General features: G+C 38.7%; 2 protein-coding genes across 9 annotated transcripts; one reads left to right on the top strand and one right to left on the bottom strand.

The window, feature by feature from the left end:
- The first annotated feature begins 5,435 nt into the window (after nt 1–5,435).
- Nucleotides 5,436–26,216, top strand: obsl1a (obscurin like cytoskeletal adaptor 1a). Of its 3 annotated transcripts, XM_057338773.1 has the most exons (25): nt 5,436–5,729; nt 7,795–9,009; nt 9,468–9,737; nt 9,835–10,095; nt 10,181–10,486; nt 15,238–15,504; nt 15,614–15,889; nt 16,360–16,635; nt 17,098–17,373; nt 17,567–17,839; nt 18,548–18,823; nt 19,296–19,571; nt 19,673–19,948; nt 20,064–20,339; nt 20,472–20,741; nt 21,072–21,338; nt 21,417–21,686; nt 21,832–22,098; nt 22,274–22,540; nt 22,773–22,885; nt 23,470–23,623; nt 24,290–24,451; nt 24,872–24,976; nt 25,063–25,329; nt 25,412–26,216. In XM_057338773.1, the coding sequence occupies exons 2-25, from the start codon at nt 7,884–7,886 to the stop codon at nt 25,684–25,686; spliced, it is 6,852 nt and encodes a 2,283-aa protein (XP_057194756.1). In that variant the 5' UTR covers nt 5,436–5,729; nt 7,795–7,883; the 3' UTR covers nt 25,687–26,216. The 3 variants fall into 3 exon arrangements, with proteins under 3 accessions (XP_057194756.1, XP_057194757.1, XP_057194758.1); XM_057338774.1 differs by lacking the exon at nt 16,360–16,635; XM_057338775.1 differs by lacking the exons at nt 24,290–24,451; nt 24,872–24,976; nt 25,063–25,329; nt 25,412–26,216 and having other exon boundaries at nt 22,813–22,885; nt 23,470–23,587.
- Nucleotides 26,217–26,382: 166 nt separating this feature from the next.
- Nucleotides 26,383–56,557, bottom strand: spega (striated muscle enriched protein kinase a). 6 transcript variants are annotated; one of them, XM_057338772.1, is made up of 43 exons: nt 51,269–51,905; nt 50,571–50,613; nt 50,159–50,193; nt 49,612–49,716; nt 49,269–49,398; nt 47,466–48,688; nt 47,116–47,262; nt 46,475–46,660; nt 41,108–41,286; nt 40,922–41,010; nt 40,623–40,798; nt 39,935–40,195; nt 39,571–39,729; nt 39,296–39,485; nt 38,642–38,871; nt 38,427–38,546; nt 38,247–38,351; nt 37,921–38,127; nt 37,725–37,848; nt 37,473–37,645; nt 37,216–37,328; nt 36,953–37,121; nt 35,803–35,908; nt 35,501–35,701; nt 35,354–35,411; nt 35,190–35,267; nt 34,914–35,086; nt 34,809–34,835; nt 34,505–34,657; nt 34,378–34,420; nt 34,230–34,298; nt 31,945–34,150; nt 31,070–31,168; nt 30,873–30,989; nt 30,621–30,788; nt 30,156–30,278; nt 29,879–30,043; nt 29,161–29,740; nt 28,840–29,079; nt 28,519–28,742; nt 28,344–28,419; nt 27,449–27,598; nt 26,384–27,330 (listed from the first exon to the last, which is right to left on the bottom strand). In XM_057338772.1, exons 4-43 carry the CDS (start codon nt 49,670–49,672, stop codon nt 27,084–27,086), a joined length of 9,345 nt encoding a protein of 3,114 aa, XP_057194755.1. In that variant the 5' UTR covers nt 49,673–49,716; nt 50,159–50,193; nt 50,571–50,613; nt 51,269–51,905; the 3' UTR covers nt 26,384–27,083. The 6 variants fall into 6 exon arrangements, with proteins under 6 accessions (XP_057194750.1, XP_057194755.1, XP_057194751.1 ...); XM_057338768.1 differs by having other exon boundaries at nt 50,159–50,188; XM_057338769.1 differs by having other exon boundaries at nt 50,159–50,188; nt 51,659–51,905.
- Nucleotides 56,558–63,573: the final 7,016 nt, after the last annotated feature.

The raw sequence follows: 63,573 nt of genomic DNA, 5'->3' as shown, positions 1-63,573 counted from the left end.
ACAGGATTCCGGCTCACGGCCAACGGCGGCAACTCCTCCGCTCCCTCTATGGCCGCCATCCCACCTCGTCCCAGGAGCACGGCCGCGAGCTCTCCGTCCCCACCGATTCCTCTCGCTCCAGCACCACTGCCTCGGGCAGCCGCTGGCGGACGTCCCTCGTCCGCGCTGCCCGAACTCCTCAGCACCGTGAGGCCGCTCGGTGGCGAGGGCTCTTCGACAGCATGTCCCTCCTTCCTCCCGGGTTTCGGCACCAGTGTAACGGGGTTCAATAAAAGGAAGAAAGGAGGCGGGAACCGGCGAACATTTAACACTAAACTTTAATAAAAAATAAACAAACAATAATACGGAAGTAAAAGTAGGCCGGCAGCCCCTCACGGACGACTGCCGGCCACACAAACATAAACACATAAACAAAACTTAACATATGTCCGGGCCTGGTTCTCTCTCGTCGGCAGTCTTGTCGATTCCTCCCTTTATGCTCCCAATCTCCTCCGTGGGAGATGCGGGACCGGCACACGCACAGCTGATTTCCATTATCACTCACGCCACCGGCCCCGCCCCACGGCTCCCGTCCCGCCTTCCTCGCCACAGATCTGTGCATAGCAAAATTTAATACAAAGTAGATTAAACATAACAGATCCCTATAATGCCCCTGGGATGCTTTTAACGCGTATCAATAAAGAAACGGATACATTTCCTGACCTGCAGGATCCTAATATCTACAACTACCTCATCAACTTTTCATCATCCTACTCCGGAGACTCTTTAAAAGCCTGGAGTGGTAAAAATTGATGTGAATTTTGTAATGGATATTCAACTTTGGAGTCTGCCGGCTTTAACTTTGCGTCGTTGGAAGGGTAAGTCAACTGTGTTGTTAGCTAACGTAATCCACCCTATAGCTGTCCTTGTTTGTAGGTAGCCAGCATAGCTATATCACTGATCTTGCAGGTTAAACATTCCCAAAAAACTAAATTACCTTCCATTGAAGCCATGGGTGGTGGTCAGACATGATAGGGTTGTGTTAGCAGCCTACTGCGATTGCACAGCTGGACTAGGCGAGTGCTGCTCTCATGTGTCTTGTTTAGGATTTGGCAGCATAACGACAGAGATGGAGAGATAGCGTTGACGTGTTGGTTAGCACGTTTTATTGCAGTTAACCATTTAATCGTCTATCGGGGATTCGGGATCCATAGGAATATGATAAAATTATTTGCCCTTTGCTTTCCCCCGCCTGTTCCGGCATCCTGGCGCACAGCAGCTGTCCATCATGTTAAAATAGTACGATTTGTAAAGTCTATACAGCCTGGTATTAAATTATTGTTTGACCACTGTCAATACCAATGCTACAGCCGCTCTAGCTCTCTCCTGGTTGCCTGCCAAAATGGCCGAGTTCAGATTGCGTGACGTCAACATCTGGAGATCTACAGCCTCGTGTTAGCTTTTTACTTCTGCCGATTGTATTTAGGTTGCAAAAATAACAAATATTGTGTTAATCTGTAAAGATTATCTTGATAGACAAAACGTGTAAACACCATGAACATTTGTTAATCACAGATTTTATTTTTTGCGATCTTCCAAAAGGCTATGGGAAAAATACATACAGTAGGCTTTCAGGGTTGAGGGAACCAGCGCAGCGCTAACTTCCGGGTTAGCCTACAAAAACATGTCTTCTCTGTGGCACTCTATAGCCTCATAATCTTGTTTAGGATTCACTATGTCAGATTAAGTCTGGACTAAATACTGTAGTCATCATTAGCCAAACATAATATCAGCTTGTTTCACTTGCATGACTCATCCTCAAGAACACAAAGAAACCAGAGATCAACAGACCCAGGTCCAGTTCAGCCAGATGCTCAGCCTCATGTTACCAAATGATGACCACAGCTGTAGTCTGCACAAAAATAACATAGTAATGGGAGTCACCAGTCTTTATCTTTACTATTACACCTTTTTAAATTTTGGTTTCTTGCCACTGTCCCTTATGGCTTGCTTACTGGGTGATGGGTGGGTGATCGATGCTAAATACAGCACCAAATATGTTCTTACTATTATTTACTGTACAGTGCAACTGTTCAGATAGAATTCTTCAGTTAAATATTTTCAGATTTGATATCTGCCTTATGTTTATATCACCCATGAGATTGTGTGTTGACTGTATGTAAAAAGGGGATCTCCAAAGGAAACAGGCTCATATGCTAGCAGTAAAAACACAACCTGTAACCTATGGACACAGTATGTATTGTTAAAGTGCTATGTCTAAAATAACCACAAAAGAATGGACATACAGTATAATATCTCAATGACTTCTTTTGTAAATGCAGCTACAATAAGGGACAAAGAAGTAACTTAAAAGTCAGAACAGAAAAGTCAGTTCTTGTGTAAATGAGCACCACCTGCTGGTAATAAAGAACCGTTCTTAAACGCAGATCATAGCACTAATGTATAAACCTGTGGATAGAGAGATTTTAAGCCTTAGTTGTAGTGTAAGCTTCCCCCCCTTTGAGAAGGGACGAACCCAACCATTGGGTTAAATTAACCCAGCAAATAGTTAATATTTGCCCCTTAAATGGGTTAAAACAACTCAGCATAGGTTAATTTACCAGCGAGTGGATGCGTTTGTTTAAGAGAAATATCCATATTGACAACTCTATTAACGTTGATGTCTAGCTTCCGTCATCTCTCAAATGCGCGCGCCAATCTCATATTAATCTTGAGTACCTATAGAGTTGTATTGCATGTTGTGCTTTTCCAGGAGAAATGCCCAATAAGGGACTAAGAAAAATTGTTACGAAACTGATTTTCATGTTCGAAAAAATATACGAATGCTGGGGGAGTGTATCGAGCACAGAAATACTACGAAATACGTCCAACTCGTTTTTTGACAAGTTGACCATGTCAAGCATGAGAAGACGGCACGTTTAACATTGTAAATAAGTCAGAATGCATGAAACACCATTGCATGGCCTCTTTAAAGTGCAGCAGAAATGCTTAAGAAGGATTTGATCAGTCTACCTCCTTTTTAGAAATACTTGCCTGCATGTGTTAAATGGCCTTGATGACTTTTGTATGTTTTTTAACTGACTGTAGCATCTTTCTAAAATGAACACTTGAAGAGTTTTAAACGTTGAATCATCTTATCACAAACTATTCAACAAGTATGCCCCTAGAAGTGACATTTTGTCCGAGTGAAGTAATGGAATAAATGTTCCTTATGATTCACAATGCAGCATTCATTAGAAGTCAAGCAGACAGAGCAGTTGAGCATGGACACACAACCCCTCTTTACAATCAAACCCAATTGTTGGGGATTTCCGCAATTGTTCATTTACACATTTTGTAAAACTAATTGTGTTTTCCCTCAGTACTTCCTTGCAAAGCCTTATTTATTGACAGGCCTTGGAAACCTTTTGTTAAATGAAAAAGTAATTTCAGTTGTTAAAGTACTCTTTGGTGGATTTACTTTATTTAGACTGAACAAGCACCAAGAAAATGACAGGATAGTGACTTTAAATGGTTTCACAATGGTATTGTCTATAAGACAAGTAATGATGTATACAACATCTTAATAATAATTCAAGAAAAGAACCTCGTATTCTGACGAGCGCTAAAACCACCTGGGCAAGTGGACAGAGCCCACAAAATGCCTTAGTATTTTAAGATGAGGTTAGTAATTTCATAATGCTTTAGAGACTGTTATTTTACATTGCATTAAGCCTTGATCAAACTTGTTCAAGATTCATTCTATCAACGTAAATATTAATGTGAATAAAATGTACTTAGCCAAACAATTAATTCATTACATCAAAAACATTCACTAACAATTTTATTTCCGTAGACAGTAATACAACCTACATTTTTCTAAACTGTTCAAATTAGAAACGTCCCAACCGTTGGCGATTTAACAAACGACATTAAATTTACTTTAGCTCTGAAAGGTAAACAATCCAGAGGGGGAGACATGCGGTTTTCATACCTGAGTGCTGAGCTTCCGACATCTTCTCAATTAGCACCAGGTACAGTAATAATCCCAATATAGACCAAAGGCACCGCATCTTAAATCCGTGTACTTTGTCTCTAATAACTTATAAAAACAACAAAACATTAAATGAACAAATTGCATGCCTGATAAAAACAGCAGTTAGAAAGCGGGCGTGAATGTAAATCGTGCACGCATCGCTTGGCTGTCGAGGGAATCCCACAGCAAGGGCTGGGCAAGGCTGCACTTGATCTCAGCCAAACTTTCTGTATAATGAACGACTCAGTGAAGTGGATTTATTCTCCCCGGGGTCCTAAAAACTGACAGTAGATGATGCAAGAAATATGGCGTTATAAAGCATCGCCTATTGTCTACTCTGTACCATTCAAAACCTTAATGTCTTGCTTTAATGGCACGTTTTCTAGAAATTAAAAAGAAAAACGTAATTCTATTCAGCGTATAAAATAAAACTTTTTTTCAACCTCTGGGTGAGTAAATGATGACAGAATTTTTATTTTTTGCTGAACTGTTCTTTATAAATTTTTAAATTATTCCCTGAAGATGGCCAATGGTTTTTAAGTTTAAGGAAATGTTTGTACTAGCGCTTGTTTGCCAGTTGGAGGCGCTGCTTTCAAACAACAGTTAAAATCTTAGAAACTAAAGCTTCGTTATTGTTGTTTTAGTGCTAATTGTCTATAAAAATGCAAAAATGTCTATGGTTTATGAATTTATGAGTCAATAAATGCATATTTATGCATGATACAGATCCAGAAGGGCTTCTTTTCTATTTTTATAAACAAATTAAAGAAAATTTTGTGCTTTAGTATTTTGATAGATAAATACTTAACTGTAATGTTAAAAAAAACATACATGATTAATCAATAAAATTATCAGAAATTACTGTTTATGATCCTTTATCATTATAGCTTATCTTATTAGCCTTACTCTAAAATGTTTTACCAACCCTTTCATAAAAAAACAACTAGAATTTTTTTCTAAGCGTATGCTTAGAATTTAACAGCATAATTGAGATTAGGTTATTAAAACTGTAGCTAAATCCAACTAAAATGGCTTGATTTTGTAGTGTTCAGTGCATCCAGTCCTTCACATAATTCGCAAAAAAATAAAACAAATGAGGCCTAAACTGATGTTGCTACTATCATGTTCAGTCTTGTGCTGAGGTTTTAGCTTATATCACAATGGTAAATTGTTTGCATGCATTGATCACTCCTCCAGCATCCATTGACGTCTTATGTAGGTGTCAGCAGAAGGTCTCAAGTGATCTTGTGGACTAAATTTAGCCTTTCCTGCCCCCCGAATGGAGGCTCTGACTTTATCTTGCCCCCCTGTCGTGATGGCTGGGGTATTTTTAGTATGGTGGGTGGCAGCTGTGAAAGCGTTCATTGGCCCTGGGCTGACAACGACTCCAGGGGCGTCCCACCAAATGACTAATGCTTTGTATGTGGTGCACACCAGAATTTAGGAGGGCTTAGTCACACCAAGAAACAGGTCTAAAAAGCACATGTATGTAGACACATCAGGAAGCTGAAAGGAAAAAGACACATCAGCATAAAGAAAAAGAGGTCAACTTGACTGGATTTACCTAAGTGGGAGGAAGTTGTCCTGTGGAATATTTTTGATGATTTTCTGCCACGTCTCAGTACTATTGGGTATCATAACAAACTCACAAGTCTGCTCTTAGTCTGATGATGAGGATGTTACTTTAGGGTTAAAATTCCTCACAGTGACACAGGTGAGATTACCTTTGCAATGTATTGACTTTTTATTTGAGACATTTGCTTGCTATTTTGTAATTTAAATGTATTCTAAATGTTTAAATGTCCCTGTTCCTTCAGTGGAACACTTAAAGGGATAGCTCATCCCAAAATTAAAATGTTGTCATCATTTACATCATTGTTCAAAAACTATAAATGATGTTGTTCTGTTAAACACAAATATCGCTATTTGAATGAAAGTGACCAAACAGTTCTGGGGCACTATTGTCTACTATGACTAATATATATATATATAATATATATACAGTATATATATATTATTGTAGTCAGTGGTGCCCCAGAACTGTTTGGTTTCCCACATACATCAAAATATCTTCTTTTGTGTTCAACAGAACAAAGAAATTCATACAGGTTTAGAACAACTTTTTTTACTTTAAAATATATATGGGTAGTTGACAAATAAATCGTACGTGTGTCCTTTGGTGTGACATAGCAAAATGTATAGAAAACAAACTTTTAATATTACACTGTTTTATATTATTCATATTTATATTTATTATATAAAATTGCATAAGAGAGATTTATCTTCATTGTTTTTTCTACATTTTCGCCATCACACCATAGGACAAATTTGCATATTAGTCTGTCAACAAGCCAGCCATATGTATAATATAATATTCTCTAATTTTAATTGTACATAACCATATAACACAGTACATAATGCTTACAGATCAGTTGACCATGATGATTATATTAAAGTCATGGCAGTCATAATTATTTGTGGAGGTGCCACTATATATTATAAACATTATAAACTGTTGAAATATATCTTATATGAGGGCCACATTAAGATTTTCAATTCAGGGTCTGCATTCTGAGCTTGACAAGTCTTAAAGGAACAAATGTTCAAATTAAAGTTCAAACGAACTGTTTGGTTACAAGCGTTCTTCCAAATGTGTTCATTCAAACAATTTTTTTAAAAAAAATTAGAAAAAAATAAAGGAAAAAAAAAAAAAAAAAAATTTTTTTGGGGTGAACTGTCCCATTATTAGCTGAAAGCTTTATTCATGAATATTAATTACACTATATAATGTTCGCCTTTAGGCCTATAAGTCAATCCTCTCCTTGCTGAGCTCAACACAATTGACCAGACTGCAAGTGTTGTGAGACATCTGTTATGTGTTTTGTTGAGTTGAAAGACTGTCCATTTTAAATGCTTATATGCGAAAATTACATATTGTAAACATTTAGCATGATCATACTTGCCTAGTATGCTTTGATAGGCCTAAAAGTATTAACACATTAAACACAAATCAGAAATTGGTCTATTCCTCCTTTGACAGCGTTAAACCATCTAAAAGCTGCCAATCACTGTGTTGGATCCAGTCATTTTCACTAACAAAACAAGTTAAATAGGCCTACTCATAATGTAGATCCATGCTTACTAAAAAGAAAACATGACTCATAAGATTTAACGGGTGTTAGTGTATGACAGCTGTCCAACATTGAAATCAAACTACTGTCAGTGCCGGGATTGTGATGTTCAGTCCTTGATCTAGCAAAGCAAGAAATCCTGATGCCATGACTGTTTGTCAAAGTAGGTGTATCATCTACACATGCTTTATCTTGTCCTAGAGTCTAGACCACCACATCTTTATTTGGGCAGACTATTTTAAATGCTTCCTGCTGATAAACAGCACCAGCTGTCTGAGTTTAAGTAGAGAATGGAGGGCAGGTATCCTGACTGCTGTAAGAGGATTTCCATTATGCACTGAATCACTGGGCATTGCTTAAGAATGTTTCACTTTCCAATGTGAAGTTAATAATGGATTATACTGTGTGTATGCTGTTTAATACACTGTTAAACAATTCCCAGTTCAACTAGTTAAGTTAATGGTATCATGTCTAGTCATGTGCTTCCATATTATGCATGTTATACATTTTGTATGGTTCACTGTTTGAAAACACATGGATTGACTGAAGACATGAAAATAACAACATTGGTTAACTCAAAAAGTTTTGATGTTACAAAAGTCAGAGTGAGGAGTCAATGTAATCTTTATATATTTTGTATTTCCACAGTTGTATGTGCCACAGAAACGACCAAATTCCAAATAATAACCTGGATGAAAATAACTAACAAATAAAGTGACCACCAGGCAGTAAACGATATGGATGTTTTTGGAGGTGCTCCGCGTGTGCTCGGTTACCCAAGGCCAGTTCTGGTGAAATGTGGAACCGATGCCATCCTTAAATGTCAAATTGGTGGAGATCCCCAACCAGATGTGATCTGGGAGAGAAAGAATGAGCCTATTCCCTCTGAGGGACGTTATCGTATCGCCCAGGAGGGCAAAGTGTACACCCTTTCCATTTCTAGAGTGACAGTAGAAGATGCTGGACAGTATATTTGCAAAGCCAAGAACAATATTGGAGATACCTATGCAGCTGCTACCCTTAAAGTGGAAGAAGAAGCTCTAGAGCTCCAGATAACACAACCTCCACCACCACCACAACAACAACTACAAAATGAAGTAAATGTGATTCCGCCAGAACAGGAAATTACAATGATAAAGCAACAACAGTTAGAGAAAGTACACCAAGAAGACCCATTCCATGAAAATAAGCCTCGATTTCTGATCAAACCACTTTCCCTAAGAGTAGACCGTGGAGAAGATGCTGCTTTCTCCTGTAAGCTGTGGGGTGACCCCCTGCCTGAGGTTGTGTGGAAGAAAGATGGCAAACACTTAAATGAGATCTACGAGAGTGCACACTACCACGTTGGCCAGCAAGATGGTGGCTGGTTCCAACTGAAGATTTTTAGAACAAGAGCCCCAGATGGAGGTGTCTACACGTGCAAAGCGATGAATGAGTACGGAGAAGCAATGGTTGGTGCGGTGCTCTTGGTGGAGACCATTCCAGAGCAAAGACGGGAAAGTGTGACAAACGGCTATACCAATGGGCACTGCTCAACACATCAAAGTAGAGATGTTCATACAAAGGCCAAACACTCCAAAGAGCCTCACCTGAATGTGGCAAAGGCTAAGAAATTCACTGTGACAGAAGGCAAACATGCCAAGTTCCGTTGTTATGTAACTGGAAAGCCCAAACCGGAGATTGTATGGAAGAAAAATGGGGAGGTTATTGCACCAGGTCGGAGATATCTCATTTTTGAAGACAGAGAAGGATATTACACACTAAAAGTGCTGTACTGCAAACAACAGGATACAGGACTTTACATATGTGCTGCTTCAAATGCACTGGGAAACACATTGAGTGCTGTGCACCTGTCAGTAAAAGGTACGAGTCACTACATAATCTAACAGCCTCTTGATTTCATGGGAGACTATATTTAGCCATAAAGTCAGACACTAAACAATGTATTCAGGGAACACTGGGCAGCGGTCAGTGTGTGATGAAAGGTAACAAAAGCCATTGAAAAGCTTGAGGGCTCAGTGCATTCCTGAGTGACAGCATTACAACAACCCTATCAACAAGCATATCATACACTCTATAGGATGCCTTTAAGCCTGCAGTATTAAGTATTCTTTCCTAGTGACTGCATGACAGAAGCTCTCTTACCACTGACCTTGGCCTCAATGTCACACATCATACAATATAAGTTATTACTGAATGTCACTTCGCATTTCAAAAGTTTGCTGTATTTGCAGTGTGATAGATGTTGAAATCACTGGACAAACTGCTTAAGTTACCAATATTAAATCAGTATATATGGGAAATCTCTGTTCCATAAATAGGGCCACCAGTCTGCTTCAAGCGAGCATTACAAGATGTGGAGGTTAGGGAGAGGGATGTTGCCATTTTGGAATGTGAGGTTCCGGAAGAGTCCATTTCCACGGCATGGTACTTGGAAGATCAAAGAATACAGCCAGGGAATAAGTATAACATGGAACAAAAGGGCACACGGAGATGGCTCACCATCCAAGATGTTGGGGCGGATGATGATGGGGTTTACCTGTGCGAGATGCCTGACGGTGGAAAGAGTATTGCAGAATTGGCAGTTAAAGGTGGGTCATTCTTTCCCCTTATTTGAGAATGGAAAGTTTTAATTTATCTACAGTATAATTTAATAATATTGTTATTGTATTATTTTGGTTTTGGTAGGTACAATAGTGAAAAAGCTTCCACGGAGGCTAGAGGTAATGGAGGGAGAGAATGCAGCATTCTGCGTTGAGGTAGATGAGGATGAGATGGACATCTACTGGTTTAAGGATAGACTGCAGTTAAAAGAAACACATCAAATCATCATCAAGTCCTTCGGAAAAACCCACATCCTGGTCTTTGTCAACACATCGTACGAAGACTCTGGAACAATCACCTTTATGGCAGGCAGATCGAAAACAAGTTCCAAGCTAAGAGTCAAAAGTAAGAGAGCACACAAATGGATTTTTGATGCATTGTTTGATGCATATTAAGCTGCGTAAATCTGACATAATGTGCTTTCTTTCAGCTGCTCGACATTGCCCACCCATTTGTCCTGTGAGTGTCCAGATGAACACTGACTGTCCAAATGGTGCCATCCTCTCCTGGTCACCATCGCCCAACTTGCAAAACTCCAGCAAGTCAGTGTGTGTGCTAGAGCGACAAGAAGTAGGGTCTCAGGAGTGGCAGCGATGCCTGACCACAGAGACTGGCACTTCTGCTGAGATCCTAGGTGACAGTGTGCCATGTGAGGGTGACTATAGATTCCGTGTCTGCTGCGTTAATAAATATGGCAGAAGTGGCCATGTGGAGTTTCCCAAAGCGATACATCTGGGTAAGAGTGAAATTTCACACACTTTATACCATTTAATACCTTGAACAGTGTTGCCAAGTTACCATTTTCAATGAAAAGTAGCTAAAGCCTGCTTGGGAAGTTGTTAAATGTCGCTAGATGTGCTAATTAGCATACTGACGACGATGTTATCACGTTGTGTTTTCGTAGCGTAAGCACTTCAGATTTGTTTCGCTTTTCTTTCACTCTCTGAACTGACGTCACGCGTAATAAAGTTCTAAACGCAGGTTTGGGAGGAGCCTAAATATTAAGTCCTGTCAATCATCATTAAAAGCGTATATACTGTCAAGAACGAGGGTGGTGAGGATACAAGTACAGAGGATCCAGACGCAGACAGCGGGTAAGGGGTTAACAAGACATTTAATAAAATATAAATACAAAACAAAGACCCACGTGGGGGGTAACACAACAAAACAAGGGAATCTACAAGGGGACAGGACTAAGACTAATTACATCTAACAAGACTAGGATTAACATAAACATGAACTACAAATGACTAGACTAGACTAGACTAGACTAGACCAGACTAGACCAGACTAGACTAGACTAGACTAGACTAGACTGACACGGAACAGGCACTCACCATACAAACGACACGCACAATGAACCAGCACAGGACAGAGAACAAAGGGCATTAAATAAGGGATCAAATCAAGAGGGCACAGGTGTAGGGCATGAAACCAATAATGAGGAGACGAAAGGGAGGGAACAGAGACGCGACACCGGAGAGTGGAAGGCCAACAGGGCTAAAACGCCTCTCTCCACATAAAACAAGGGATCCTGCCGTGATTCTGCCACAAGATCAAGACAGACATGACAAGATAAGGCAGAATCACGACATATACAGTGGCAATCTTCAAAAAAAACCTTACAGAAAAGACACATGAATTTCACATGTTTTTACATGTTTTTCACATGTGATCACATGTATACAACATGTGTTTAACATGTGCAAAAAACACGTGTGATCACATGTGAAATGTGTGTTTTTGGAACATTTTGGTGTGAATTCCATGTGAATTCCCACGTGAAACCCATGGGATAACATGTAAAAACCCATGGGATGACATGTGCAACATGTGGTGACGTGAAGAACATGTGATCACATGTGGAGACATGTCGCATACGTTATCCCATGGGTTTTTACATGTTATCCCATGGGTTTCACGTGGGAATTCACATGGAATTCACACCAAAATGTTCCAAAAACACACATTTCTGTCAGGTTTATGGACTTGTGTTGGTCACTAGTGGCCGCTATTGAGACTTGTGTTTAGTTTTCTCCTGGCAGGATATAGGTGTTGGCCACTAGAGGCTACCATTGAGTATTTGTTCAGTTTTTTTCCCCTGCCTTTGTGATTAGTTATTGTTTTCACCTGTGCCTTGTTTTCTTCATGTGTACTTAAGTGGCTCTGTTTCTCTATTCTTTGCTCAGTGTTTGTAAGTGGAGGAGCATTCTTCTCTGTTACTAGAGTTGCTACCCGGAGGATATCTTTGTAAACGGTCAGGTTTTTTCCTATGTTCCCTCCAGACATTGTTTTTTGGATTTTTGTTTGTTCTGCCTTTTTGTCACTCTCCTGTGTTATGTTGAGTGGGGACTACTGGAAGCAACTATTGTTTACGTGAAGATCCTTGCCTTCCTTTTTGTGGACTAATTGTTTACTTTGGTGGATACCTTCAGGAGACTCATTAAAGTTTATTTTGCCTTCAACTCGTTTCTGCATCTGGATTCCTAAACTCTCTCAAACCAGCCACATGTGTTTTTTGCACATGTGAATTTCGTGTGTCTTTTCTGTAAGGGACATAACCTTTCCGATGGATATTTAGGACGCACCTCATATCTGTTGACGAAATCGCTAAGTTGGCAGCAGTTTATTACTGTAATTACAGTTTTTTTGCAATTGCTAACAAGCGTTTACCAATACGTAAAGTACTTTTTCTAAACTCTTAACACAGTAACACACCTATAGTCACACAATTAGCTAAATAGTTGATTTTCTTGCCAAAACCACATTCTGTTAAATAAATACAAACTCTACTTTTCAAAATACTGAGTGCCTTTTTCCAACATAGAGATAACATATCAAAACACAGCAAACCTGATTCAAAATCGAGTCATTAGGTCAAAACATTAGCACTAGTTTTCTATCCAACAGGAACATATAGTCAATCATAGAGCATGCAAAATGCTAACAAATAATGACATTACAAAAACTGCATTACTTGTCATGTTTCAGTTCGACCTGTATAGAACATACAATATGAAAGTCGTTTTTTTTTTATAATTCAGTCAGCTGTAAACACATATTTTTTTCTATTGTGCTGTAAAATAGTCTTGTTTTTTTTCTTTTCTGTATCACAATTACTCTGTGTGGATTCATTTTAGATAGGGGAGAGCGGGGTACAATGTAACGGTTTTTGGTATAAAAAATATGTGATCTTGATTAATTCTATTTTTACACAAACAACATACACATCTCTACCAATGAACACATGAAGTTTGTTATACCGTTACCATACAATTACAGCAAAAGTGACAGAAGTGCAAACGTTACCATACAATTACAGCAAAAGTGGGTGGGGTTCATTGTGAATTTTCTGTAAATAAATTAAAGGTGTACATTTGTCTATATTAGATAGATATCCACACATCTATCATCCAGCCATCCCTCATCTAACCATCCTTCTATTATAGATCAATAGATATGGATAGATATATGAGAAATGTGAGAAAATGCACAATTATAAAAAAATATATCACAATTGTCAATTACTCTCGCTGATATTGTAAATTCAGTTTCAATACGGTGCTATGTTTTAGATGATATAAGGTTGGATTTGAGGACTTACACACTTACTGTAATTGAGAAATCAACAAAAAAACATAGGATTTTTAAAAAAGTTGCCAAAACACTCCAATATCTCCATGAAAGCACAAACTTTCAAAACTTTCCAAAAGCTCACAGAAGACAACATAGTAAAGGATTCATCGGTAGAATGTAAAAAACGTAAGTGACTGCTGCAGTAAAGGCTTTATTAGCAATATATGTTATGGATGTAAAAAAAATGCATGCCCTTTGGTTCAAAGATAGCAAAAATTGAACATAATAACGGACAAAAAAATAATGCTCAGAACAAAGTACAGTTCTACAGTTTTTTACAATCACTTTGGCACTAATTTCAGAACCTTGACGTCGTTTTTCAAAACTCTAGTCACAAAACTCAAAACGGTCATCACTTGTAACACAGGCTGTCCAATGTTCAAAACATTGCATTGTGCATTCATATCTTTAAAGAAATCTTGCACTTAAAACAAATTTATTGTGAAATACCATTGAAACGTTCATTTAGATCACAAGCAACCGATAGTTTCACTGTGTCATTGTTCGTACAATCATTAAATATTGTAGTACAAAATAGGTGATACATGTTTCATTATGGTACTACATGTAAATACATCCCTGTAAAAGTACTGCAGTAGTAGAGAGAATACTACAGACACAGTGGAATCATTGAAGAAAATCTGAAATATATTGATGGATCCCTATACATTTTTTATATACTCGTTCCACAATGTGAACTCAATCAACAGTAACGAGTTGGCAAAATTGGACAATTACAAGGGCCTGCATCCATACAGTGCCGTACTGTCAATACTGTAAATAGTCTGAAAAAGTGGTACATGGGACCATAGCAACGGTGTCTGATACGTAAAGAATGATGATGGAATATTACATCCATAGATAATGTAGTGTAATTGGTTCATGCTCCACGCTAAATTGGTGACAATAATTCTCGTTATCTTGAAACTTTCATGAACTAAACATGGAATATTGTTTTTCTGTTTCCATACAACTATGCATTAAGAGTAATGCAACAGTTACTTATCATTTTGAGCAGTTGTATCAATTGATAGTTGGATCATTGTAATGAAATGAATACACTCATCTGAAATGTAATGTGTGAATTGCCTTTTGAAATAGTAGTACTTTGACGTTAAGTTGTGTCATATTGAACAGGTGATTTTTGTTAAATGAACAAATGATCTTAGTTTAATGTGTATTGTATCCAAGCAATTGAAAAAAGTGTTAGAGTTTTGAAAAATGTGCATTTTGATCATTGGTTGTGAGTTTTGTGTCTAGAGTTTTGAAAAATGGCGTCAAGGTTCTGAAATGAGTGCCAAAGTGATTGTAAAAAACTGTAATCAATATGATCTTCAGCATTTGGATGCTCATGATCATGTAATAGAAAGACTTCAACATCTAGCTATGTCTCATATTGAGATTGGAATCAGCTATTTATCAATTATCACTAAAAAATTCTTATCAGGTCTTTTACTGTAAGCTGCTGTTGTTGCAGAAGGAGAAGGTTTTTTACTAGGGTTTGGAACATTAGGTCTTCATTTTTGTCATGCTGTATTTAAGCATTTGTAAAAAAGATACAATATTTTGGTATGGGGTAAGCTTGTGTGAAAAGAAAATGTAAGCATTTTAGAAACGTGTTAATCGACTGAGTATTTTGTGAAAACAACGTGAATTGTGTTAATGGTATGGTCACAACATATGGATGTTGTGCTAATTGTGTTTAGAGTTTTGAAAATGTGGCTAAAGATTGGTCAAAGGGATGTTAGCAATTGAAAAAAACTGTAATGCAAAGTCATATGATGAAGTGTCTTAGTATAAGATTCCTGATGTCTATTTCTGATTGTCTTTTACATGTTGTACTGTCTGCAGTCCCCGGTCCAAAGATCAAAGTCCCTCTGAAGAATGCTGTGGTCACGGAGGGGGAAGATGCTGTATTCTCCATTGAGCTCTCAACTTCCATGATCGGCACATGGTTCCTGAATAGCATGCAGCTGCAGGACAGCGAACGCTTCTCCGTAGCCCAGTCAAAGAACCAGCACATCTTACGTATTCATCAGGTGCCTCACGTGTATGATGGAGCTGAGATCACCTTTATTGCTACTGGTGTACGAGATTCAGCGGTACTACAGATTAAAGGTCAATATTTACATGGGTGATATGTTGATACAATTCTGTCAATTCTGACTTTTAGTACCGCCAGTCCTCAGACCGTCTAATACAAAATTCTTCATCTTGAATTTTGCAGCCGCTGTGGTGAAATTTGTACCTCTGTCAGAGATAGACACCGAGAAGTGCGTTGAGGTGGGAAACCCCATTGTACTGTATTGTGAGGTGTCCCACTCCACGGCCACTGTTAACTGGTTCAAAGATGGACAGGAGATCAGTGTAGACGAGAAGATAAATATCCAATCAGACGACTTCATGCGGAGGATTGTCATTCAGTCAGCAGAATATTCTGATTCTGGAGTGTACACCTGCAGATCGAACAATGACGTGCTCACATTTAATGTGAATGTTGAAGGTAAAAACATTTACATACACAGATAGAACATGTACAGTATTTTCTATTTGAACAATAGTTGCATTGCTAATACAACAGCATTATTTTATATAATATCATTCGTATGTTGGACCATTGTACCACAGTGTTTGTCTTTCCGTGTAAATAATTTATACCAGTGGAAAGGCCCCATTTGTGTAGGGTGCATTGCTTTGTGGCCCCCCCAAAAAGACTTATGATCTTAAACTTAGATTTTTAATTAAACCAAAAACATATTGATTTATATAATGCTGGGACACTTATTATCTCTGATTGAAGAAAATGTATGCCACATAAAATGCCACAAAAACGGTGTCCCCCTGGATCCATCTTGCCCTCCCCAATTCAGCGTTCATTATTTACAGTATTTATCAAAATAAGTCTATAAAACTTTATGTGAACTTTAGACTTTTTTGGTAAAACTAACACATCAATTTTCCAAACACCCTTAGCGACCCGCTTCACGTTTGAGTGTCTGTCAGAAGCAGAGAAGAACAGGTCTATAGAGGCTGGAGATCCCATAGTTCTCCATTGTGAGGTGTCAAACCCAGACGCTGAGGTGTGCTGGTTCAGAAATGGGGAGCCTGTCTCTCCACAGGATGGAATAGAAATCCAGACGAATGGAAACATCAGGACGCTGATCATCCAGTCTGCAGATTATTACGATTCTGGCACATATAGTTGTCAGTCAGCTGATGATGTAGCTGTGTTTCAGGTGGACGTTACAGGTGACAGGAAACCAACCATTCAAATCTGTCAGCCTCACGTTGTCTTTGTTTTCCTCCTTTCTCCTCTTCTAATTCACTACTTTTTCCTTTTCTAAGAAGCAAGACTTGTATCAACATTCATCATCATGGTGTAGAGCATCTGTTTGTTACCACGAACCAGATTAACTTCTTTTTCAGCATACAATGTTTGTTGTTTCTCCTTCTGTTCTATACTTTCTTAACATGTTACGTCCTCAGACATTTGGAGTGCATATTATTACCAAGGCATGACATCTTAACCTGAACCTGACATCTGAGAGTTTAACCTCTTTATAAATGGAATCAAAAGCATGTCAACCTCCCTTAGGCATGCATGCCCATGTATCGGTTGAGTTCTGTTCTCTTTATGTAACACTGTGTCAGAGAAAATCCTCATTCGATGAGTATTATGTTTTATGCTTTACCTGAATTTTTTTCCATCAGGTCCACCTGTGTCATTTAAAGAGGTTCCACAAGAAGAAAGGCAGAAAAACACTATGGAACTGAACCCTGTGGTTTTGACCTGTGAACTCTCACGACCAGATGCACCCGCCTGCTGGTTTAAAGATGGACTTGAGGTTCTTCAGTCAGACAATATTACCGTCCAAGCTGAAGGCACCATGAGAAGACTTATAATCCGTTCAGCCAAGATTGCCGATGCTGGGACATATACATACCAAGCAGGCGACAATGCCATGTCGTTTTCTGTCAACATTAAAGGTAACGCTGCAATGTGATCATTCACAGAATATGACAATGTCTAAAATTAATTTAGAACTTAAAGCTATTAGAACTATATTGTTTTGAACCTTAAGATACTAATTTTGAGAGATAAGTTGAAAAAGTCTTTGTTACAGTTTATACTCATGATACATTGATAGTAATCTGATGATCCAAACTTACTTATATCCAGAACCCCCAGTTACAATTGTGGACCCGAAGGATGACGTACACATCGAACGATATGTCTCGGAGGAAATCGTCCTGAAATGCGAGCTCTCTCGTTCTAACGGAGACGTTCAGTGGTTTAAAGATGGCCTGAAGCTTCAGGAGAGCGAAAACATCCTTCTCAGTGCCGAGGGGCCATACAGGATGGTGACTATTCTCCATGCTTTCAGACGGGATTCTGGGGAGTATGTATGCGATACAGGGGACGACTCAGTTTTCTTCCAGCTCATTGTCACAGGTAGGTACTAAATAAAAAGAATTATGACATTAAACCTGAATTAAAGGGATAGTTCACCCAAAAATGAAAAGTCTGTTATGAATTACTCACCCTCGAGTTGCTCCAAACCTGTATAAATTTCATTGTTTGGTTGAACACAGAGAAAGACATTTGGACGAATGCTTGTAACCAAGCAGCTCTTGGACCCCATTGACTACCATAGTGGGAAAAATGACAATGGCAGTCAAAAGTGCCCCAGAACTGTTTGCTGTCCTACATTCTTCAAATATCTTCTTTTATGTTCAACAAAACAAAAAAGTTATAAAGTAATTTTTCCTACCATGGTAGTCAATGGGGTCCAAGAACTGTTTGTTTACAAGCATTCTTCCAAATATCTTTCTCCCTGTTCAACCAAAGAAAGAAATTTATACATATTTGGATTTTATTTTTGGTTGAACTATCTATTTAAGTCTTTAGATTTATACATATTTTTACATTTATTTAAATTATTATTTAACAAAAAAATAATTTTAACAGTGTAGTTTAAAAAAAAAACATTCATTCATTATTATGAATAACTATAATATAAATAGCGTACTTAATAAAATATTGTAATACATTTCCAATTAAAAAAATTAGCAATGTGTTTTTTTATGTTTGTCATTATGTATAACTTGTGGTGTTGCATTACCAAAAACCATTATGTGCTGTTTCCTTTTTCAAACCCAGAGGCTCCAGTGCGTTTTGTGTCCCCCAGTGAGCCAGAGGTAGATGTGTGTATACTGAGTTCTGAGAGGCTGGTCCTCAGCTGTGAGATATCCAAAGCAGATGCAGAAGTCTGCTGGTATCGTGATGGCATGGAGGTAGAGGAGAATGATAACTTGATACTGGAGGATGATGGGATTTACCGCAGACTGGAGATTCCATGCACTACCATAGATGATTCTGCAGAATATGTATGCGAGATAGCAGATGACTCTGTCACGTTTTGGGTGAAAATAGAAGGTAAATTTTGTGTAGAGTGGCATGTACTGTTTTACTTGATCCATTGTTATCTTGGATTTAATACTTTTCCAAATGTTCTTTTCTAGGCCTATCTACTGTAGTCGTGAGAAGTAGGTTTATACCTCAGTGGATAGCTCAGTGACCTGTAGCTGTCAGATATACATCTTATATACATTTATATACAGTATGTGCATTAAAAACATTAAATATAATTTATTTTTGATTTAGTTGAAGCATTTGACGTGAAAATTTGACCCCTCTTAAAATGATTTAGTCTCTTAAAAAAACAGTACATTTCTGACACCAACATTTCGGCTATACACAAGAACATTTTTAGGATATTTTAACAAATATTCAATTTAAGTTTCACTCAGCAAGACAATGCAAAATGTTTCTTGCACTTTGCACATCTCACTATCGCTTTTTATGTTCAGTTTTTGTTCAGTTTCTTGTTTGTTTCTGTTGATCGCAGAGCCGCCCGTTCAGCTTTCTTGCTCCAAGGAGTCAGGTAGTTTAACAGAGAGTTTTACTGGTGATCCTGTGGTCCTGGAGCTTGAGGTTTCCCGTAATAATGCAGACGTGTGCTGGATGAAGGACGGAGTTAAGGTGGAGGAGAGCAGCAACATTACAATTACTGAGAACGGCCTTGTTCGCAAACTAACCATCCATTCACCAACTCAAAAGGATTCTGGGATATATACATGCAATGCTATAGATGACACAATGGATTTCCTAGTCAAAATAAATGGTATCCTTTAAAACCACTAAATATATAATCATTTTCAAGTTATCGGTCTGTTATGTTGTGTGGGATTTTCTTCATCTTGAAATTTCTCTGGTCTCACGCAGAGTCACCGATAAAAATTCTAAAGAAAGATGAGATCAAGATAGAGCACAAAGTTGCATTGTATGACGACATTGTGTTAGAGTGTGAGCTGTCCCAGGCCAACAGTGTGGTCAATTGGTATAAAAACGGCAGTCCTATTGAGGAAAAGGAGCGCTTTTGTTTTGAAGAGGAAGGGACCTTCAGAACCTTAGTCATTCTTTGTGCCGAGCTGCAAGACTCTGGAGAATACGTCCTCGATGCAAATGATGATAAGATTTCATTTCATGTCACAGTACAAGGTAGGAATTCAGTTGATGTGAGCTGTGCATGAGTTTCTGTATTCCAATATTGATTCTAAAGCAAGCAAAAGGCACTAAAGAAACTATAAATTCAACAAACCTCTGTCTCCTCCAGAGCCTGCGGTGAGGATTATTGGAAACTCTGGTGAGTCCGAATACCAGGAGATGGTGACAGGCGATGACCTCATCTTAGCTTGTGAGGTTTCTCGAGCCAATGCACCCGTTACGTGGTTCTTTAATGATAAACCATTGGTCCCTAATGAGCGGATGCATATTGAGAGCAATGGGACACTCCGGAGACTGACGTCATCCAACCTCCTCCTCTCTGACTCTGGGAAATACATTTGTGATGCTGTTGACGACAAAATGATTACTGTTGTTAAAGTTCAAGGTATTTATCTGACCAATCTTTTATTTTTTTATTACAGCAAAGAAACCTTAATTACATGTAATATTTATAAACAGTATTGTTATATATGTTCTACCTGACATGCCATTACTGTACTCTTGTGTTTACCTCTAGAGCCCCCAGTTGAGTTCCTCAACAAAGAAGAGGTGAACTTAGTGACTGGTTACGAAGCAGAGTCTTTAACCCTGACCGCCATGGTTTCTAGACACAATGCCCCAGTTCGGTGGCTTAAAGATTGGACTTCAGTCAGTGGAGAACGCTTCTACATAGGCAGCGAGGGCCTGACCCACACTCTCACCATCGACCCATTAAAGAGGCTCGACAGTGGAGAGTACATGTGTGATGCAAACACGGATGAGATGCACTTCAGTCTACTGGTTAAAGGTTGGTACCTGGAGGCCCTCTTTTGCTTCATGAACATGAGAACATAAGAAGAACCCAAGAAGAACATGAGAGTCACGTAATATTGTTACAGGTGTAGTGCATGCTGAAGCAAAAAATTGAGTTTGGAAGTGCAAGCCTTACACATAATAATAGATGAATGATACAAATTCTCAAAGTAAACTACAGAATAGGACTGTCACAATAGTAGATGCAAGTGAAGTGACAGCCCAAGTGACAGCTTTTGTACTAAAACTGTTGTAGAAAAACAGTTTATGAAGCTTATTTTATGTCATAAACTCTAAATTTGTCACATATGACTGTTCCTAACAGAGATGCGTATTAAATTTGTAAAACCACTGGTTGACACGGTGGGTCATAAAGATGGTATGGTCACACTACGCTGTGAGTTGTGCAAGCCAAAAGCTGATGTCCAATGGCTTAAGGATGGAGTGGAGATCATTCCCAGTCGTCGCTTCTCTATCCGTGCCGACGGGCCAGAGAGGAGTCTTACCATCCATCGTATCTCCAAAGAAGATGCCGGAGAGTATGCTTGCGAGTCCAAAGATGACTGCACCCGCGCCAGATTAAGGGTGGAATGTAAGTGTAAAACACATGGAAGTTACATGTTAAAAGATGCTAATGTCAGTAGTATCAGAATCTGTTTTTCTTTTGCAGTGCCCCGTGTGGTGGAATTCCTCACAGAGCTTCGCAATACTACGGTCATGGAGGGTGAGGATGCTACCTTCAAGTGTGTGGTCTCCCCTGATGATGTTCAGCTGGTCTGGCTCATGGACGGAGAAGCCATCAATCCCAGTGATCGCTTCCATATCGAACAGAACGGCTTATGTCACACTCTGATTATCCGGAAGGTCCAGCATCTGGATTCTTCCCGAATCACAGCAGAGGCTGAGGGTGTCATATCTAAAGCCAGCCTCAAGGTCCAGGGTAAGATGAATATCTCCTACTCGGCTGTATGGATAAGAGAAGCTTGAATACCCTGCTAAATGAAATACATTTGAATTCCATTTTTTAATTGCATGCGAGAAATGGTAGTATATTAATTTTGGTACCGGCTTGACTTTTTATACAGATGCACAGGTGTTGTTTACCAAAAGAATGGATGCAGTGATGGCTGAAGAGTTTGGAGAGGCTACGTTGGAGACAGAAGTTAGTCTGGAGTCTGGAGAAGTGCAGTGGATGAGACAGGGGGTGGTGATCCAGCCAGGACCCAGACATAAACTGACTCAGAACGGCTGTAAACGCAGCTTGACCATCTCTAACCTCAACCTGTCCGATCGAGGCACATATCGCTGTGAGACCCTTCATGATCGTACGCAGGTCAAACTCAACGTGGAGCGTAAGTGGATCAATGAGTTGGTCATAAAAATAGCCCTCAAAATCATGATTTCTTGGTGTCTACACTCTCGAAACATAAGACAGTTTTAGTGCTTGACCTACGTATCTATTATGAAATGACAGCTTAACAACAATATTTATTATCTTGACCTAATTCGTTGTTTTGCTATTTACAGCGAGGAAGATTGTCATACGCAGGGGGCTGATGGATGTTGAGACATATGAGAGAGAGACGGCATCCTTTGAGGTGGAACTTTCGCACGCTGATGTGGAGGGCGTGTGGCAAAAAGACGGTCTGCGTATAAAACCTAGTAACACCTTTCGCGTTAGTTCCAACGGACGAGTACACGGCCTCACTCTCTCCAACCTCATGGTGGAGGATTCGGGGTGCATTGTCTTTATGGGAGAAGGTCTGAGAACAACTTCCAGGCTAGTAGTGAAAGGTGGGTACAAAAATGAGAAACACTCTTATTTACAAGTCCTAGTAGTCTTCTGTTGACCTCTAACCACAAGAAATTCCAGAACTTGAAGAGCTTGCTTTCACAATGTTTAGTGGATGTTGTGAAGCTAGGACTAAAATTACTGTAATAATACATTACAATACGTTTTCAGAGATCTAAGATCTCACATCACATGATTTACGGGCAAAATTTGAACACACATTTAATTTCTTAGAACCGCCAGTAATGATCATTAAGAGGCTGTCTGATGTCAGGTGTGAAGACGGATCTTCAGTCACTTTGGAGTGTGAGCTGTCTAGGCAAAATGTGGATGTCATATGGCAGAAGGTACAGTAACAAATCCACAGTGCACTCTTAAATGTATATTTACTGTACATCAGTGTTGGGTGTAACTAGTTACTAAGTAATTAGTTACTGTAATTTAATTACTTTTCCCTTGAAAAAGTAAAGTAAGGGATTACTCTTATTTTTCTGTAATTTAATTACAGTTACTTTTGATGTAATTAAACTAAATACCTTGTGTTATGTATGTGTGTGTAATAGTGGAATTGACATTAAAATTCAGAGTCTAACTTTAAAATCTGTGCTTTAATGTATAATTCTCACATTTGTAATAGTTTGGTCAGTTAATAATACTACTTTATGTAGTTTTATATGATTTATTAGAATGAATTAAAAGAACCCTTTCATGCCTATCCTTGAATCACTTAACTCATCAAGGTTGATATAGGATATAGAAAGTAATTAATTTTAAGTAACTAAATACTTTTTGGAGAGAGTAATTTGTACAGTAATCTAATTACACTATTGAATATGTAATTAGTAACTAGTAATTAATTACTTTTTGAGAGTAACTTACCCAACACTGCTGTACATACATTACTATAATCTCTTTTTGGTTCGACTGGCAGAACGGGTTAGAGCTTAAATCCACCAAGGCTTTGAGGATTTATTCCATGGGACGTAAGCGTTGTTTACAGATCATGGAGTCCAGCGTCAGTGACTCGGGCGTTTATACCTGTGACCTAGGTGATCTCAACTCTTCCTGCAAACTTGAGGTCTATGGTAAGACTAAAACACTCAACATCTCAACTCTGTTAGGGAGGATTTTAGTTTAGACTACACACTTTCTGTTTACGTAGAAAAATATATTCTCACAATTCTAGAAAAATGGAAGAGGCGTTTAGTTCTCACAAATGTAAGAACAATTTTGCTAATTCTTCACTTCATGGAACCATATCCAACGTTTAGAGGGATTGTTCACCCAAAAATGAAACTTCGGATATCGTTTACTCACCCTCTTGTCACTTCAAATGTGTATGGCTTAGAGTATTTTAAAGAACAACGGTGGTACCCATTGATTTTGTGTCCATACAATAGAAGTCAACCGCTTCCGATTCTTCAAAATATCTTCTTTTGTGTTCTGCAGAAAAAAGAAAGTCATACAGGTTTGAAATAACAAAAAAGCTGACTAAATGATGATAAAAGTTTCATTTTTGGGTGAACTATCCCTTTAAGAAGTTCATGTCCTGTGCAAGGGTTTGCAGCTGTACTCTGAATTGATAATATTTGAACAAATTACAAAGGCTGTTGTTCTGAGGCAGTGATAGATTTTGTTCATCCTCCCCCCTGTTACTTCTAGGTCAAGGCAGACAGTAAAACAAGGTTCTTTCCTGTAAATATTGTTTCTACCAAAAATACTCATATTTGCATTCTCCATATTATTCCCAGAACGCGAATTAGAGATCATAACTGGCTTGAAGGATCTTTGCATTAAAGAGGACCAGAATGCTGTTTTTATGTGTGAGGTGTCTATGGAAGAAATGCCTGGGGAGTGGTACAAGAATGGCAGCAGGATACGTCCAACCAGCACCATTAAAACTCGTAGAGAGGGTAAGGACATAAACTAGACTGTTGGGGGGGGGGCTAAAAGCCCCAAGAGTAACACACACTTAGTTTTAATTTTCCCCAAAGCACTTAATAGCAATAAAAATAATTCTGATCCATTGTGTTCCTACGTTCATGTAAAGATAAAATGTTGATTTTAAGATCATTTCATTTTTGAGGTCACATTTATTATAGAATCAACAAAAATAATGTCATTGCATTACATAAGTACATTTCCATTCATTTTTCTTCATTAATTGATTTCATTATTTTGGTTGGAATTCCCACATCTCACAATGGATTTTAAACCCTAGGGTATAACAATAACATAATTGGCCTATTTATTTCTCTGCATTTATAAATAAGAGTTTATTTGTTATTGAGTCATTTGTATATTTAACGAGTTACATGTCTCCATTTCAATAGGCACAAAGCACTTCCTACTTATATGCAATGTGAAGGCAGAAGATTCTGGGGAGATCAAGTTCGTTTCCAAGCAAATCGAGTCGATTGCTCATCTTGAGGTCGAAGGTGCTGTCTCAAAGATAAATAAATTCCACATTTATAATGATTTAAAAGCTTACTCCACTCAACATTCTGCCAATATCTTTTAACAGAGCTCCCTGCAAGCATCGTCCGTCCCCTTAGGGATCGCACAGCACTAGAGAAACACAGAGTCATTCTCGAATGCACCGTGTCATCCCCAAGGTGTGACGTCACATGGTATAAAGAGGGCGAAGAGCTGGAATCCACAGAACACATGGAAATAATAGAAGAGGATTGTTACCATAAACTGATCATCCACCAGGTGGCGCTGGAGGATGAAGGAACCTATAGCATTGAGGTTGGAGAGCACACGTCAACAGCCAAGCTACTGGTAGAAGGTGAGAATCGGATCAACATTTCAGTTTGTTTGTGGTCGACGAGATGAATTCCATTAAACTCTTCTGCTGTTTGACTTCACAGCCCAGTCTATCCAAGTGAAAAAGAATCTAGAAGATGTGGAGGTACGGGCTCCTGAACCAGCTTGCTTTCAATGTGAAGTATCTGTGACACTCGTCAAGCCCCCCATCTGGACTTTGAAAGGGGAGACCCTGCAGTCGGGACCTGATGTGCGAATAGAAAACCGAGGAAGTGTCCACAAGCTGACGTTCAGAAAAACCAGCTGTGACATGAGCGGGATAGTCCAGTTTAACACAGGGAAAGCCAAAAGCAGTGCGAAACTCACAGTGCTGAACTGAAATATGCAAAGGTCAGTTATGAGGACTGTACAAAACAGGAGAAAATTATAAAAAACTGGATGTGTGATCACATCCTGATATTCTTAGTAATAGTCTTTGATGTGTTAATCTCACGTTCTTAACAAAGATTCAACAATGGTATCGAAAAGGTTGTTAAACTGATAATCACCCAATTCACCCAAAAATGAAAATTCTGTCATATTCACCCTCAGATTGTTCCAAACCTGTATACATTTCTTTGTTCTGCTATAGAAGATATTTGTAAGAATGTCAGTTACCAAACAGATCCCATCCCCCATTGACTCCCATAGTATTGATTTTCCCTACTATGGAAGTAAATGGGGGATGAGACCTGTAAATTGAAGGTGAACATGGAAAATGTTAGGACAACCCACAATGGTTAAAATGTAAGGGTACCCCTTATCTGTCTTTTGTAGTATGAATGAAATAGAAGTATGTGGATAAAACAATTTGTTTTTTATTATTTATGATCTTTAATATTTTACTGACAAAACGGCAATTAATATAATTATTAGATGCATTTTAATATGAATTAAATTTTGGAATTTCATCGTGATTATGGAACTGTGTTCATATAATCTTCGAATTATCTGGTGATAATTTTGTCATGTTAAAAATAATGTAAACAATGAAAAGAAATAAATTATGAAATTAAATTGGTCAAAGTCTTTTTTCTTTACTGTTTTATTTTAAACTGCTAAAAGAATACTTCCAAGTATACATTTATAAATGTATTTTTATCACATTACCCATACCCACTCATTACAAAAGAACAAAATGAGATTTACACAGCAGCAGTAAAAGAACTTACAAAGAGGGGACAACAAACTAAGAAACCTCTTGGAATCCTAGTATGCAAGAGCATTACCTAAACCTGAATGAAGCTTAACACCGTATCACGTTTCTTACACTAAATATTTAATACATTCACTAATCAGGCATTTAACACTGCAGACATGATGCAAGTGCACTGTAAGAAATCTCTAGAAAAAACTGTTTAATAAATTAGGAAAAAACTATTCAGCATCATAGACAGTCCTTACTAGTTCTTAAAATGTCTTCATAGTTCTTATGTATTCAAGTTTGTTAAAATATATAATTTATACAAATGCAAACAAATGCAGTAGCAAACTAACATGTCGTATAAACAACAAGATACACAATCTGAAACATTCATTGAAATAAAACAGTATTGCTCTTCATGCAATATGTCATCACCTTGAAACAACAGGTACATAAACATATCAACAACACTAAAATAGTGTTTTGTGATATGGTCCAAGACCATACCCAACATTCAGTTCCCAGCCAGCATCTTTGTTCTTAACTTACACTGTATTTCAGGCATCATGCAGGATGCTGGTCAAGACCATGTTTTATGGACTGACAGGTGTGCTTGGTGAGCTTGGCATGGTAGGCGAGGCTGGAGATGGAGGCCCACTTTGGTAGGCTCTCAGGAGAACCTTGTGTTGTGTAGCTGCCTCTGCACGTCTGCGCTGGTGATCGCCCAGGAATTCCTTGAGGCGTGTGGTAGTGAAAGTCAAGGTCTGACGACGCAGCTTCACCAGATATGAGTCCTGAAGCCATGCGTGATTTAAGCAGTCCTTAATGGTTGGTCGGGACCTTTGGAAAAGAGCATATTAATGTTCATATTTAAAAACATATTGACATAACAACAAAATAATGTTGTGCAGTAAAATGTATTTATTCTCTATACCACGTAAGAAAACAAAGCCTTTACCATGGATATCCATTTAGTGTCTTCTTCAGGAACGTAGAGGCACTTTGGGACACATTTGGGTAGAGCTTCGTTGAGTCAAATTTTGCTGCATGGATTTTGGCTTCAGTCTGTCTCTGGTCTTTCTCGTGGTAAGGAAGTCTTCCACTCAGCCTTTAAAACGAATGACTTAAACTTCAATTTCAAATATAAAAACTGTAATCGTATAAAACATTCTATTGCTACAGTACAAACATGTGTCACTCATGAACTCTCTGAAATTAAAATGTTTTTGCTTCTTGTTTGCCTCATTTGAGTAATTCTACCTTCGCAGATAGTACTGGAGATCGTAATGCTACATCACATGTTCTCTGTGTCATATCCTGAGATGCATTTATCTTAAGAGATAAGGCAGAATGTATGTGTTTCTGTGTGCATAACATAATTAAAGATATTAAAAAAATGTCTAGGAGCATTGTGGAGATTTTAGAGGCATATAGTGGTGAGATTGCGAATTGCAAGCAATGGCTGACTCCACCCCTCCGTTTCGAAACACTACGGCGCCTCTCACAAGACAAAAATGTTGTCGCATTTTCACTTCTTTGCCGAAGGAGATAAAGGTATTTATGAAATGCGCTCTGTAGATCAGTTTGTCTGTTTAGGGCTTATGTAGAAACAATGTGGCGAATTCCATGCAAGCGGACCCACGGTGTATGTAGATAGAAAGATTTCAAGATTTCACACAAGGTCGATCTAGCAGGAATGTGTATGTTGCTTTAATGTAATAATATTATGTTGCTGTTAACATATATACAGTATGAGTCTATAATATAAACACTAAAAGAAAACAACATAAAAGCAAGGAAAATACTTTCAAGTTCAGTTAATTGCAAACAATTCCTTAATAGACTGGACTTACATGATGTAGGAGAGAATTCCCAAGCTCCAGATTTCTGCTGGGGTTCCGACTACATCTCCTTTCAGCATTTCTGGAGCTTGAGAAAAGCGTGACAAGAGACATTAAAAGGTCTGATTTTGAATTCTTAATACGAAAAACAACACAGGACAGGACATGTAAATCTGACTGTACACACCCATATACTCCAGAGTCCCAAGATCTCTGCTGTAATTTTGGAGAGAAAGAGGGTTAAAGCTTTGGGCACTGCCAAAGTCTATGATCTTAATCACGCTGAGGTTGGTGACCATGATGTTGTCTGGTTTAATGTCTAAATGAAGAATACGGTGGTTGTGGAGGTATTCCAAGCCCTGAAGAATCTGGACGATGAAGCCCACTATATCATCTTCAGAATAACGGAACCTGCAGGAAAAAAGGTCTCATCTCAAGAAGCGGAACCTCATTTTCACGGCCTAAACCAAATTACAAGAATCTGTTGGACAACTAGGTTCACACATACCTGTCAGTGAGGCTGTAAAGGATCTCTTTGCCTGTGCAGGACTCTGTTATGAGCACAAGGTATCGAGGTGTGACATAAGCTTCATGTAGGGTCATGATTCTCTCACTGTGGAGAGACTTTAGTATCTCATACTCTCGGACAACGGTATGCTTGGTCTCCTGATCATAAGGAACTATCTTAGCCATGAACATCTTCCCTGTTGTGTTTTCTCTGCAGTCTCTTATCACTCCAAACCGACCCCTGTAATAAAAACAGATCATGGTGATTTGCATGACGTATAAAAAAACTAGAAAGAACTACTTAAACAAAATATTTTCACACCTGGCTTTCTCATCCAAAAAGATGTATGGTTTTTGAGGTACGGCTTGCTTCAAGCTGATCTCAGTTTTGGTAGAGGGGGCCACTCGTCCTTCAGGTGTTTCAGTTGTGGGTGAGTTTGCCCTCTGTCTTACTGGACTAATATCCACAGGTGGAGAGACAGGGGTGGGGGTGACCCAAGCTGTTGTGGGCGGAACAAATGTAGGGACAGGGGAACATGGAGTGCCCACTAAGGGTGGAGCTGTGTATGGTCTTGGAGACACAGTCTGCGTTTGGGTTAAAGGGGGAACCACATTAATAGGACTTGTTGGTTTGGGGGAAACAAGAGGAGAGAGGGATTTTGGGGGGATGAAGGAAGAAACAGGGACTTTGGGTGTGATATCAGACTGTATTCCCTTTGAGGTGGGAAATATGCTAGCAGTATTAGGTTCAGATGTTGCAGGGGGTAAGGCTGGTTTTGTTTTTAAGGTCAGGCCTACAGAGGTAGGAGAAGCGATAGAGGAAGGAGTCACGGTGGATGTGACAACAGGGCAGGAAGCAGAGGTAGGTGTCATCCCTGTGGGAGGCTGAGATGGTTGTGCCACTGCAGAACGACAGAAATTCCCCTTTAACTATTCCAGGAAATACTGGAGATCTAAATTAACCAGCTTATTAAAATATTCAGAACATTGTAACAAAATCACAATTACTGTTAAGTACAAATGCAGGGATTGCTCTGTACCTTCGATGTCAATTCCCACTGGCTCTGATATGTTACTGTATGGGCCTTGACCAGCTTTATTAACACACGCCACACGGAATCGAATGATAGAACCAGAGGGAAAATCGGTGGTATTGTAGAAACAATCAGTCAGCCCTGTTGCTACAATCAACCATTTAGCATCACCTTTAAATTCAAAAAGTACATTTTTAAATGACCGCATGCAATAAATGACAGGAAGAAAATCAACGGCAGTGAATACATTTTTGAGGAATAATATTGATATCTCTCTTCTTACCCTCAGATTTCCTCTCAAGGGTGTATGTACAAGGGGCTTTGGTGTCTGATGGTTTCCATAGCACAAGAGCAGTATTATTGTATATCTGTGGAATCTCCGGGGTTCCTGGGCGTTTTGGCACACCTTGACATATTACATACAAACAAAACCTGTGTGTAAGAACATAGCGTGCAAGTTTACCATATCGTCGCAGTCCGTCCGAAACCTTGGATGTCCAAATTCAATGTTTTTTTAGGAAATGAAATAAACAGTGTACTTTTTAAATCATTATTTGATATGATTAAGATATTTGCAAAACCCAGTGACAAACATAAAGGGTGACTAATTATAATGATTTATGGCAAAAAAATAAAAAATCACGAGATATGGACATACAAGGTTTCAGAGGGACAGCAGACAAAATGAGAGAATATCTAAACATTTGTTCATTGATGCTACACTTGATGGTCAAAAGACGGAATTTACAGGCAAAAGATAGAGCGCATGAAGTAAATGTAGAGCCCAGGTTATTGGTGGCTAAACATTCATAGAGTCCAGCATCCGTCTTAGAAATCTTCATGATCATCAGGAGTTGTCTTCCATCAGGGCAGGCAATTAAGCTAATCCTGTTACAAATCTCCAAAGGTTTCTTATCTATAGGCACAGGAGAACGGGTAAGTAATGTAGCACGTAACAGTTTTCATATTGAAGAAAAATGACATCAATCTGTAAAAATACCTTTTATCCACACTATTTTTGGCTCAGGGCTTCCAGCAGGAAGACAACAAAGTGTGACAGGATCTTCTTCAAGAAGAACATGGTCCTTAAGTCTGATATGGAAAACCGGAGGGAAATCTGTGAAATATGGATAAACTGTTACAGATCAAAGAATTTAAATTAAAGAAGCATAAATGAACTTAAAGGTTTTGTCTCACCTTCTTTTGCAGTTGAAGGAGTATTTGCTTTGGATCTGTCTCGCTTACTTCGAGACAAACCCCACCTGTCCCATCTAGACCTGCGCTCACTTTCAGGAGCTGTCAGTAAAAAAAACAGACAATATGAATTATATTCATCATGTAACAATGTTTTAAGGTTTATAATGCTGACTAAGGCCGTGTTCACACTTGACTTCTTTTATGAAGCTGCTAGCGTCTGTTTTACATTATAATCCTATGGAGTAAACCGTGTTTTCAAAAGTCCTGAGCACTTTTTTAAACGCCAGCGCTGGCGTCTTTTTCTGCAGCTCAGAGCGTCTTTTGAGGTTGAAAAAAGTTCAACTATTCTGAAAAAACTCCCTAGGTCAAGCACCTTTTTGACAGCTAACCAATGACAGAGACCTGTTGTTTCTATAACAACATGCGAGGAATGTGATTGGTCGAGAAGGCTCAAGCTTGAAAAAATAAAATGGCGGCCGAAACACCCGTCGGTTTAATTTTCACTTTTTGATAACTTTTGATTGCATTTCTAGCGAGAAATTAGAATTGTAGTTTTTAAATATGTGATTAGTTATTGCAAAGACGCTCTCTGTTTATAATTCAAATAGAATTCCGTAATGCTGCCTATGAAGCCTGTCTCTCTGAGCTGCCCTCGTGCACCAATGCTGCCTCTGAACATTGCCGGCTGCTATTTGTAACCACAATGCTGCAACCTTTTTTTTTACTAAAAAAAGCGCTGTTGTCAACTTTTTCTTGTTAAAAAAGAAGTCAAGTGTGAACAGGGCCTAAGACAACATCTTTTAACTATAGTAACAACTTCTATTTGTGCTCGATGACAAAATAATGTATTGCATAAACATATCAAGTATACATACTCTGAGAGGATTGTAAAGATTCCAATGATTCTTTGGACTTTGTTGCCTTTGTAGCAGCAGTTTGTGAGGCAAGCTGGTTCTCTGGAATGTCAACGTTCTTGTGAATGAGTCCATCTGACTGAGTGTGGCGATGACGGGAGAACAATGGTGTTTTCGTTCCTTCATTTTTGGTCTCCTTCTCTCCAGCCCTGTCTTCAGACTGACTTCGTTTTCTTAATGAAAACCCATGTACCTTTGACTCTATCTTTCTCTGCATTGTCAGAACTGGTGAATCGTTGATTTTTATGACGTCTTGGTTCTCCTCTTTATGTGTTTCGACAGATTCAGCATTGGGTTTCGTTTCCTTTGATTCTTTTCTATCTTTTGTCTTATGCACTCTTTCAGAAATCCTAGATTCAAACTTACGTCTCATTGCAAGGACAGGTGACTCAGCAGCAACCTTACTACTATCCTTTTTAAGACTTCCTGAAAGTTCTTTGTTTGTGTCTTCGGTGCTTTCTGTGGTAACTTTTTTATCTAGGGACTTGCTACGACCCAAGGCCCAAGTCACTCGACGCTTAGAAGCTGCAGAATCTGAGGACTCCTCTTTTTTATCGCTTGTTTGTGATTTCCTTGAATGCATAGAAAACCTTCCGATAATTCCGAACCCGGACTCTCTTTCCACCTCTCTGAGGTCTTGGACAGACTTGGACTTATGCTGTAGTCCTCTAGGCACCAATTCCAATGGCGCACCTATAGGACCACGCCGATAAACGTCTTCAGCTGGCTTTCGAGGGAAAACTGGTGACTTTTCTTCAGACTTGGTCCTTGTCAGTCGTTTTAGGCCACGTGTCAAAGATGATTCTCTCTTTTTAAACCTTGCCTCGAATACTTCCTCCGAATCAATATTTTTGATATCGGTTCTAAGAGTTGGTTGGGATATAGAGGAGGTAGATGCCACTTTTGCAAAAACAGCTGGATGTTCTGTGGTAAGTTGGGTGGGTGGCGCTTTGACATCCTTGCTATTATTTACCTGCATTGTATTAGAAAAGTTTGATTCTTTGTCATGTGGTAGTATATCAAGTGGTGATTCAATACCTTCATTATTCTCCACTGATAGGTTGTCTTGAGAGAATGTGTGTTCCTTCATTTTCTCAGTTTCATCTGATCTAGGTACATCGTGAAAAGAGGTGATACTTTGGATATCTATAATAGCCTTTTCCTCAATCATAGGTTTGTCATCTACTTCAGAAGTTGCAGGTTTAACGTCAGGCAGCAGGTCAGCCACGATTTGATCTGTGACTGCAGACATGTCATTCTGTTTATTGCGATCATCAGCAGGAATGAAAGGAATCTCTAACGGAGCTCCAGATCTCCTGTGCAATGAAATCTTGTCTGTGTCTTCATAACTAAAAGAAGCACTCTTCTTGAATGCAGTCATCTTCGAACAAAGTTCCTCGCTGTCAGTGGAGGATGCTCGAGAAAGTCCTGAAGCACTCGACCTGGCACGTCTCAAGTTTTGATCCAAAGAGTTGGCCCCATCATTAACACCCAATGTCTCCAGCAGGGGGCCACGAAGACCACTCATGTTCTTGTCGACAGAACCTCCCCTTAGTAGCCTCTGCCTCATAAGCTCTAGTTTCAAGGCATAATCTTCCTTGCTTAGCTTGCTTGTCTTTGGACTGTTGCTTCTGTTTGGAAGCTCCATGGAAACAGCCTTTTTCATGTTCTTTTGGTTGTCCTCCATGGTTTCCTTTAAATCATCATATTCTGGTGTGATGTGCAGAAGAAGCGCGCTGTCGGCAGAACTTCCTCTTCGCATCATCGCTCTTCTGGACTTGCCTGTTACCTGTTGATCTTCTACACTAGAACCCTTTTGCTGGAATTCCATCGAGTTGTCAGCACTCTCTGAAATCTGCAGTTGGCGTTCATCCTTATGTCCATCGGATGACTGGCCCTCTATGTTCTCCAACTGGGATCCTCCACTAACATTATCATCATCCTCATGGATCTCAGTCAGAGACATCCGGGAACCAGAGAACATCATTGTCAGCGGCATAGGGATGAAAGGAAGCTCATCAATGTCCTCATCAGAAGACGATGATGGAGGTGACGAGCCCTCTTTAAGGTTTCTAGGGACAGCAAGGGACACGTGGCTTGAGGAGTCATCCAGTAGTTCTGGAATGGACCTCATCACCATTTTGGACTTATATCTGATAAGTGAACACTGAGACAGACAAAGCCAACACAGTTAAGAAACGGAAAGTGGAATTTCTTATTCAAAAATATATGATTTTATGGCTTACCTGCCATTTCCGTCTGGCTAACACTTGTTTATGTAATGTTGTATTGATGTTCTTTCCAGTTGTCAGGGCCTAGCAAAACACAATGATGCTCTCAACAAACTAAAAACAAAATACATTTTTAAGTCACTATCTACATAAAACATCTTACTTTGAACCAGGAGTGACGAAGACATCCTGTGGTGTCAGGTCTCCTACACATAGAATTTAAGAACCCCATAATATAATTTACAATAGAGATACACATTTATATAAAAAAATGTCCAGTAAGCACTTACAGTCTGCCTGCTACAAGGAGTTTTATAATAAATCCTTTTGCTTCTCTGCAAAGGTCTTTGAACATGCTCTCCTCAAATGCAATATTATAGTTCCTGATGTTCAGCAGAGTGTCACGGTCATTTTCCCCAGCAAATGGAGAAACTCCAGTTAAGCTTTAAATGATACAGACATGGTACGGTTTGACCGAGGTGTGGTGTTCAGATATTAAGATTAAGATATACTGTATAATACATAAATAATAAATTAATGTAAGATAAATTTACATGAACGCAAACGATATCAATCATGAGTAGATATACATACCATAAATAAGTTATTACCCCTACTGGCCTGTGGAGAAAAGAACCATTTAGAATAAAAGTTTATTAAATATGTACTGTAGGTGAGGTAATGTTTTAGTTTGTTTACCAAATGTCTGTAGATTTCGAAATGGGTGATTGGTTTACAATCTCAGGTGCAATAAATTCCGGTGTGCCAAATTTGCAGTACAGTTCTTCATTTGGTGTGATTTTCACGGCATTGCCAAAATCACAAATACGAATGTCGTCACTTCTTCGGTCGGCCATGAGGATGTTTTCAGGCTGTAATACAAACATTTATAATTATTGACATCTGAAAGGAAAAACAGTAATCTGACGTAATTTGTAAAACATTCACTACATAGTACACAGTTTTAAACCTGACCTTTATATCCAGGTGAATTATGTTATTTTGGTGAAGATAGCTGATACCCTTAAGAAGCTGCTGTATGATAGACTGAATCTACACAGAACACAAACAATGTAATTATATGGTTTAATCAATATAAGTTGTCAGTTAAAGTTAATAAATCTACTGGATATACTAACCTCAGATTCCATAATAGTTACTCTTTTAGTTATTCTTTCCAAAAGTTGTTCATGACATCTATATAATCATTTAAGGAAAATGATGCAAAAAACAGCCTAATAAAATATAAGTTAAGATGATGAAATGACATCTGAGGAAAAGGATACAGTTCAGTAATGATGACTAATACATGCTTCTTTTCGAATGCATCGTGGTAGTGGACAATCTTCTCATGGTCTAACTCTGACAGAAGGGCCATCTCTCTTAGGGCGGAACTCTTTCTTTTTATTCGTGCAGAGATGAACTTCGCTGCATAATCCACTTTGTCTTTCTTCTGTGTCACTTTCTTGACAAAAGAAAAAGCCCCCCTGTGAACAACAACACAATTACAGGCCTTTAAATTTATTCTGTAAACTGAAACGCAAAATAATACAATAAATATTAGGGTCCTTCTGGCATGACGTTTGACCTGCCAATCTCTTTGTGTATGCCATAGTAATCAGTCAGCCTTCGCATCCTCCGTAGAATTGTGCCTTTATCTTCTATTGGCTCTTCATCTTCTTCCACATTTTCGCCTGTGAAATTATACATTATATATTAAAGGGATAGTTCACCCAAAAATGAAAATTCTGTCATGAATTACTCACTCTCTATTTGTTCCAAACTTGTAAACATTTCTTTAAAAAATATAGAAATAATAGAAAGATATTTGGACGAATGCTTGTTACCAAAGTTCTTGGACCCCATTGACTACCAAAGCAGGAAAAATGACAATGGTAGTCAAAAGTTCCCCAGAACTGTTTACTGTCCTACATACATCAAAATATCTTCTTTTGTGTTCAACAGAACAAAAAAAATATATAAAACATTTTTTCCTACTATGGTAGTCAGTGGGGTCCAAGAACTGTTTGGTTATAAGTAGTCTTCCAAATATCTTTCATCAGAACAAAGAAATTTATAAAGATTTACTCGAAGGTAAGTAAATGATGACAGAATTTTTAATTTTGGGAGACTGTCTCTTTGAGCAAGTTGTGGAACAATAATACACTGATTACAAAACTAATTTCATTATTGTATACATGTTTGAAGAATGTTTTAGGCATGTCACAAAATAGTGACTATTAACAATACGGCAGAGCCTTAACTTCCAGACTCCATAAATATTACAGGACATAAATATTTTATTATTAATTATTTTAAATTCATTAGAATATATAATAACATGTACACAGCGATAAAAGTGAAAATTCAGCAATGGGAAATTTGGAATTTGGATGTAAGTGGATTTAATAAATAATAAATAGATTTTTATAAAAAATAAATAGTAGCTTGGCCAGTGAGTTATTGTGATTAAACCAAAGGCTTAGTTTCAGTCCTTAAATTTGACATGCAGTAGCTAGAAAAGAATTCCAAGAGTGTCAGTGTTTGTTCATACAGCACTAGGACAATAATATTTCAATGATTTACTGTATTACATTTTTACTGTATTACTGTATCATTCTGTTTTTTAAATGTTACATGGTTAAGGCGAGTCACTGAATAATTTACTCAACTGACAAAAAAAATTGTTCCACATAATACACTGCCTAAGTCATCCTCAATTCATGTGTTTAACTCACCAGTGTGGACAGTAAGTTCAGCCTTGCAGGACACTGACCCAGCCAAGTTCTCAGCAGTGCAAGTGTAAACCCCTAAATCCTCAAGCTGAGCATTGTGAATCACCAGGGAGCTCTCTCTGTCATCATACACAAAGGTATAATGGCTACTCTCTGCAAGAAGAGTACTGTCCTGCAATGTAAACAATTTCATCAAAGATGGCATACATTTTCTTTTGTGAGTTTTCTTATGACAACTGGCAAAATAATCCATAGACATTACAAACCTTATACCATAGGATATCAGGCTCAGGTTGGCCATCTACAATTACAACGAAATGAGCTGTTTCCCCCAAACACACATCCAAGTCCTCCATGATGATCTCAAACACAGGGGGCACTAAAACGAATGTCAAAACCTCAATAAAACAGATGAAGCTAAACTGAAAATTCTGTCATTATTCACTTTCAGATTAAAGTGTTTTGGCCACACTACTTCTTTTCAACTGCACTGTATGATAAATGAAAGGAAAAGAACATTCACCTGCCATTACCAGCTGTAGAGTACAAAGATCACTGCCATACTGATTATTTGCCATGTATATGAGTTGGCCTACATCTGTGCTCTTTACTTTGGCAATATGAAGGGCATGCTGGTCATCATCAGGCATGGTCATCTCTAATACACCGGGTCTGTTGATCAGTGCCACTCCCCTCCTGATAAACACTTTCTCAATATTCACAAAAGACATTGTATAGTGTAGTTTGAATGTTTATGTTTCATATAGGCACTAACCTTTTCCATGTGGGTGTTGCTTGGACATGGTTGAGGGTAACTGTGATGGTGACAGGCTGGTTCTCAACTACATAGGCAGTGTCGGGCTTGTCCAAGATGATTGGAGCTTTGCATAAATACTGTCCTGTAAAATGGAAAAATTGAATAACTTAATTCAGAAAGTTTACATCATTCATTCAAGCAGAAGTCTTTATACCTTTGTCAATAAGCTGAACCAGGTCAGTAGGCTGTGAGGGTTTGCTGAATGCCTTTCCAGCGGTACTGAGGATCCTGAAAGAATAACGCACTCCTTTTTTAAGTGAAGTGACCGTGTAAGAGGTGTCTCTTAGACTCGAGGCAACGGTCATCCATTGAATGGAACCCAGAGTTTGTTGTTGAACAGCGTACTTGAGGGAATCAGAATCTAAAATCAGTGGGAGGATGTGAAAATAGTATTTAATCAACAAACACTTCACAATTAAAACCATGATGAAATTTTAAGGGTCTACAATGGCAAGCCTGGTAAAGGAAAAACAAATCTACCGATAGATGAGTCTAGGTTTTTTGGTCTTTTCCAGCTCAGTGAGACTGTTCTCCCAGTTACAGATTCAATTACCGGAGGACCATCTGGTGGTTCAGGGAGGATGTCTGTCAAAAGACAACAATGTGAGTCGAGTGGACAATTCGGTTGTTGTTATATTTACACAGGAAGCTCAAACTTACCTGCTACGTATAAATGAGCATAGCAGGCAGCTTTGCCCACTTTATTGGAAATGACACATTTATACACACCACTGTGGCCATGACACACAGAGCGAATAACCAGACTGTGGACATCCCTGTCTAGAGGAGGTACATGGTAGGTTAAGCATGAGAAACGTTTTTTTGTGTGTTATTGTTTGACTAAAATGCATTTTAAATGTTTTTTGAAAACTTACACTGTGTCATTTTCCTGTCTTCAGTGCTCTCTATCTTCTTGCTGTTATGGTACCAGGTGATGGTGGGGTATGGTAGGCCTGTAACTCTGCACTTAAGTACCGCCTCTTTCCCTTCAATGACCTCCTGGTCACCGAGTGGCTTTATAAAGTCTGGCATCACCCTGCATTCCACCTCACCCTCAAACGCTTCAGGCTCCTCAGGGATTGATGGCATCTTTTCTAATCTTGACCTATGGTAAACAAAAAAAACCTTTTAAGAAAGGGAGGAATGAAAAGGAAGTACATATGTAACTAAGACCGCAGCCTCTTGCGTCTGTCTCTAGAGTGCCTCTTGAGGTCGGGGAGTGAGGTTAACACACTGCACAGCTCTTCACTAGCTGGCCTCCATTACACTCACCCCCCTAAACCTCACTCCCATCCGAGTCACGGCACCACTGTTACCGGATCTACTTGCACCGCTCTAAGCGGGCCTTGAACCGGGTCGGTCCGGCATGGGAGTTGGGCGCTCTAACGAGGAGGCTAAAGACCGCAGCCTCTAGCGTCTGTCGCTAGAGCACCTCTTGAGGTCGGGGAGGGAGGTTTACACACTGCACAGCTCTTCACTAGCTGGCCTCCGTTACACATAGATGCTTGTAATAAAGTTTGTATCCTTACATATGTGTAGATATGGCCGGCCGTGATTCCTGTACTAAGAGTTCAGCCGAGCTCTCTGCTTTTCCATGAATATTCCGAGCAATAGCTGTGTAATACCCCCCGTTCTCCTGGGTAACATGAGTGATGACCAGTGAGTGTCGTCCCTTCTCTTTGAGAATGCGAATATTATCAGTCTCCACCACAGGTTGTTCTGAAACACAACATTGGGATATTGAATCAACTTGCCAATGCCTCTTTAGCTTTTATAAATAGTTCTATGGCTGACTCTTTTTTACCACAATGTGTCCAGGTAACTTTAGGAGAGGGAGTTCCGCTAACTTTGCAATCAAATCGTGCAGACCGACCCTCAATGACCTCCAGTACTTGTAGTTTCCATGTGAACAGTGGCTCCTTAGATGGGATCACCAGAAGATTAGCAGTGCACATTAGCTCCTCTATTCCATACAAACAGGAAAATGAAGAACAGTTGTTAATAATAACATCTATAATTAAATCAAAGCTATTTATGTAACATTTTAAAAACATATAAGGGCCTAAATTGGTTGTATTTTGTTCAAACATTTGTAAAGAACTGAAACAGAAAGTTCTTGAACCAGCGTTGTTTACGTCATTCAAAGAGGTCTATAGCACCTACTGTACCTTTTGCTGAACTAAGTTTGCAGGTGTAGGTTCCAGTGTCATCTTCATGCACAGATTTAAGTAGCAGACGACATCGGTGTCCATTAAACTGCATCTTACAGTCAAATAGTGCTGGCTGTATCATCTTCCCATTAGCCAGCCAATCAACATCCACATCCTGTGGCCCAGCCATGTAACACTCAAACAAGGCTATCTCTCCTGCCTTGACCCTGACATCCTGCACTGGCCTGGTAATTGTCAGGCATGGTTCAGCAGGGGCGTCTATGGAGAACAACAATTTCCATTTATGAGCACTATGGATGTCACTATGTGAACTATGTTCATGCACTGGTCTGTGTGTAATGCCAAGATATGGTACAATTGGGATCCAAAACATTGAGACCACAGTGGCCATCTATACCTTTTTTAGGTCATTAATCAAATGTAAGTAAATTTATGACACTGACCACACTAGCATTTTTTGTTTTTATTTTGAATTTGAATTCATGTTTTTTAACAAAATACCAGCACACATAATTTATTGTCTCTTCCTATATTATTTGCTCTAGACAATAATCTGTGTGTACCTGTGGCAGCCTACAACCAAGGATTAGAACTACACTGACAACAATTGATCAAACATGATCCTTAAAACACTAGTTTATAATTTTCACTAATGGTCTAAACCCTTCACGTTGTGTCTACTTACCTTTCACCTCCAGTCTGCATTTAATCTGTTCACTGCCATATTCGTTGCTTATCTTGCATGAATAAACTCCAGCATCTGACTTCTGTGCGGATTTAATTTTCACCTCACATTTCCCATCATCCATTTCACAGACCATCTGTTGGCCATCTGCTTTGACTGGCACTCTGTCTCTAAACCTGAAAAAGTAATGGAGTAATCTTTCAAAACCCAAAATTCCACAGCGTATCATGTCATTTACTGTTTAAATATACACAAGTATAGTATTTAACACAAGTATTTAAGTGATATAATAACATTACCATTGGACAACTGGTTTAGGCTGCCCAGACACTTGAACGCACAATATGATATCACATCCTTCAGTCACAACTTGGTCGGTAAGAGCAATCTAATAAAGATCAATATAATTAATTGTTTTTTTTTAAATAGATAGAGTACTATAAAATCTCTTTCCATTATAACAGTAGAAAGAAAACTCATGTCACCTTAAATGATGGAGGTTCTTTAAAAGGAGACTTGTCAGTCCTGCTAGGTAGAATTCGATTCACTCCAAACTTCATCTCCTCCTCCACGGGCCTCAGAAACTCCTCATCGGAGGGTGTCGGACTTATACAAGTGTCGGACCCCGTAGGCAAACTCAATTTCCCACGCACGTGTACTGGGTCTAACATGGAACAAAACAAATCTGCTAAGCTGCCATTATGTCAATTAAAATGATCATCACAATAAAAGATGCTGTGGAACTAAATGTCAGCAATATAATTCCACCCACTCCAGACTTTCAGAGTCTTTTTTTTAACATCAGTGTTGCCATGGCAGCGTATTGCTTGACAACAGCATAGCACAGGATCCTGTGTGATGAATAAAGGAGATTGTTGAGAGTGAGAATTCTAACTGACGACAGCTGGAGAAATATTAGATTAGTTTTGTGCTCTCTTAGCCAATAATAGTGGAACTCATGATGACAGATAAAGCCAGATAAAGGAAGATGAAAATGAACATTCTCTTATCATTTACTCACTCTCATGGCATTTCAACCTGTATGACTTTCTTTCTTTCGCAGAACACAAAAGAAGATATTTTGAGGAAAGTTAATAACCGAACAGCGCCGGCACCCATTCACTTCTATTGTATGGACACAAAACCAATGCAAGTAAATGGGTGCCAGTTAACAACATTACCCAGAATATCTTTTTTTTTCTTTCTTTGAAATGAAAAGAGGGCGAGTAAATGATGACAGAATTTGCATTTTTTGGTGAACCATCACTTTAAGACCAAAAAGAAATAAATGTCAAGTAATGCAAATATGTATGGTAAAAAGTAAAAATAGAGAATTGTGCCAGCTGAGTATTATCTACTTCTGTAGATGAAAACAAACCTCCATTAAGATGTTTCAGATAAAAATCTGGCTGGTGCTGTATAGGCTGTAGTTGGCAGTCGGTAGGTGGTAGGTGTCGGTCAGCAGTGCTTCCTCACTTGCTTTAGCATTTACTCTATGCCTTTAAGGTTTGCACTTAGCCAGCTGGTATTGCCAGTATGTAAACTTGAAGTGAGTCAACCACTAGCTCACTGCAAACTCTTCTGCATCACTGAACTCACATTCTGTTCTCTTAACACTTTCTCTCACTCCTACTTTATTCTTTAGCTCTTTCTTATCTTACTTCTGCATTTTTAAGGACTTATCATTATTCGCCAGTTAAGTATAAATGAATATGTTACACATCTTATTGACAACATAAGAACAATGACACCACAACATGCAATTTATAGGACTTTTAACCCGGCTGAAAATTCTGTAAATGAAAAATGTAATCTACTCACATTTCATGTATAAACAATATAACTCACTGGTTTCCATGGCAGAAAAGTCTAGCTTTTAATATCTTATTACAATCACATTAATGCATAATGAAATGAAACGTGCCACAATCATTTCAAAGAACAAGAGACACTATAAATACACAGTGTACTTTGTGGCCTAATAAGGAAACACGGGCTAAGCTTCTCCACTAACCAAAGATAGCAGAAGCAGGAGGAATAGCTGCAGCATTGCTAGACACAGTAATGTGGCAATCTTAGGTTGGTGAAAAGCATTTCCAATCAGGGCTATATGTACCCTATGTGTACAGATTTTGTTGGGGTACTAGAATCAGCAAAAATAGTAAATAAAAGAATAAAAATATTTAAAAAAAAGAATAAAATATTTCAAAACAATAAGTGCATCATCCATCATCATTGAAACGTGACATTTTTTGTGTATTACGTTTGATGTGAGTATTATTTTTGATGCGAATTATCATGTTTCCGTGTAGTCCATGTGTAACATCAGGTATGTGTCGCCACATTCACGGGTTATAAAGAATAAAGAAGAAAAAGCTAATATTCCCAAGGAAAGCAATACCATCTCTGAAGTTATTAGTAAGTTATTATAAACGGGCCTAGAAAATATATATATATATATACTGTATATATACAGTATATGTAGTGAAAGTGACCTATTAGTCAGATATGGTGACCCATACCCGAAATGTGACCTCTGCATTTAACCCATCCAGAGAGTAGTGAACACACTCACAGCAAGTGGTGAACACACGTACACCCCGGGTGTACTGCCGACTGCCCCGGGAGAAGTTCTGGTGAGAGGTCCCACCGAGATACTCGGTACTGTATGTACAGTATATATCAGCTAACCAATCATGTATCTTGTCTTTAGTTTTGATTGATTCGCTTACATCAGAATTTTATCCACTTTCCTTAAGACCATTTTACAAGATGTACTGTAAGAAATAAGGGCTGTTGAACAATTAATCACGATAAATCACATCCAGAATAAAAGTTTGTGTTTTGTAATATATGTCTGTGTACTGTGCAGAATTATTCTTTATTTATAAACACACACACATGTATATATACAGGGTTTTTCCTGGCTCAAAATGAGACGGAGGTGGTGCCATCCTGATCTTGTACACACACACACACGTAGGCCTACCGTACCTTTAAGTGGCTTAACCAAAGTGACTTTGAGTTTGACATATTAAAAGTTCTAATAAAATTAGATGACAATTATTAAATTATATAAAACATTACTTTTATTCTATCAAACATAAATATTTTTTAATCAAATAAAGCTTTTTATCATTTCAACTAACTTTTCAGCCCACTATAGCCAATTAACCAGTCGTATTACATGACTAAAATGAGCAAAGCTCATTCGCATCTTGCATTCTCTGTGGTTCACTTTAAATGATTCAATGATCTCTTATATTCGCTAGTGACTGAAAAGTTCAATAGCTTAAATGAATCAGTTCAAATGAGTCATTCGTGTGCGAGCTGTAAACTGGCGAACTCGCTGTGTACAGTATATGATTCAACGTATGATTCAACGATCCAACTGCACAGCTAAAGACATTACAATGATGTACGTTATGTTAAGACATTTCAAGAAATTAAACGTACTTTGATGCAAAACAAACAGCCGCGAAACACAGCTAGCTCTTGTTCGGCAACTCTTTTTAGCGCCTCAGTGTACTGATAATGAAACAGCGCCTCCACTGTGGCGTAATGCCGCAACTGCAGTTACAAATGACTGTTAAATGCACGCAGCATTTCTTGTGAAGACACCCGACATAATTTTGGCGAGAGTCTGAGGCGGCACGACATTTGACAGAGGCGGCCGCCTCCAAATTCTCTATGCAATAAAAACCCTGTATATATATATATATATATATATATATATATACAGTATATATATGCACACATACATACAGTCTATACGTGTGTGTGTGTGTGTGTGTGTGTGTGTGTGTGTGTGTGTGTGTGTGTGTGTGTGTGTGTGTGTGTGTGTGTGTGTGTGTGTGTGTTTATATGTAATTCAGATTACATATAAACATTTATTAATTTTTATATTTTTCTTAAATATATACGTTTATAAATACAAAATTAACATGCATAGTCCACAGACATATATAAAACAAACACAAATGTTTATTCATGATGCAATTAATCGTGATTAATTGTTTAACTGCCCTAATTTCGACTGAGTTCTAAATGTTCTATTGGTTGTTTTTGTAGTGTTAAAAAACTGAAACAGGAACCGCTTCTCAGTGTTGTTTCGTCTTGGATAATAGACTATAAACTCTTGAAATGGTTCTGCATGAAAGTTTCCAAACATCAGCAGTTTCTGAAACACTCAAACCAGCCCATCTGGCGCCAACAACTATGTCACGTCCAAAGTCACTTAAATTGCCATGCATCCTCCATCTAATGCTTAGTTTAAATTTCAGCACATCCTTCTGCTCATGGCCACATGCCTAAATGCACTGAATATGCATTAACAAGCAATTGAGGTGTATATAATGAAGTGCTTGCTGATTGTATATCTGTTGTTATTGATGTTGGTGTGGGATTATATAAAAGGACAGAAGCAGCCTAATGCTGCCTTCATGTGAATCTGGGAAACTCTTGCCATCCAGTAGGGCATTCACGTAGTAGTTCAAAAATATGGAAGTAGCATAAACCTAACAAAATGTAACAAAATGGACTTCATGAATAATTTATTTATGCTACATCCATTTTTACATCTATAAAGTGCCTAGACCAGTGGTTCTCAAACTGTGGTACGCCTACCACTAGTGGTACTTGAAGAGACATCTGGTGGTACGTGACACGACAGGAAATTAAAAACTGTAAATTCATTTCGTGTTTTAAATACCATGTCGAATGTTTAAAACATGATCGATAAATACGGAATACATCTCATATAGCCTATATGTGCAATTTTTGAGTCTCTCTCTCTCTTCCGATGAGCTGTGTGCAGATTAAGCTTCTTATGTATTTCTGAACTTGAACCGCTGTTTAAAGCTGTTGTTATTGCTGTAAAACGCTTATTCAACACACGTCTGCATCTACTCGAGGTTAAATCAATGAAGCGTGTGCTGTGATTTAGTTTTGACGTGCCACATTGACGAGCTGCTGCAGTAAGGTGCGAGTCTTTGTTTGTTATATACAGCTGTTCTCTTGACGTTTAAGTATACGTATATTTATCTTCTGTGTTAAATATTCTTTCTACATTGTCTGTCTTTAATATAGGTTTGTAGTCTTTCTGCATTCTGCAAGTCCCCACAAAGTTAATAAATACCCCAGAAAAGTCATTTACAGAGCCCAGTTTACTGTGGCTCTGTCAAAAAAGTGTTTTGTGTCCACTGCTACTGCTGACTAACTTGAAAAACATGGAAAAAAAAACATTCTTTACTTTGAAAACAGCTAGTAAATAAAAAAGTGTTTGTATTAATAATACATTAGAATTGGAGGACGAGGTGTAAAGTTAAAGATTCATAGCTCTACTAAAAATGTAATATTTATTGATGTGATTTTTCTATGGCGGTCATTAGGTGGTACTTGGAACAACTAATTTTATTAAAGGTGGTTCTTGATCTGAAAAGATTGAGAACCATTGCCCTAGACAGTTATTGCTTTACAAATGACATCTTAGTCATTTTTTATATTTTTTAATCACATGTACACTGGTATTGAATAAAAATATTTAGTCTTCCTGACTGTTTTTAGATTGATGGTAATGCTAATTCCACAAGTCGTTTGCACTGCGCTTTTGTTCTTTATTTTGTTGTTGTGGTGCGTTAAGATGATGTTGACTCAATGATTTTAAATGTGGATGCAGTAACCAAATGGCTAAACACATTGAATAAGGCATTAGCCAAAACGTCTGTGTCTTTGTCCCCCAATGATGGAATAAAACTTAATACGTTTGTATCTCTGTGAGTGCGAATCATTTTGTATGAAGAATGGTAAAAATTAAAGAATAATAGTAAATCGTCAAAAAAACCTGACTTTACCTGACTTGATAAAGAGCGTGGCTGTGCTGGATGCCTGCCCCATTGTATTGGTTGCCATGATGGTGTAACTCCCGGCATCACTAGGTTTCATCTGCGTAATCCTGAGAGAATGTTGCCCCCTTTCCGCTGTCCCCGTATGATTTGTACTGTCCTTTATCTCTCCTGTGTTCCCCTTTCTCCATGTAACTGCAGAAAAGTACATATAAACTATTATACTCAATTTAACTCAAATTAGAGTAGGTTTCGTTAGGACTGGATACACTGGTGCCGTGACCCAGGTGGGAGTCAGGTGGTGAGTGTAACAGAGGTCAGCTAGTGTGCAAACCTCAATAACCAATCTCAAGAGGTGGTGCAGTACACACAAACACAATACCCAACTCTCATGCCAGACCAATTGCCAGTTCAAATCCTGCTTGGAGCAGGTTCAGGTAGGACTGGTTATGCTAGCATGTTTAATGTGCAAAGATCCATAATGCATTAGGTGTGAATTACTGAGATTCTCTTCTGTTATGATAATGTTTCTTTATGTTATGATGCTATGAATATGTAAATGCAGTAAGATCATATAACATTTTGAAATAACCAAATAACAAGCCAATTTAATAATAGTTATAATCTGAGAGGGGTGTGAGATGTCTTGCCTTCGGGGATAGGGTTTCCACTGATGACGCACTGTAGTATCACCTCTGATCCAACAGCTGCTACAACATCTTTAAGAGGAAGCTTAAACACAGGGGCCTCTGATGGGTCTTCCTCTGCAGAATTGTAAGAATCATCTGAAGAATCCCCTGTGGAGACCAAAGGCAAAGTGACCAAATGTAATGCAATGAGTGCATTACAACCTTACTGTGTCTAGTCATCTGTTGCTGAGTGATTTTATTTTAAACATTGTGTTGGAAATATTTAATTATAAAGACAACAGTAAAATAAACTACACAGTGTCTGATGTTTGAGGAAGTTACTGTATACTTCACATACTTGGTTTTCTCACCTTTTTCAATGGGTACTGAGTGACTGGAATGGATTTTTCTTCTGTTCCTTCTATATTTTGTCCTTCCTTCAACTTTATCCTCAAAGTTAGCTTTCTTTTGGTCACTTTCTGTTTTGTCTACCTCCACAGGCTTATGTTCAACCACAATAGTCGGTATGGTCACTTTAGGTACAGAGGATGAGTCTTTTTTCTCATCTCTCTCCTTAATTGACTTTGGGAGAGTGGAGGATGAACCAAACAGCCTTGGAGGTTTTAGGGGTGATTGCACCAAACTCTCTTGGGGCACTAACTGGGCAGCTGAGTTTTCTACTGGTGTTTCTGGTAATGCGCTTGAAGCATTTTTCTTTGGCTTCCTTGGTGAACACCGTCCAGGAATTTTGTTGAAAGTGACTCCTTCACTGATGACTGCACCATCTAACAACTGCCTGGACTTGGAACTTTTCCCCCTCTCGTTCCTTCCCGGTTTCTTTGACTCCTGTTCCTGTTGTTGTGACAATTCCTTGTTTTGCAAAGATGACACTTCAGTTTTTGCTAAATCGCTTGAATTTATGTCTTTATTCTCTCTGGTGTCTTCAAACTTTTGACTCGCCTGGGCTGGAACTGCCTCAGGGGTTCCAGTAGACTGCTTGTCAGCCTGGGAGAGCTGCTCCATTGAAAATGCTTTTTTGATGTTGGTCTTTCCAACCAGTTTCTTTATTCTGGACAGCTCTTCTGAAAATTTACACTGAAAGTTCTGGACTTTTTGTACATAGCTCGACCGTTCCTCAAAAGAGGATGCTTTCTGCTTGAATAAAGTTCTCTTGAGTGCTACATCACTGTCGGAGTTGTCTTTTGGCCTCCCTGCTTTACTCCCTGCATCCTCAGAATCACACGACAATGCCCGATTGAAACCCCACGGGCGTCTTGAAGACACTTTTGGTATGTCAATGCTGTGTCTTTTTTCCTCAAAAGCTCGCACTTTGTCAAAAATTTTGGAACTTGCCCGTGACGGTTTTGGAGTTTGAGGGGAGGAGGCATCTTGAGAACCACCACTTTGGGATGAAGGAGAGGATTTTAAGGGTAATGTGGTTTTAACAGAGTGCTCAGCTCCGTTTACTGCAGTTTTGGTGCCATTGTGGGCAGTTGTTGGATCTGTAGTTAGATCTACATGACTTTGATCTTTTTGGAATGGATGGGTTTGAACAAATGGCGAAGCTTTCCTTGTTATAAAGTCCAATTGGGCCCTGAAATGAGGTGATTGTGGGAAATGTTATGACAACGAAAACTGAAAAAGGAAGATGTGTGCATTATGTGCTTTTGACTGAAAATTTGCATTCCAAAAAAAGTGTCATGCTGAAACATGTAAAATGACCACAATCAGTATACAAAAAGTGATGCCATGGCACACAGACATGCAAAAGGTTTATGAGAAAAAACACTGCAAACACCATCACAGCAAATGTGACGGTCGAAGTGGAGTCAAAGGAAAGTAAGAATCAAAGAAAACAAATGACATCAAAGGCTACAACAAATCAAGAATATGGCAATGGAAATGATGTAAAAGATATCAAATTGAATATACTTTCGTGCCCCTCAAATTCAACTTGTTTTGTGCCTTCTCATATCTAATGTGCCAGTGTTCACTCTTGAACACTGTAAATGGAAAACGTACTTCTTCGATAAAGGCTGAAAACACTACCATAGTAGTCGCTGGCTAAAGACATACTCTCCTCTGACCCCACTGCCGGGTAGTACACACTTATTTGTGAGGCTCGCACAAGAGCTTCCACCCCCAGGTGTCTGACCGGAGGGCTTTCAACACACCCAGCATTTGCTGGCCTGACAGGGGGCAGGGGATCCTGAAGACCAGGAGCTCTGCAGCCCAGTATGCGCATCTCCCTCTCCACAACTAGACCGTGACATGGGATATGGGAAACCATTGTCCCTCCACTGCCTGAAAATATATTGTATTATTTAAATTTATTAGAATGACAAAGCTTTATTATCATTCTATGCATGGATTAATTCCACGTTTTGAGGGATGGTTTCCCATCCAAATTTTAATCTTACAGAGTTTTTCATTGCAAGAGGAATTTAACAAAGAAATGAAAGATAGAAATTGAAGGTACACGTGTCTTAAGGGAAAAATGACTCAGTAAGTTCTTACTTGTGGGTTGACTGTCAACTGCTTGCCCTCGGGGAGATACGGACTGTTTCTTTGTTTCCATGGAGACCTGAGGTTCCCCACTTTCATCCTCGGTGTTGTCAGAGTCTACAAGAAGAACGAAGGAGGCATTTTGACACATTTTGGTATGACTTTAAAAAAAGCAAGACATTGGAAAAGGATTTCAGATATGTAACTTAAAAATGTACGGAGCAAGCTATGTATTTAAACTGCATGCCCACTTCCTGAAAAAAAAAACATGTGCAGCCACAATACTGAACAACATTGAGATTATGGGGGTCCAAGAGAGGGGTGTGTCCAAAACATATGAAAGCCACTGCCAAACTGAATACAATGCAGTACTAATGAGTGTATTATGACACAATATGTGCAAAATGTCTTTTTAAATGTACTACAAGTGTATTTATAGAAAATGCACGTCAAAACTCAAAAACTCCAAATTAAATGCTGCATTTTACATTGTAACACATACTCATCCAAGAGCCCATTAAAGAAAAGAGATGTATAACAGATGTATAACAGCAGTTACCATTGCTTTGCTTTCTGCACAAGCGAAAAACTTCACTTCCATAACGGCAGCAAGCAGAGGTGGACAAGAGAAGACTGTTACTATAGAAACCAATGTCTGCAGACTCATGTGTGGGAGTACATATCTAACACACGCACGCACACACCCACACGCTTACAGGCTACATTTCAATACATCATTCTTTGGATAGTCTTACAATCTTTTAAACACTCAGCTCCTTACTGATACTGAACAATTGATGTCAACATTTAAAGGACTTCATATAGAAATATATTGTCACCCGTTTTCAAGCTTATTTAACCATTCAAGCAAAACTATTGTGCAATAACACATAAATTAAAATAAAACGTATTTTGGACGAATTCATTTAGTTTTTTCGACATTCTACAGTTTTGTTGAAAGCACAACACACCATGAGTGAATCTCCCAAACGTCCAGCTAGAATGTCCAGCTCTCTGGAAAGACAAAGAATAAAAGTTAGGCACAAAAGGCTGGCCATTCATTTTCGGGGTGTGCTAAATAGCCCAGAACTTTTAAACCCTGCTTATCAGGGTCATGACCAGATGAAATAATTCAGCTTTTATCATACAGTATCAAAATATGATGTTAACACAATCAAATGAAACAGAATACTAAAATGATGACTTGTTTGTTCTCTTTCATAAACCTTATGTTGACTTGCAGCTTTTTAAATGCACCCCCACATTGCTACCAAGGCAACTGACTAATGCACTTGTTCCCGTTTACAGTATTCTTCTGTTTCCTCGATGTTAGAAAAACTTTGTTTATCCCCTATATCATTGTTTTCTCTTATTACATAATGAATGAATAAAGGGAATTTTGAATATCTCTTATTATGAAACAACAGCTTGTCCTCTGTCTGCCCTAGACCTCAGATACTCGCTTCAACATCAAGTATTTGCTGTGTTTATTTTCTTGTTGAACGCTGGTTGAAACATTACATAAGGGACCAGAACTAAACAACTGTACCGTTTGTACAAGCATGTTAGTTACTTCATGAGGGTCATTTATATCAAAAGGTTGAGGGTCCCTGTAGCATACGGTGTGTATAGTTTAAGGCATTCTAACATATATGACGCTTAGACTCACCTGGAATCTTTTCTTTGACCAAATTTTCTTCATGGCCCCAGATGAACTTAATCTCCCTTACAGAGTAAACAACACGGCCACCTTCCTGTGTTTCTGCATGGAATATCACAGTCTATTTCTAACCTAACTCCTGGTTATTAGCGAGTCCTGTGTGTACTCCGAATATACATTTGTTGTCATTTCCAAACGACAGATTTTACAAATCCACAATTAATAAAAAAGCAATAAAAATACCATAAACATCTACTAAAAAAAAAATCACAATTCCTCATGTAAACAATAGAATCCAACCAGTTTTGGTGCCGTGCAAACGCTCTTTAAGGACCAATACCAAACAGGAATCCATGTGATAAGATATTCCAAAGCACAGCAGGACGTGGAAACACCTACTTGCATCGCCTCTGGATATAAAGAAACGGGGGACTGGTGGTGTAGAGGAGAGAGAATGAAGAGGAAAACAAAGAACTAGCGACAGTCAATAATAGAGGCAAAGCTTAGTGCAATCAAAGCTGCTGCTTTAGCTCCTTGGCTCTCTCTCTCTCGCTCTTTTGCTCTTCGTTCATCCCCCTATTGCTTTCCTCTGAGCTGTCTTCTCTTCCTTTGTCTCTGGTGCGGGTGTTAAGAGCGGAACTATTGCTCTCAGCGAAACAGCATCAATTATTGGCTATATTCAGTCAGGCTGTGGTGACGTCACGCTACTCCCAGGTCGATACTGCTGCTGCCAGCATCCGAAAGCTGACAGGGCAAGTGTTAACTTCTCTTGCTACAATGGTCTTAAATCACCTCATTCTGCTACTCGGCATATACAGTTAAAATTTGGCATGCTTGTTTTTGACACGTGTACTGCATGGACTGTACTATAACTGTCAAACATACATAAGTGGATTCATTATTTTCTTACACAAGCCTACCTCCAAACACAAAAACAGTTTAGGAAAGATTTAAACTTGCTACTTACACAGGAGCTTATTCTCCTCATTCTGGGAAGCAAAACTAAATCTGCGGTCCAAGTCCGAAAGCCCACTGTCACATTTTTTTTATTTATTCTACATATCTATATATATTCATAATAGTCCCTTGCCTACATAATTCGCAAGAATTTACAGTTTAGCTTGATGATGTAGTTATATTCAGTAATATCTTCACTTTTCTAGGCCTATCGGATCAAGTGGGTGGCCACCAAAACGCAAAACGTTTCCCAAATTCACTACATTTAAATGTTTATTCTCTTAGATTTACATTTTTGGCATATCCTTCTGTATATTTAATGAACAATTTCTAAACAATCACTGAAGCATCAGTACAACTATTTTAAAACTGTGCTTGCTAAGATAATATATAGTAGCTTTATGTGAATAAGGGTGAAGAGCTGTCCCCAACTGCTACAAAAAATGTTGAATTGCCATTAAAGTGATGGCCATCATGCCCACCCTAGAGCTAACAACAGCCGTCATGTCCACTCTGGAGTCAGCATCTGCCGCTGAGTACCTCTCGGGCTTGTGACGCAGCCACCGGCATCACCACCCTGATGCAAGGATCCGCCACTGCATGTACACACATTAGGACAGCCCAGTGGAAAAATGTGATATTACAAATAAATTTGAAATAAAATGTAGTGTTGCACATTTTATGGGGGGTGCAAACTATAGATGTCACATGCCTAATTGGGACACACTAGCTATTCATTTGGAATACTATTGAGGATGGATAGTGTGCAAACTGGGATGCAGAAAATGATCTGAAAAGTATCTTTTTGTGAAACAATTTCATTGTGGTTTTCAATTTATTGTTTTATGTTACTTTAGTGTCATTAAAAATTACTGCCTGCTATAGAACTTTGCAGTTTGGTGTTACAAAATCGCAGAAAAAAACACATGGCTGGTTCTGTTATTTACTGACAAAGATTAATCATACAGTAATGATTTTTGCATTTAAAATGTCCAAATCTAGAAACTCACCTTTTTCTTTCTTTCCCTAAGAAGCAACACTTGCCTTGCCCACCCATCTCAAACTCTTATATTATCATTCTAATGTTCTCATCCCTGGCCTATCCTGCGACCCAAAAATAAAACTTCCAAATTCCTCCAGACGTGAAAGGTTGTGTGTTTCTTCTATTGAATTATACCTCAGAACTCACTGATGTTGTTGCGAGAGTGCAGTGGTTTATGTTGGGTGGCATAATACACCCATAGTAGACCCCTGTGAGAGCCTGCCTTTTACTAAAATCCAAAGATACCCTCGAGATTTAACAAGCACTAAAGAAGCAAATTCAAGTTTTGGCAAAGATCACCTCTATAAATGTCAGTTTTCCTAATGGCTGGAATACACTACAAGACTTTTAAATCTGAATATATATTTTTTAAACTTGACATCATGCACTTGCAGACTTTTTGAAAGTTTCTGATAGACTGATCAAAATCTGATCAAATCTGCAGACTGGTCAGACTTTCTGCAACAAGTCCAGACTGAAAATCTGGGCAAAATCTGAGCAAAAGTTTTGTAGTATATTTTAGTCTTAAGACTGTAAATATTTTTAAAAAGTGTAGTCCATGTAATCAGAGTGCACCTGTTTTACCTGTTTCCTCAAAAACCTAGTTACAAATTCCATGTAAAAAACATAAAAAATCTAAAATAAATATGACGTCGCAGCCATGCAGTGCATGCTTACAAAGCTAGAGGAATATTTCAATTTCTTTCACTTTGACTTTCATTAAGAAACATTTCATTCACAAAATGGAAAATATATTCCTCACAGAATCAATGCAGACAGTTTAGTATTAGTTTTATAACCCACTCTTTTTTGTTGTCACTGATACACGACTCAATAAAAACACAGGCAGCAGTTCAACACAGCCACATCTATAATTGTGGATAATGTGTAGCAGAGTAAAGCTGTAACTGGAGATCTGGCACATTCCAGACTGTAAATACCCAGAGACACAGCGAGGGGGAAAAGAGAGAGAGAGAAACCGTGGGTGTAGAGAACAGGACGAGAGACAGAGTGCCTAAAAGAGAATGAGTGAGAGAGGTGCTGAGTGTTCTGACAGCTGATGACCCTGCATAGTCATAGCTAAAGATTGGCACGCAGAGCTGAGTGTGTGTTCCAGTCGGTATGTCTCTCATGTATTTTGGACACAGAACAGTAACACTTCACAAACGCACAAAGAAATCTGTGCCTTGGGGAAAAAGGTATTGCATTTGGACACAGCGAAAACAAGTCAACACAATGTCCCTCCATAATTTAGAAAGAATACAAAACAGCCTTACAGTTTGTGCCTTTTACAGTATAGGCCACAGAGTCCATTACATGTACTGTATTCATATAGGACCATTGGTGGGTGGAACTTCAACAGTTAAAAGTTAATAAAAAGCTTGTGTTCTTCTTCATTATACATATGCAAAAAACTAAAGAGAAGGTTCTGTCTGATTTGCAAGAATGAAAACGAGAGCATACGACAATATACAACAGCAATTCATGTCACAGAGTATATGAAGAGTTTGGTTCCACAATGAGATAACTTAGTTAAAGAAAAATCAGGTTTTTTTTATTGTGCATTCCAATTAATTTATATCAAACTGCAGTTGGTTTGTTTTGATTTAAGTCATAATAACTCAAAAAATACAGCTAAATAAAAACATGATTTTTGAATTTAGGAAACCAAACTCTTCATATACACTTTGTTGATTGTTTGCTTTAAGAAATAATTTGCCCTCGTTTGCCTAAAATGGTGTTTACTTTCTTGAGGAGTGAAATATGACAAAGTACCCTAAAGTATACTTAAAGGGATACCCCGCCCAAAAGTGAAAATTCTGTCATCATTTACAAATGTTAGCAACTGACATATCTGGAACATCATTGACTAGCATAGTAGGCAAAATCATTGTTTCATTTTCTGTTCTGTTGAACACAACATAATATATTTTGAAGAATTTAGGAAAGCAAACAGTTCTAGGGCACCTTAGGCAACCATTTTAATTTTTCCTACTATGGAAGTCAATGATGTCCCAGAAATTGCTAACATTTTTTCAAATATCTTTCGTCAACAGAACAAAGAAATGTATGCAGGTTTGGAACAACTTGGCGGGAGTAAATGAAGACAACATTTTCATTTTGAATGTTATTCTAAATCTTTTTTCATTTCACTTACTCTCGAAGTACTATAGTGTTGCATCTTACCTTCTCCAAGGTCCAGCACAGCAAGGACAGCACTGGTTCTTGCCTCACCCAGGTGATTAACAGCCACACAGGTGTAAAGACCCCCATGAACCTGCTGACAGTCTCGTATCCACAGACCTCCATAATCCTGATCATCCGATATCAGACGTTCATCATTTTGATACCAATGCAGTGTGGGTCTCGGGTAGCCTCCCACAGCCACCCTCAAGCGGACATCACACCCGGCAGCAACAGCAGCCTTCCTCAGCTTTCGGAGGAACACAGGGGGAGCTTGGACTGGGGACTGTTCCGTCGAAATTTGTTGGGTTGAGGGAATCATGGCACCTGAGCTTTTCTTCGGCAACTCAACTTTTCTCATTGTCCATGTAGTTGTGATTTGAATTCTTAAAATTGAGCTTCGGACAATACTGCAGTGAAACAGATCCTTTGATGGCCATTGACTAGTTTAGATCCTATATTCCACAATGTTTTGAGGCTTCCCACGGTGGAACTGATCTGATGCTTTGTAATCTGCATTTTTAATTCAAGCAAAAACATTGTAAGATATAGCAAATACAGCAAAAGAAAGATATTTTATTTGAATTGTTTAAAGTATGAAAACAAAATGATTATGGGCACTGTGAAACATCAAAATGTATCTAGTCCAATATAGTATGAACACATTGGTAAAAATCAATTATAATAATGACAGTCATGCCTACTGTATTATTGTAAATATACATAAAGCTTTAGATAATAATACATAAATTGTGATATGTAGTGTTTTATTTGGTTAGTTTCCATTAAGATTAATATTTACAATTTAAAATCAACGTATACCAGAGTTTCACAAGGCCAAAAGTAGCATCACTTCATATCAAATCTGCTCTATCATCCCTGCCAAATTAACAATGAGGAAAACAATTAAGAAAAACAGTTTACCTTTGCGCACAAGAACACATCACAACGGCTCCGAATGTCCATCCACTGCTGCCAAATCCCCAAGCCTTCTCTGGATCATGTGCTATAAGTCAGAGCCCAATATCAGGGTCTGTTTACTCCACTAAGGGTAATGGAGTGTTATTTCACTCTTTTGGTTCAAGTCCTTTCTCCCAGCAATCTAACAACACGTCATATGTTCTCTCCAGAGCCCAAATTAGGGCTCAGGTCATTTAGAGGTCTATCACATTTCTTTCTCTCGTCTACCCTCTATCTTCTGTGACCTTTAGATCATGATGGTTCCCTGTAGAGGTGACAGGAGAGTAGCACCAGACTTCAAGTGACAGCTGGAACGGGGCAGGCTGAATTGTTGGCAGCAGGTGTGTGAGTATTACATAGCTACTTTTATTCATTCTCACACAGAAAGTATCTCCGAATTTTTGAGAAAAGAACAAAGCATTACCGCAAACAAAATGTAAAAGGGGTCCTTGTTTGATTTTTCTCATTGATAAAGAATGGTTACGCTTCCTTTATTTGGCTTTCAAGGCTGATGTGCGCCCCCTTGAGGAAGCCTCCAATATTTCGCATGAACAATAATTGATATTACCGTTTTTTTATTGCTTAGACCAGTGGTTTTCAGATCAAGTACCACCTTTAATAAAATGAGTTGTTCGAAGTACCACCTAATGACCGCTATAGAAAATCGTATGAATAAACACTCAAATTTAAAGCTGTGAATCTTTATCTTTACTACACCTCGTCCTCCAATTCTAATGTATTATTAATAATAAAACCTTTTTTATTTACCAGCTGTTTTTAAACGAAAGAACATGTTTTTCAAGTTAGTCCGCAGTAGTGGACACAAAACACTTTTCTGTAGTGCACTGTAAACATCTTGTTGGCTCTGTAAATGACTTTTATGGGGGATTTATTAACTTTGTGGGGACTTGTAGAAAGATTACAAACCTACATTTAAGACAAACAACGTGGAAATAATAATTATCACAGAAGATACATAAATATACGTATACTTAAATATCAAGAGAACATCTTTTAATAAACAAAGGCACTTGTCATTAATTTAACCTCGAGTAGATGCAGACTGTAACGGCCACTTAGAGCAGTTACGGTAGAGAGGACACTGCGCATGCGTGTGGCGGTTGGTACAGAAACAGTGGGGGAAGACGAGAGAACCGCTCTGCCGACTTCTATCATTTTTCTTTTTCTTTTGTTTACCAACGTGAGGATGTTTTATGTTTTGTCGCTCAGCCCGCATGTATGCTGACGAGTAGACAATGTGAGGACTTAATAAACCCGTGGAAAGTAAAACAGCATTGTTTCTTGTTCATATTTTTCCTGGCAACGTTAACTTTTCTTCCCTCGTTGCACAAGGCACCCTTACGTTGCGTTACAAAGTGGCGCCCGAACGATTAGAATTTAACAGATGTTGTCTCGTTTTTTTTCCTCTTGCTTCGTTTACGGATTACCGACGGACGGTGTGTGTGCGCGCTAGCTAACAGGACGACTAGCTTGCTAACGGTGGAGAAAACGTGGTGCCTGCTGGAAGGATGTATGTCTCCGCTTTGGACTTTTTTCTTTTTCTCTACTGGATTTCCCCTGCCAGAAGACTGCAGGTGATCTTTGATATTTCGTTCGGATGTATTTTCAGTAGGAATTGACAGTTTATCGTCGTTTTGACGGAAGTGGACTTAGCCGAAAAGAGGACGCTCAGAAGATTTCAATATTATCCGACTGCAATATCGGAGACTGCACTCTCAGGGACGCACTTCTAGGTCCCTAATTGGTTTTTACAGCGCCACCTACCGAATCGGAGTTATGAGAGAACCGTAATACCAAGCACCCTAGTTTTTGAGGACCGAAAAAGTGCAACGACAGTATATCCACCCCAATTCTAATTAGTTTTTAAAAGGTTTATTACACACAAATACTATATTTCATGCAATTAAACCTTATTGCTGAACTGCTGAATGTTGAGTAATTATTGTGACTAACTAGCATAATATAATAAGAAAATTTAAATCATGGTATAGCCTTTTTAGTCACTAGATCAACCACATTTCAAGTACAGAGTGAAGACACAATGATGACCGTGGGTGCAGATTTAAGATTGTGTTTATTTAAAATCACAACTGAACAGTTGAACATGCACACACACACAAAACAATATAAATAAATAGACTTAAATTAGGCCAAAGCCCAGTACTTGACCAATTTATTTATTCATCTTTTGTCATACTACTGCCTGCACTGAGATGTGTCCTTGAATAGACTACACCAGGAGTCTTCAACTAAAATTGCTTGAGGTCCAGTAAATGAACACCCTTACCAGCCGAGGTCCGGACAATTAAATACCTAAAAACATGAATTGATGGTTTTGGCAGACCAAGGAAATAAAAATGTCTTTTCATATCTATACGACGGCATAATGATGTCTGCAACAATATAATGAAGGAAAATGTGCAGAATGCCCCAATCTCTAAACCTGCACTGAACATACATTCATTTCAACATTAACAAGTTTAAAAGAAAACTAAAGTGTTGTTTTCTGCTGAACTGAGATTAACAAATAGCAGCATCAAGTTGTGACTGATCATCCTCTGATAACATTTCAGCTCTTCTTGTGGCTGTTGCAGCTGAAAGAGGGGTTTGTTTAATATTTTCTTTTAGTTCATGTCTTTATTTTCCTTCTAAAAGTGTTTCACACGCAGCCTCCATGCACTCTTTTACTATTTCCCCATCAGTAAAGGGGTTGTTATGTTTTCCTAAGATCCACTGTATTCTTAGGGAACATTCATATATTATGCTCGTAGTTGGGCGGTAAGTGAGTGAGGGAGGACCCGTGTAGATCGCTCCTACTGGGCTTTGAGCTCATATACAGGTGCTGGTCATATAATTAGAATATCGACATAAAGTTGATTTATTTCACTAATTCTATTCAAAAAGTGAAACTTGTATATTATATTCATTCATTACACACAGACTGATATATTTCAAATGTTTATTTCTTTTAATTTGATGATTATAACCGACAACTAATGAAAATCCCAAATTCAGTATCTCAGAAAATTTGAATATTACTTAAGACCAATACAAAGAAAGGATTTTTAGAAATCTTGGCCAACTGAAAAGTATGAACATGAAAAGTATGAGCATGTACAGCATTCAATACTTAGTTATGGCTCCTTTTGCCTGAATTACTGCAGCAATGCGGCGTGGCATGGAGTCGATCAGTCTGTGGCACTGCTCAGGTGTTATGAGAGCCCAGGTTGCTCTGATAGTGGCCTTCAACTCTTCTGCATTGTTGGGTCTGGCATATCGCATCTTCCTCTTCACAATACCCCATAGATTTTCTATGGGGTTAAGGTCAGGCGAGTTTTCTGGCCAATTAAGAACAGGGATACCATGGTCCTTAAACCAGGTACTGGTAGCTTTGGCACTGTGTGCAGGTGCCAAGTCCTGTTGGAAAATGAAATTGCATCTCCATAAAGTTGGTCAGCAGCAGGAAGCATGAAGTGCTCTAAAACTTCCTGGTATACGGCTTCGTTGACCTTGGACCAACCTTGGACCTTGGAGAAAACACAGTGGGACCAACACCAGCAGATGACATGATTTCCAAAGGAAATGCAAAATTTACTTTCATCAGAGAACATAACTTTGGACCACTCAGCAGCAGTCCAGTCCTTTTTGTCTTTAGCCCAGGCGAGAGGGTTCTGATGCTTCCTGCTGCTGACCAACTTTATGGAGATGCAGAATTCATTTTCCAACAGGACTTGGCACCTGCACACATTGCCAAAGCTACCAGTACCTGGTTTAAGGACCATGGTATCCCTGTTCTTAATTGGCCAGCAAACTCGCCTGACCTTAACCCCATAGAAAATCTATGGGGTATTGTGAAGAGGAAGATGCGATATGCCAGACCCAACAATGCAGAAGAGCTGAAGGCCACTATCAGAGCAACCTGGCCTCTCATAACACCTGAGCAGTGCCACAGACTGATCGACTCCATGCCACACCGCATTGCTGCAGTAATGCAGTCAAAAGGAGCCCCAACTAAGCATTGAGTGCTGTACATGCTCATACTTTTCATGTTCATACTTTTCAGTTGGCCAAGATTTCTAAAAATCCTTTCTTTGTATTGGTCTTAAGTAATATTCTAATTTTCTGAGATACTGAATTTGGGATTTTCATTAGTTGTCAGTTATAATCATCAAATTAAAAGAAATAAACATTTGAAATATATCAGTCTGTGTGTAATGAATGAATATAATATACAAGTTTCACTTTTTGAATGGAATTAGTGAAATAAATCAACTTTTTGATGATATTCTAATTATATGACCAGCACCTGTATGTCCGTGTCCTTACCTCGGACTGCTGCGGGCAAGTTTCTTCAAAGTGTCTACGTCTAGTTTCATAATGCCGTTTAAGGTTTCCACTTTTGATAACCGCAACAGACTCCAAGCAAATGAGACAAACCGGCCTCGTGCATGTCGATGCAGGAAGAATAAATGCAAATCTCTCGACCCATTAATCTCGGAAAACATGGTTTTCAGCGTCGACTTTTCTAACTTTTGAAAAGGACATTGTTTTTCAGTCACTGACAGTTACATCTGTCTGCGCGCTGTGCAGCGAGTCTGTCTCGGCTCTCTTCACTCATCGACGTCTGAACGTAGCAACAGTGCGCATATGTTAACTGTCCGTGGCGCCGTATAGGACCCAAACTGCTACTGAGCGGACCTTGATGTGCCTGGTATACATTTGATTGCATTAGAAAATAATGTTAGGCGTTCATTTATTTATTATGTCAAAAGGCTTGAGGTCCGGACAGACGCATCTCGCGGTCCGCATTCGGACCGGAGTCCGCTAGTTGGTGACCCCTGGACTACACAGTACATTACAAAATCTAGCACATGGTATTTTAACAGTCAATTATTATGATGTCAAATGTAACAATCAATATTATAGAAACAGTGTCAAAATGAAGAGACATGCATCGTGGGATTAACAAATTGACTGTGAGCACGAGACAATTAAAACATTAAGATGAATTTAAATTACTTAAAATGGAAAAACAATAGTAATTAACAAGGTTTCACAACGAAGAGTGCTACAGTTTATTGTGCTGGCTAGGTCTAGAATTAATAATCATCCCATAATCACAAAATCAACATACGCTTGCCAGTCGTGCTACAGTTTCGCTAAACGAATATACGTTACTTACAACTCGTTTTACAGCATTAGAAGCTTATATTGTGGCTATATATTGCATTCAAGACTATTTAGCAACTCACTTCGGCTACATTAACTTTCCAATAAAATGTTAAATGTTTTTAATGTTGAACTAATAAAAATTAATTCAAATTTGACACTCACACTCTGATTGTCGTCCATTCTGGAAATGCACTCGATCGATGCACTCGACTCGTCACTTCCATTGTCGCAGGGTCCTAGAAGTGCGTCCTCAGAAATGCGGTCCTGAGAGTGACTAGAAACTATTTTGTTTTACTCTTCTGTTGATGTTTTTGTAATTTGCCAAACACTGTTCATTGTACGTGAGGGCCACCGTTATGACTTGCGGCCCAGACTTGCCCCTAGGATTACTTCAGGATGGGCGACTAATGAATGGACAAATGCTTTTCACAACGAACGGTTAGACTTGAAGTGAGTGTGTGCAGTACTGCCATTTATTATTTTGTCATGGATTTTGTTACTTGTGGGTTAAACATCATTGATGTTTTGTTCCTATGTTTGGGTGTTTCAGGACACTTGACCTTTGTTATATTTTTCTCTGGGTTTACTAACTGCCTTTGCTTTTCATTTTCTTGTTTTTTTTTCAGTGTTTTGGGAACTGTTTAGATGAGCTTATCACTCTGTCATGTATGTCAGTAGCTTTTCTATGTGGTGGAATATTTACAACTGTTCATGTATGACGTTGTTTCATTCCTGTATTTTCCCAGTGCTGTTGGCTGGGGTCAGCCACCTTTTTTTTCAGGGGGGACTCTGTAACGGCCACTTAGAGCAGTTACGGTAGAGAGGACACTGCGCATGCGTGTGGCGGTTGGTACAGAAACAGTGGGGGAAGACGAGAGAACCGCTCTGCCGACTTCTATCATTTTTCTTTTTCTTTTGTTTACCAACGTGAGGATGTTTTATTTTTGTCGCTCAGCCCGCATGTATGCTGACGAGTAGACGATGTGAGGACTTAATAAACCTGTGGAAAGTAAAACAGCCTTGTTTCTCGTTCATATTTGTCCTGGCAACGTTAACTTTTCTTCCCTCGTTGCACAAAGCACCCTTACGTTGCGTTACAAGATGCCCTATGAAACAACTTTTAACAGCGGAGCAAGTGCAGAAAGAAATACACAAGACGCTTCATTTGCACGCAGCTCATCGGAAGAGTGAGAGATGCACAATCGCTTGTCTGCTCCCGCTCTGCACGCGCCTGAGTTACATCGACCAATGATAAATAAACAATAATTCATAAAACTATATTAAAATTGCACAGATGTATTCCGTATTTATCGATCATGTAGGCCTATTAAACATTTGCCATTGTATTTAAAACATGAAATGTAAAGAGTTTTTAATTTTCTATCGTGTCATGTACCACCAGGGGTCTCTTCAAGTACCAGTGGTACGTGTACCACAGTTTGAGAACCACTGGCTTAGATACTAAGGGTGCGTTCATATTTGTAGTTAGGTTCTTTTGGTTTGGACCAAAAAATACATGTTGTCCTGGTTCGCTTAGCGTTCAGTCTAGCATTTTAACAGCGAACCTAAAGATATAGAACCTAACAGCTTAGGCCTACGTGTAAAGCTTTTATGATTTATATTTTAAAATGGAACTTATCGGACATCCAATATGAGGGTATTTTTAGCAAGCTGGTAACTCGCGAACAGTGTTGGGCAGTAACATTTTTGGTAACGGAGTAATTTAACGCGTTATAATTCCTAAAATAGTAATTAGATTATAGTTCCAAGCCTAGGCAACGATGTATCGTTTTAACATTTAAATTGTAAAAAGCGAAATAGCTTTTTCAAAGTCTGGATGCCTGCCTGTCGCACCCGCGACGTCATCAAACTGAAACGCGCCTGCGCGGAAAGTAGTACCAAAGCCACTCCATGGAAAGCCTGCCACCAAAGCTAAAAACTCGTAACAGCCAATGCTATCGCCGCGCGGAACGCAGGC

This window comes from Triplophysa rosa, linkage group LG7 (genome assembly GCF_024868665.1).
Source record: "Triplophysa rosa linkage group LG7, Trosa_1v2, whole genome shotgun sequence".
Lineage (NCBI taxonomy): Eukaryota > Metazoa > Chordata > Actinopteri > Cypriniformes > Nemacheilidae > Triplophysa > Triplophysa rosa.
The sequence above is the reverse complement of the archived record's forward strand: the minus strand, read 5'-3'. Positions and strand labels throughout refer to the sequence as shown.

What these genes read in the sequence shown, in the direction of transcription:
- spega (XM_057338767.1), bottom strand. Translation starts at nt 55,803, where the DNA reads ATGAGAAAAGTTGAGTTGCCGAAGAAAAGCTCAGGTGCCATGATTCCC. An exon ending in TGCTCATTTATACGTAGCAG is followed by an intron (nt 38,352 to 38,426) that starts GTAAGTTTGAGC and finishes GTCTTTTGACAG; the next exon opens with ACATCCTCCCTGAACCACCA. An exon ending in ATGCGCTCTATCTTTTGCCT is followed by an intron (nt 30,279 to 30,620) that starts GTAAATTCCGTC and finishes TAATATGTCAAG; the next exon opens with GTGTGCCAAAACGCCCAGGA.
- obsl1a (XM_057338773.1), top strand. Translation starts at nt 7,884, where the DNA reads ATGGATGTTTTTGGAGGTGCTCCGCGTGTGCTCGGTTACCCAAGGCCA. An exon ending in AGCGGTACTACAGATTAAAG is followed by an intron (nt 15,505 to 15,613) that starts GTCAATATTTAC and finishes TGAATTTTGCAG; the next exon opens with CCGCTGTGGTGAAATTTGTA. An exon ending in GTTTTGGGTGAAAATAGAAG is followed by an intron (nt 18,824 to 19,295) that starts GTAAATTTTGTG and finishes TGTTGATCGCAG; the next exon opens with AGCCGCCCGTTCAGCTTTCT.